This window comes from Anguilla rostrata, chromosome 16 (assembly GCF_018555375.3).
Source record: "Anguilla rostrata isolate EN2019 chromosome 16, ASM1855537v3, whole genome shotgun sequence".
NCBI classification, from domain to species: domain Eukaryota; kingdom Metazoa; phylum Chordata; class Actinopteri; order Anguilliformes; family Anguillidae; genus Anguilla; species Anguilla rostrata.
In genome coordinates, this window is record NC_057948.1 from 5,459,697 (window position 1) to 5,531,392 (window position 71,696).

Sequence of the window (71,696 nt, forward strand, 5' to 3'; positions counted from 1 at the left end):
CACACTCTTACAAACATGCACTCTCTTTTACAAACACACACTCTGACAAACATGTGCTCTCTCTCTCTCTCTCTCTCTCGCTCTCTCTCACACACACATACATACTGTCAAAAGTAATTGAGTTCGAATATTGGCTTTTGTAATTAGTTAGCGTTCGAATATATTCGAATATCATTTGCCTATAATTCACAAAAAAATAAGTTGTTTATTGTCTGGCGCAATATGCACGTGACGCTCCTTCTAAACTGGCCTGCGTGTCATTTTCCACATGCGGGCAGTAGAATAGAGGACATCGGTGAACTTTCATACTAGGTTACTACATCTGGGGCCTCATTTATAAAACCTATTTTTAGATCAACTGTGTGGCACGTACGTAGAAAAGCACGTCAAAGTGGTGATTTATAAAATTTCAACATGAATCAATTTGACTGTGCAACTGGTTGTGGCTCGACGTCAGGTCTTCACTTGATGTATGCACGCAAGGTCATTTTATGAATGAGCCCACTGCAGTTTCTATAGCCTAATGTGCAAATGAATAAAGCACTTTCTTGTGGATGTAATTTGCCACAACTCGGCATTTATTAATCACAATAATAGGGAAATGATTGTTTATAGGAAATCCTGTTTATTTCTTAACACAAAGACTATTCAAACGGCTAACACCTGTAGCCTAAAACAACTGTTTTGTTTAGTTTGTTTAATTTCTTTCATCGTCCAATTTTATCAAAATCTTCAGAACAGAAGGGAAACTTAGCCTGCCATGGGAACATTATTTAGCCTAAATTGTTAGCTGACCAGTAACGTTAGCACAGGAAATGAACTTTGCGTGCATGAACATGATTCGCTGCATGAAATGAAAGCTATATTTATGTTAATTACAAAACGCCGGATCCAAAACTAATATTCGAATATTCAAATTTAGGTTCAAACTTAAAAAAAAAAGATTTTCGAATAGTTTTCGAACTTCGAATATTTTTTGCAGCCCTAATACACACACACACACACTCTGACAAACACGCACTCTCTTTATCTCTCTCTCACACACTCTGACAAACACGCACCCTCTTTCTCTCTCTCACACACACACACTCTGACAAACATGTGCTCTCTCTCTCTCACACACTCTGACAAACACGCACTCTCTTTCTCTCTCTCACACACACACACACTCTGACAAACATGCACTCTCTTTCTCTCTCACACACACACACTCTGACAAACACGCACCCTCTTTCTCTCTCACACACACACTCTGACAAACACACACTCTCTCTCTCACACACACACTCTGACAAACATGCACTCTCTTTCTCTCTCTCACACACACACGCACACACACTCTGACAAACATGCGCTCTCTCTTTCTCTCTCACACACACACACTCTGACAAACACGCACTCTCTTTCTCTCTCTCACGCACACACACACTCTGACACCACAATGTCAAACTGACGAGGAATTCAGAATTAATCAGACAGGAATGGGCATTTTGAAATTGCATTTTTATTTGAAACATTAGATTTAATATTTTTTTTTTACTGACACAGGCTAAAGTTAAGTAGATCGTACAATCGCTATTTTGTTAAGCCAGTCGGCAACAGATTAAAGAACATTAAATATGAGCAGTCGGAGTAAGCGGACAGCGGCGCTGCAGAGTCAGCCGCGTCGCGGGGAGTCCGGCAGATGAGCAGCATCGCCGGGCCAGCGGACGGCGTCTACGGCAGAGAGCGGCCCGCGCGCTTGGGGCGGACGGGCCTGGCCGCCTCGTTGAGGGCGTAGCAGTCGGTGACCTTGCAGCGGCACTCCTCCACGTGAACGTAGGAGTAGGGGAGCAGCTCCCCGTTCAGGCACAGCAGGTTCGCCGTGCGGTTGCTGGTCCGAGACTCCTGGCAGCAGGTGCAGGAGTGCTGCATGAAGACGGATGCAGCATTGTACCTGTAGGAGGGGCGTGGACACCGTGAGAACCAGAAACCTGCACCTGTCCAGAGTACCTACAGGGACACCGTGAGAACCAAAAACCTGCACCTCCCCAGAGTACCTACAGAGACACTGTGAGAACCAAAAACCTGCACCTGTCCAGAGTACCTACAGGGACACCGTAAGAACCAAAAACCTGCACCTCCCCAGAGTACCTACAGGGACACCGTAAGAACCAAAAACCTGCACCTCCCCAGAGTATCTACAGGGACACCGTGAGAACCAAAAACCTGCACCTCCCCAGAGTACCTACAGGGACACCGTGAGAACCAAAAACCTGTACCTCCCCAGAGTATCTACAGGGACACCGTGAGAACCAAAAACCTACACCTGTCCAGAGTACATACAGGGACACCGTGAAAAGCGGAAAACAGCTCCCATGGCAGTGGCAGAGATTTCATGACATGATTACATGCCCGAAATACAAAAATAATGTGTTCTGAAATAAACAAGCACGTAACCGTCCAGGCCCACGGCGCAACTCACTTCCGCAGACACATTTTAGCTGGCACCGCCTGCGCATGTGTCCCACAAAACGCCCCTCAAAGGTCGTCCGTGAGTGAGTGAGTGAGTGACCACAATTTGCCATGCATAGACCACGGCGGCAGTTCCTGCACACCATGGGAAGTAAGGACTGGGAATCCTCAGTCAGCTAACATAACTGCAGACAGTGCCAGATTTCACTGTACAGATACAACCTGATAATTGGCTCTTATCGACGTGGGGGATGATTGAGATGCAGGGGAGAAAACTGCTCAAGAAACTGGTGCCCCTACTTCGGTGTCCCAGACTGCTTTTCATTGCTACGCTGTCCTCTGTCACAATGGTACAGTGCAGGCAAGTACACCCTGTCACCTTGTGATTGCCCTCTAGCAGAATTTTGCAACCCTGCGATTAAAGCATTTGAAAGGAGTTCTGTAATCTTGAACTACAGAGGCACGAAATAATTCCTACTGCACAATATATGTGCATGCATGTATATATATAATGAAATGTAGAATTTACGCCAGCAGCCATACTTCCATGCGCTCTGCTCCTGCTGAATGGCTGAAGCTAAGCAAGTGTGGGCTTGGTTAGTTCCCATCCCATCAGGGAATACTGAGTTGCTGCTGGAAGTAGTGTTGGTGGGCCAGCAGGGGGCAATCTTCCCTCTGGTCAAATAAACCCCAATGCCCAGTGTAGTGACGGGGACACTGTGCTGTAGGAGATGCCGTCTTTTGGATGAGATGCTAAGCCAAGGTCCTGACTCACTGTGGTCATTAAAGATCTCATGACACTTATTGCTAACTGTAGGGGGTTCCCCGGTGTCCTGGCTAAATCCCAGATCTGGCTCTCACAAAAACTTGCAACCATAATCATCCCCAGATTTAATTGGCTAAAAAAAATATTCTTCAGCCACACCCTTTGCTAACAGGTGCTTAACATCAAGCATACAGCAGTGCAATCCCCATAGACAAATATTGGCAATAGAATGGGTCGTACTGAAGAGCTCAGGGACGTGGCACTGTCATAGGATGCCAATAATGCTCTTTTGGCTGAATGGAAGCGTATTTCTGCAGCCATGATCCAAAATCCAAAATGCACTAAACGACCCTCTCCTCACTCACTCTGTGTAGTGTGCACTAAATGACCCTCTCCTCACTCACTCTGTGTAGTGTGCACTAAACGACCCCCTCCTCACTCACTTGTGTAGTGTGCACTAAACGACCCCCTCCTCACTCACTCTGTGTAGTGTGCACTAAATGACCCTCTCCTCACTCACTCTGTGTAGTGTGCACTAAACGACCCCCTCCTCACTCACTCTGTGTAGTGTGCACTAAATGACCCTCTCCTCACTCACTCTGTGTAGTGTGCACTAAACTGCCCTCTCCTCACTCACTTTGTGTAGTGTGCACTAAACGACCCCCTCCTCACTCACTCTGTGTAGTGTGCACTAAACGACCCCCTCCTCACTCACTCTGTGTAGTGTGCACTAAATGACCCTCTCCTCACTCACTCTGTGTAGTGTGCACTAAACGACCCCCTCCTCACTCACTCTGTGTAGTGTGCACTAAACGAGCCCCTCCTCACTCACTCTGTGTAGTGTGCACTAAACGAGCCCCTCCTCACTCACTCTGTGTAGTGTGCACTAAACGACCCCCTCCTCACTCACTTTGTGTAGTGTGCACTAAACGACCCCCTCCTCACTCACTCTGTGTAGTGTGCACTAAACGACCCCCTCCTCACTCACTCTGTGTAGTGTGCACTAAACGACCCCCTCCTCACTCACTCTGTGTAGTGTGCACTAAACGACCCCCTCCTCACTCACTCTGTGTAGTGTGCACTAAACGACCCCCTCCTCACTCACTCTGTGTAGTGTGCACTAAACGACCCCCTCCTCACTCACTCTGTGTAGTGTGCACTAAACGAGCCTCTCTGTCACTCACTTGGAAAAGGTGTTACAGGCTCCCTCGCAGTACGTCATGTCAATCTCGTCCACCGACTGGCAGTTCGCATGAAAGATGTGGGTCCTCGTGGTTTCTACCTTACAGGCCCGCTCCTTCTCCACACCTGTGGGGGTTAAAGTTGGGCGTATCTGTGAGTGAAACCATCTCCCTCACACAGCAACGAAACCTTAACATGAGACATTTTGTGCGACGAGCTCGGACCAGTACTCACAAACGTTACAGCAGCCGTCAGCAGACACCTGAATTGTCCCCTACAAAGCAACATAACCAACAACACCTCATCAGAACTGAGCTCCAAAAGAAATGCGATGAACACGTATTCAAACTGCCTGACTTTATATAACTTAACGCTTTCATGGCTTTCATGTTCATGTCCGAAATCGGGCGGATCACTTTCAGGTTAGGGGGCCTTCGTAGTGCGCGGTGTGGCCTTTCCTGTTAACCATGGAGATCGTTTGTGAGCTATTTTGTTCGTTAAAATATCAACTAGGCTTGGAAGTGTATGATTTATTCAGGCGCGGATTATTTATTGTTAAACAGCTTTTTGTTTTCATTTTCATTTGCATACAACAGTATAAATGCAGAACATTCAGTTCTTCACTATCTTTATGGCCAAAAATGCAATTAAGGCTTAAGGTTTGAATGATGCTGTTGGTTTAGGCGTTACGGGAAAACTCTGTGGTGGAAAGTACTGTAACTGGAGGTACTCCTGGTCTACTGTTAAAACTCTTGTTCTCTGGTGGGAGTTGTCTGAAAGAGCCCTGGTCTACTGTTAAAACTCTTGTTATCTGGTGGGAGTTGTTTGAAAGAGCCCTGGTCTACTGTTAAAACTCTTGTTATCTGGTGGGAGTTGTTTGAAAGAGCCCTGGTCTACTGTTAAAACTCTTGTTATCTGGTGGGAGTTGTTTGAAAGAGCCCTGGTCTACTGTTAAAACTCTTGTTCTCTGGTGGGAGTTGTTTGAAAGAGCCCTGGTCTGCTTTTTAAACTCTTGCTGTGTGGTGGGGGGCTGTGCGGTAAACTGACCGGCTGGCAGTTGCTGGGATGGAAGGGGGGGCACTTGATGTTGGAGAGCGTGGAGACGAAGGTCCCGTTGATTCTAATGCAGCTGTGCACCACACACTTGTTTCCAGGAGGAGACCAGGTGTGACCGTGCTGTGGAAGGGAGGCACAATACACGGATCACTCCAGGTCACCTGTAAACTGTGACCTAAGAGGGTCCCCCTCTTTCCCAGTTCTGGAGCCCAGAAATCCAGCCGAAGTGTCTCTCTAGCTTGTCTATTAGAACGTATGAGGTAACTGGTTCAGATACAACAGTAATTAATTTATTACATTAATCAGAAAAAAACAAGCCTTGTAATGAGGTACAAGTTGCTCGCCTCAATATAGAATACAGCAATACAAACAATAAATGAAGGTACATTTAGTCAATTCAATTGTTATTCAACAATAAGCAAAACCTATTATATAAAACAGTAAGACAATGTAACATATATGATGTTCTGTTATGGCGTTAATGAGTGTTAATACAGTGCATTTTAATACAGTGTTTATTTTAACCGGTAAAAAAACCAGGTACCACTGAAACACAAATAAGATTGTGTTTCAAATAAATAACGTCTGCCTACCTCAAGCAGCTGAATTTTTCCATCGATTTCTACCACACAGTGAGTCTGAACACACTTGCCACAGCACTTGTCCTGAGGAGTCTCAATGTACCTGAAGCCCTGGACATGAGGAAGGATGACAGGGGCTTAATGTAAATACATTTTTACCTATTTTGTACTCCTAAATATGTTGTCCCCCACCCTAGTGGTAGTAAGAAAACAATCGCAAATAGCCTACTTTATTTGCAGATACTAGCTCAAATTAATTAAAAATACATTATCTTTATGACTTTCTGTTAATCTTACTGAAACTACAAACACCCATAATGCATTTAATTCAATCTGTAGACTGATATTAATGAATAATTCATACCTGAGCAACTGTAGGTGCATTTGCTAGGTCTGACACTTTCCCCATCCAAATTATTCTCTCTTACATAAAACCACGCTTTGCAATTCAGGAAAAATGACATGATGTTGGGGAAAAAAAGGTTTTCTGCCGTTCTTGTGTAAAATGCAACTTTAGACATTGTCACTGAAATGTAAAGGGCCTAATAAATCTAGAACAGCAATGTGCACATGCTATGAGAGGTACTGAATTAGGACCGCAGCTAATACAGTACTGTGAAAAATCCCCATTCCTGATTTCCTCTATTACTGCATATTTGTCACACTGAATGGTTTAGGATCTTTGGACAAAATGCAGTATTAGACAAAGGTAACCTGAGTAAAAACAAAACCCATTTTTAAAATTAGGTTTTATTTAATGAAAAAAGTAATCAAACACCAATATCACCCACGTGAAAAAGTAATTGCCGCCTTAAACGTAACAATTGCATCACTTTTCCCAGCAATGACTGCAACTAATCAATTCCTATAATTTGATTTCAATCTTTTACAGACTGAAATCAAATCTGACAGATACCAGACAAATTGGTGGGTTTTCAGACATGAACTGCTTGTTTCAAGTCAACAGTATCTCTTTTGCATTCAAGTCAGGACTTTGACTATGCCACTCCAAAACTTTAATTTTGATTATTTTCAGCCATTCAGATGTGGACTTGCTTTTGTGTTTTGGATCATTTCCTTGCTGCGCAACCCAATTCCACTTCAGCTTCAGCTCATGGACAGATGACCAGACATTCTCTGAAAGAATTTTCTGGTACAGAGCAGAATTCATTGTTCCTTCAAAAATGGTAAGTCCTCCAGTTCCCAAGGCAGCTAAGCATCCCCACACCATCATACTACCACCACCACGTTTGACTGCTGGTATGATATTCTAATGGTGAAATGCTGTATTTGCCTTACGCTAGACATAATGGGACTTGTGTCATCCAGAAAGTTCCACTTTTGACTCATCTGTCCATAGAACGTTATACCAAAAGGCTGGTGGTTTTTTTACTAATGTGAGACAAGCATTGATGCTTCCACCTTACTACTCTCCCATGAATCCCATTTTTGACTCTCTCTTATGCCCATTCTTATTTCTTATTTGTTCTTGATGATGTTCCAAACAGTTGATTTAGGTAAGCCTAAGGTTTGGCCTGTCTCGGATTGCTTTTTGAAAATGTTTCTCCGCCTCATCAGGGCCTCCTTTTATTGGTACAACTCTGGCGCTTATGCTGACAAATGAAAATAACAGGCTCCAAAGGCAAATCAAAAGCCTAGAATCAAGACTAGATACTAAAAACAGACTTGACTAATCAGAAACACATGTGAAGCCATTTGTCCCAAACATTATGATGCCCTTAAATGGGAGGGCCAGCTTTTTTATTTTTTCTGTAAATAAAAAAAGGTGTTATTTCTACATGGTGAACCCAAAATGTATTAAAATAAAATACCCTCTAATAAAATTATGAAAAAGAAAATATGGCTTTGTCCCAAATATATTGGAGCTGACTGTACATATATATATATATATATATATATATACATATGTACATGTACGGTCATATGTATGTATATATACTGTGGGGAAGGTGCTTACCGGTTCGCAGTCCTGGTTGCAGGGCACTAAGGAGCAGCTCATTTTGTACAGGCCAGAATGGGGGTCCACCTCTGTAGTACAGGTGCAGTCCTGACACTCTTCCACTGGTATTGATGCCCCAGGCTGGGAGAGGCACAGACCATTAAACATTAATATCTCTAACATCTCAGACCATTAAAGATGCTATGTGGGAGAGAGAGCACCGAGGCATATTGCATATATAAGTTACAGTAAAGATACACGACGTGGTAAAAAGAGCAAAGAACCATAATTACCAGATATTCCATGTTGTTGTGAACGCACACCTTCTTCGGTTCTGTGTACAGAAGGCAGTCATCATTACCAGGGGCACTGGTTAAAAGCTGTTTTTTACTCAATTAAAAATACTAATCAACAAATCATCTTCGAAAATGTGTATACTATCCTGCGTCTTGATTTTAACTGTAGTTGAATCTTGGTTGCATGTTAGTCTGTACCAAATCTGAACCAGTATATTCATATAGAATATTGTGTGATAATTTGCATATGAACTGAACATTTTCTAATCCTTTTTGACACCTGCATATCAAAAGAAATCTATATTTTAAAGCTTAAAGTGAGTAGTTTTGTAGTGAATGGGGGCGGGCGGCATCAGTGTGAACCATTACCGCATTCGTATGTAGGACAGCACTCCCCCTCTGGGACACTGATCACAGGAATATACCCCTCTTTGCACTTTGGGTTAAGGGCTGGACACGTCCTGCTGTCGCAGCCTATGAAGGGAAGACGAGGAGGGAAGACTGAATGAGACCTCAATGAAAAGGAGGCAGCACAACACCTTTACACTCCATCCCTCTGACTTGTCTATGTTGAATGAGACCTGATAATATCACTGTCGCTGGTTTTTGGTCTCCACTTCTGAGATCACGATCAATACATTGACAAGCTTCCTCTCAGTGAAGACCCCATGATTGTCAGACACTTTCTTATCATACTTTGTAGACCCGGGCCAAATAATTAAGTAGAATACTTTAGCACTTTAGACACCAGAAAAACATCTTGAAGATTGCATAATACATAATTCTTCCTTGAAGATTTTACATTTTGGTTGGTGCTGTGATTCATTGAAATTTTGAAAAGTGCGTGTCCAACTTTTACGAACATCTAAAGAGTTAAATCATTTCAAACCGATCAGTTGCTTTTGTGGACTTACGGCAGACCAGTTGCGAGCAGCAGGGATTTTCTGGGTTGGTCTCATTGATGATGACGAATCCTGGTTTAGTACAGCTAATCGCACCAGGGCCTGGGCAACTCATGGGCTTACAGATCACCGTTTTGGTGGGCTCGTCACAAATACAGTCCTGACACTTGTACTGGAAGACTTCGTTGAACTGCAAGCAAATAAAACACAATAAAAGAGAAGTCTTTTCAGTCCATTTATTCTGTATGGCATTGGATCACTTTTGTATTATTCTGCTTGTGTAATAGAGGTTGTTTCTGTAATAACATACTGTTTTTAGGATAAGAAATGAATTATCTTTTGATGAATCTGTGGCAAAAACAGATAACCAATGAGTTTTTAGAAACATTCATTTGCAGGACGAACATGATTGAAAAACATCCATTAGCAGGACGGACTCACCTCTCGTGGCTCCCCGTTGGGATCCAGACATCCTGCAGAAGCAAAGGTTGGAAGAGACAAATGTGGCTTAGTGCACCATTTCCGAATTCTAATTCTCAAAAGGAGTTTCGTCCAGCGGCCTGTGCAATGTGCAAAATTACCCGGGCTGATGGAAGACCTTTCCCCATAATCAAGATAAACTGCTGCTTCAACCTTCACAGCAATTTATACTTTTACTTATCACATAATATTTAAATTATTGATGGGCTAACTTCCAGTGAGGACCCAAAGCCTGCACTTCTCAGCACGTTCCTCCAGAGGGCAGAGCATTCACCACAGCTTGCAGGGCAAAAGAGAGGAATTGATGATATGCACACATACCGCATTTCGCTACGCACACCCCGGACTCCTTGTTGAAGAGCTTCATGCCGTCGGGGCAGAAGCAGCCCTCTGTCATAAACCGCATGGAAGGGTCCTCATCACTAATAGAGAACATACAAAACCGACATTATTCAAGTCAAATCTGGTCCTTTCACACAGACCGAGGCAATTAAGCACAGCGTCATTGCTTGTGTTGAATCTATCATGGCCATGTTGTAGCATCTGAGGATAATAAATACACCCACATTGTGGATTTTTATGTAATTAGTTATGCAGTGCCATTTGTGGCTGAGAACAGCAGCTGCCTATCTGGCCTGATACTGTCTCTATGGAAACATACGTGTCTTCACAGGTAGGCTGTTCTGCAGGGCCACATGGCTTATACACCTTGTCTGGAGGGCAGTTACTCGCTGAAAGGGGGGGAAAAAAAACTCAGCATTAGTTCCTCATAAAGGAGACCACTGTATAAAATCACCATTAGTCCCTCATACTACTATTACTACTATTCTCAAAGAAAATGTAACAACACAGTTTGATCCCAATCTTTTATAACACGTGATTCTTCTAAAATCGAGGCTTAATTACTGGTCCTGGGCCAAACCTCATGCATTCTGGTTTTCATTCCAGCCAATCTTAAATTAATAAGACATAATGATACTGATTCTTGTAATGTGAATACGGCATAACATTGCATTAATAGGGCAAGCCATCCCCTATTAGACACACACAATTTGTGTTAAGTGCATACTTAAGTGTTACAACTGCATTGCTCTTCCTAGGTGGTGAAGTTATTAGGCTACTTCCCTAACCATTATACTACAGTGTAGCTGTACTGCTGCACGCCATTTTATAGCTTTGTCAGAAGATAAAATCGCAGTGCACGTGTGGAGCAGTGAATGAACACATTATAGGAAAATAACAGTGCTTTGGCTAAATTAGGCATGGCTTATTAAGCATAGCTAAATCAGGCATAGCTAAATTATGCATGGCTAAATCATGTATGACTAATTAAGCATAGCTAAATTATGCATGGCTAAATCATGTATGACTAATTAAGCATAGCTAAATTAGGCATAGCTAAATTAGGCATGGCTTATTAAGCATAGCTAAATCAGGCATAGCTAAATTAGGCATGGCTTATTACGCATAGCTAAATCAGGCATAGCTAAATTATGCATGGCTAAATCATGTATGACTAATCAAGCATGGCTAAATTACGCATGGCTAAATTACGCATGGCTAAATTACGCATGGCTAAATTGCATTGCAGAGCCCAGGTCTGCAATTTGAGCCAGGACAGCAGGACTCACGGCATTTCTCTGTTTGGTTCCTCCAGTCCACGCAGATGCCTGAGCCCATGCAGGTCGCAGCGTAGGTGTGCAGACTGGTGCACTCCACCGTGGGGTTGACCATGTGACAGCTGTCGAACACGCAGCCGCGGAAGAAGGGCTCCGGCGAGACGACCGCGTGGCATTCTGCGAACAGGCTGCGGGTTCGAGACCGCGACAGGACCGTCAGGCGGGTTCACACGCACACTGTACAGTACAGCCATTCTGAGAACAGGCTGCAGGTTCGAGACCGCGACAGGACCGTCAGGCGGGTTCACACGCACACTGTACAGTACAGGCATTCTGAGAACAGGCTGCGGGTTTCGAGACCGCGACAGGACCGTCAGGCGGTTCACACGCACACTGTACAGTACAGCCATTCTGAGAACAGGCTGCGGGTTCGAGACCGACAGGACCGTCAGGCGGTTCACACGCACACTGTACAGTACAGCCATTCTGAGAACAGGCTGCAGGTTCGAGACCGCGACAGGACCGTCAGGCGGGTTCACACGCACACTGTACAGTACAGGCATTCTGAGAACAGGCTGCGGGTTTCGAGACCGCGACAGGACCGTCAGGCGGGTTCACACGCACACTGTACAGTACAGCCATTCTGAGAACAGGCTGCGGGTTCGAGACCGCGACAGGACCGTCAGGCGGGTTCACACGCACACTGTACAGTACAGGCATTCTGAGAACAGGCTGCGGGTTTCGAGACCGCGACAGGACCGTCAGGCGGGTTCACACGCACACTGTACAGTACAGCCATTCTGAGAACAATGAGTGCGAGATTATAATCATACTATGACTCAGAAATGCCGTACAGATATTCCGCAACCAGGCTGTGGGGTTGAAACCCCTCTCTTGGATGCCCCTCTCAGTGTTCCCCTCTCATGCATCTTCAGTTTTAAACCAGTGATAACCAATGACGTGCAAAGAGCAACACTGAGGGTGGTTACAGAGCCAATCAAAAGGTCTCTTATGGATGGCTCATGAAACATTTAAAGGGCATGTCACCGAAGAGGGTCGCTTCAAAGCACTGACACAGGACCAGCTAATCGGACCCACACCTAAACCTTTGACCATTAGTCAAAAGGGTGAAGCCGTTGGGATGGCTTCACCAACACCAATGAGAAAAGAGATCCCCCCCCCCGCCCCCAAATGATCAAGAACAACTGCAAGGTTACAGGTGTGAAAATACCCCTCACCTTTGAGTACTCATTTGTCCTGAGCAAAGACACTCTTCTCCATGAAAAACAGATTCAAAGCATTCCAAGCGAAAGGAACACACCTACGTTTATATTCATGGGACAATAATATTTCAACCATTTTTTCTCTTTTGAATCGATTGAATGTAATTTGTATTACTACTACTTCCACATCTTAAGTAAAACTGGCCTGCCATTCTCTAATATTCATTGTTTTCTAATATTAGATCTGGGTCTTCTGCTTTTGGAAGTTCTACTCTAAAAAAAAATTGTTTGAAGTATGAGGCGCAACAAAGATCTGCAACAAAATAACATTGTTATCAAACCCACTGATATGAATGGAGTAAAACAATGCGCTAGGCTCTGTCCAGTATGAATACATCGGTGAAACTGTACCTGAGGAAATCCAAAAGGGTAACCAAAAAAGAAAATGCTTCCTATCTGTTCAATTCCTCAATACTGGTGTTGTTTATATTCTCCCTGAAATACATTGCCTCGCTCCAGCTTAGACCTACAATTTCTGAAAAGGCCTGCTCACTAAACCATTTTCTACGTAGAACGTAGATTCACTAAATTTGTGAAATACATCAGTTCCTGTCAGCCCTTCTTAAGATTTAGTGTAGGATGTGATCAAAAAGTTATTTAGATCTGGTGATGACCAAACATGGATACATTCAGAGTTTCATATATTTTTATCCCAAAGAATGTAAAATCACTTTATGCCCCATTACCGTTCACCGCATATATGACAAGATATTCCAACTGGACACACCAGCAGCCAATAAGAGACAGTTTGTCATAGCAGGACTCTGGCACCAGCAACCAATAAGAGGCAGTTTTGTCATAGCAGGACTCGGGCACCAGCAGCCAATAAGAGGCAGTCTGTCATAGCAGGTCTTGGGCACCAGCAGCCAATAAGAGGCAGTTTGTCAGATCAGGACCCACCTGCTCTTGAGGAGGTCACAGATAGGGTTGGGGCCGCAGGGTTTGTCTGTGGGGCTGGGGCCCGGAGCACTGGTGGGCAGGGAGGGTGGAACAGAGCAGTCGGGCCTGTACAGGTCCTCAACGAGCCAGTAGTCTCCCATGACGGCACAGTCCACCAGCTGGCCCCCGGGCAGCATGCAGTCGTCCGCCTTGTTGTTGTTGCAGGTTCCTGTGGAGAGACACACACCAGGCCGGCCCGTGGCATAAACGCTCTATGCGGTTGTTTAGGGCCACAACCGCTAGGGGGGCCCTAAACAATGTTTATCTGAGGTAAATAACGTTATTTTCGTAATTATGTTACTCATCCCCTATCGAGGAACTAGCGGTATACATTTTAAATGGAATGGCAAAAGAACATGTCATAACAATGTAATGTAAGAAGGATTTCACCAAGTGAACACCCACCCCCCCCCGCCCCCGCCCGTTTGACACAATCCAACAGCGCACATCCCGCCCCGGTTGGACAGACTCCAACACCCCCGCCGCCCTCCCCGGCTCGACATAATCCAACAGCAACCCCCCACTCCCCGCTCGATTTGTTTAGGGCCACCAAAATCCTAGGATCGGCCCTGGACACACACGCAAACCAGCTGCTAACACACTGGTATAAATCCACAGAAATACTGCTACACACTGAGGCTCCAATGCACCCTAAACCTCCCCTAATTAGTCCATCCTTCTTTCCCCAGTATAAATTCCTGTTGTATATACATACACACGCACACACGTATGCAGGCTTTTCTTCATTACAGTGAGAATTATTTGGTCATCAACAATTAAGCGATTAGCATCCCAGAATGCATGAAGTCGTATATAAAAATGCTCCCCCATTACTTTGGCTACCGTAGCTAAATATGGAGGTTGTGGGGGCGATTTGGTGACTAAGATTGCTGAACTCGCTGATGTTTCAGGAGGAACTGTGGCTAAGGTGATGCCGGCACGGTAGTCTAAGAGGAAGACCTCATCAGGTCAGAAACATATACTCCTTCATTGATTAAAGGCAAAAAGGCATGCAGCTCTGAATCCGCTGACTGAAAAATCAAACCAGGACGTAAGCAAGCAAATATTACCACAGAACTTAGGCAGGTAATCCGTCAAGCATTTCACAGTAGGATAGACGGTGTATTATCGTCCTTTGCTTTGGCAGTTACAGGTATACACACGGACACACACTCACGCATGAGAAACATACAATACACATGCAGTTTGAATGTTACATTTCAAACTGTCTTTCACATGTTGACATTTAAACAGAGCACCGAACCTACCGCACTGTCCCTGTGTGTTGTTCCCAAAGAACTTGAAGGGGAGGTGGATACTGAACCCGGTGACCCCGAAGGTAATCACCACGCCCAGACCGGGGATCTCCAGCACCAGGTCAATCCCGGTGTTGATGATTTTAATGTTGTTCCTGAGATATGGGAGTTTCTGTCCAGGAGCTCCATTTATAATAGCCTAGGCAAATGATCAGGGATAAGTTTATTTTTTACTGGAAAATAATCTCAGACACAACTTTCCTTGAAATGGCCTCCTTTGGCTTTGTAAATTTGTCCATGTCTTTGTCCCAAACAGTACGTAGCTCACTATGTGTATATACATACAGATACATATACAAAATATTGAGACCACATCAAAATTTCAGTTTCACAGTTTATGGGCCCATATACATAAGTGTCTTAATGGCATAACCGAATGTTCAAAATATAGCATTCCACAACAGCTGTCAGACATGCCAATCGTACTGCAACTGACCTCCAGATCAGCAGCGCCAAGAAGGTTGTGATTCTTCAGGACAAAGGTGTGGGCCTCGTAGACCACGATGAGGGAGCGCGGACAGGACACCACTTCCGCGGGGTCGCAGTGGACATTGTCGATGTAGATCTTTAGTTTGTACCAAACCATGATCTCCTCCATCAGCACATATGTGCAGTTCCCCTGGAAGCTGTAGAACTCCCCATCAAAGGTTATATAGTGGGGGTCTCCCCACCCCTCACAGTCACCTGAAACGAAATGAAGGAAACACAAGCTTATGCAGCGGGGATCGACTATTGCTCACAAAGAAATGCGGAGCAAAACTGACCATTTCAGGAGTCCTGTAAAAGTGTGGATACCAAGCAAATATACCCTATTGCAGTCACTAACCACATTATGTAGCTCAGCAGTAATCTGATGAGGGCAGCCAAAATGTATGACACATTGCATCGTTTACGAACTTAAACAAACAAGCCACTAAATTTAAAAAGTCATTATGAAGCTATGCTCGTGATTTAATGTTACAATGTAAAATGGCAATAAATATTTTAAGCACCGCATGATAAAACTACATTCATTTTCCCCCATGTCTTAGTGTGTCCATTTATCCTTTAGCGACCAAATGAAAGACTGAGCCAGTTGTCTTCATACTGAATGCATGGCTCTTCAAGCAGCACCCATTCCCCCATTCATTAATTTCCAGTATTCCTTCATTGCCTGTTTCATTGCTTATGTTCTTATGACTTTCCCAATCTGAGTTGTGCTGCACAGAACCACTAAACCATAATGTGTACATCAGAAGCCCATACATAAATGTCTGTGTGTAGCTATGCAGGATATGCATAAGAAAACAATGCCTCGGATCTCATGTTCAGAGTTATGGCACGACTACATTTCCTCAGTGTTCAGTTGCTGTGTTCTTGTAAGGGAACAGTGACACTCACAGTCGCAGACATACTCCTCGCAGCACTGATATTTATCCATTTGCAGAACTGGTTTCTTCCCGTTAGTGCAGGTGATCTCTTTCAGAGGGGGACACTCATAGGGAACAATTGCAATGATGTTGTCCTCAATGCACACTGCCATTGTGCAGTTACAAAGCAGAAACGTTTCATTTTTCTGGAAATGAAAAGACACAAGTCAGCTTGTTTGAGGTTTAGACCCTAAATTTAGAGTTGCAGAAGGTGGATTTGCCTTGCTGAAATCCATATGAAAACAGTGACTGCTCAATGGTCTCTGGACCAGCTTTCTTATACCTGCGCTAAGGAAGCAAATAAACACACCTGAATAATCAGGAACATCTGTGAACCCATTTCTCCAAAGCATTTTAGTGCCCTGAAATGGTGGGACTATGTACAAAAAGAGCTGTAATTTCTGCATGGTGAAACCAAAATGTAAAAACATTCTCTTTAATAAAAGCTGAGAATCTGCATTTTAACTACTTGTGAATCCTTTGATCACAAAAAAAAATATATATATATTTTAATATATTTAAAAAATATATATATATTATCGCTCCTAATATATACACTTACATATATACACCTATATATACTTGTTTTTTGTTTCCTCCGGGACTGATTTTAAGTGTTTGCTTTATGTTGCACTTCCATGCTGTTTGAATCTGGGAGCCTATATTACCACTTCTTCATTACGGCCCATCTCATATTGACCCAGGAATCAAATTCCAGATGTTCCCACTCCTGCACATTTATATTTTACATCTTACTTTATATGTCCCCATTTCCTCCAAGTCATGTCTCACTAATCCCAACTATGTTACAGCCTCCATTATCAAGTATAAACATTAATCATTAATGAAATCATTTAAATGACAAAATACCAGAGAGAGCACCCAACTCCAAACCCCAAAGCCACAAACAGAGATATATGAGGTCTCATATCTCATTCTTAACAAGGATTTTAAACACAAAAACATAAGAATGTGCTTAACATAGTATTGTATATCTTTTTTGTGTGTATATTTTTACCTTGATGCACTAAATGCTCATACACTTAAGTTTTCTCATGCAAAACTGACATGTGAGTGAAAAATAAAATTTGAACCTTGAACTTGAAACAGACACTGTTCACAGCACATGTAAAGCCAAATTTGTCAATTTAAAAATGAATCACTGTGTCCAGGAAATCTGATTCTGTTTTGCAATTGGGTACTTACAAGTACACCCCATTCAGGGCATCCAGGATGTTTTGTAGATTGTGGGGTTGTGGTTGGTGTTGGTGGTTCAGTTGTAGTAGTAACTGGTGTTGTGGTTGGAGCTGGGGGTTTGGGTGGCGTTGGGGTAACAGGGCATATGTCGGTGCTGTTCTCAATCTTACAGATATCAGAACAGATCATAGTGAGGCATATGCCAGATCCAATATGTGTCATGTTTACTATTGTCGCTCCTAAGGAAAAGAGAATTAGAAATATGGTGAAGCAGCTGGCAGACAATTATATGGTAAAGATAACGGCAATGTTACTTTCCAGTTTTTATTTGTATGTATGCAGTGTTAGTAAAGAATTTCACAGGTCAGAAATGTCAAGTGTAATTTTCATGCGGGTAGCATATCCAAGATAAGCACAGTCATTTAATCAAGTCAAATCATTGAATTGTGGAAAATAATAAATGTGACACAATACAAAAAATGATAAAATACTTGGGAGTAATGACTGATTAAAAGTCTGCAAGAATCTCGGAATTGTGCAATACCAGTAAAGAGCATAAAAAGCATACCAGGATTCTGGCAAGGTCAGTAAAAAGTGTTTAGATTTAGTGAAAACTACAAAAGCTTGAGAACATGTAAGAATGGAGAGCAACTGAAGTGGCTCCTGATATAAAATGTAAAGACTTTAGATCTATTCAGACTTAATGGACTGCATTTATATATAGACTTACAAAGTAATAAAAAGGATTAACAAATTGAAATACAATACATTCCTCAGGTTGAACTATATAAAAATGAACTAAGGCCAGCAAATAAAGCTTAAGGTAAATTCTACACATATATATATATATATTAATGCATGGTACAACTAGGCAGTTCGTACAGAGCAGGCAGTCTGTTAAAAGGCAATGATTGGGGAGAAAATCGTGAGACAATTCTTTGTAATAACTACAAATAAAACATGTTAGCATGTTAGCATGTCAACTGTGAGGATAATTCATTCCAATTTCACATGGCTTAATATTGGGTTCTGCTTTGTGTCCTGAGAGAAATTTGAAAATATATGTATTGTCAACTCATTGCAGATAAGACTATCATTGGCAAAGGGAGAGGACATTGTGCTGATGAACACCACAGCAAAGTGACAGACAAAATAGTCTATCCTAAACTGTAGTTGAGTATCCTGCTGTCTGAATTTGTTAGCTTTATTCAGCCACAGTAATCAAGAAGATAAAGTTCAAAAACTCAAAGTAAAGTCAATATTTAAAAACTGGAACTCACCTGGATGATAATATGTGCCGTTCACAATACAGAAACATGGAGTGGTGACGATAACACCAGGACCTGTAGGAGGTGGGACTGTTCCACCTGTTCCCACTGGTTCAGTAGTGGTTGGTGTTGGTGGTTCAGTTGTTGTAGTAACTGGTGTTGTGGTTGGTGTTGGTGGTTTAGTTGTTGTAGTAGTAACTGGTGTTGTGGATGGTGTTGGTTGTTCAGTTGTTGTAGTAGTAACTGGGGTTGTGGTTGGTGGTTCAGTAGTTGTAGTAGTAACTGGGGTTGTTGTTGGTGTTGGTGTTTCAGTAGTTGTAGTAGTAACTGGGGTTGTGGTTGGTGGTTCAGTTGTAGTAGTAACTGGGGTTGTGGTTGGTGTTGGTGTTGGTGTTTCAGTAGTTGTAGTAGTAACTGGGGTTGTGGTTGGTGTTGGTGTTTCAGTAGTTGTAGTAGTAACTGGGGTTGTGGTTGGTGTTGGTGTTTCAGTAGTTGTAGTAGTAACTGGGGTTGTGGTTGGTGTTTCAGTAGTTGTAGTAGTAACTGGGGTTGTGGTTGCTGTTGGTGTTGGTGTTTCAGTAGTTGTAGTAGTAACTGGGGTTGGTTGTGTTGGTTGGTGTTTCAGTAGTTTGTAGTAACTGGGGTTGTTGGGTTGGTGGTTTCAGTAGTTGTAGTAGTAACTGGGGTTGTGGTTGGTGTTGGTGTTGGTGTTTCAGTAGTTGTAGTAGTAACTGGGGTTGTGGTTGGTTGGTGTTTCAGTAGTTGTAGTAGTAACTGGGGTTTTTTTGTGTTTGTGTATGGGTTGTTGGTGTTTTCAGTAGTTGTAGTAGTAACTGGGGTTGTGGTTGGTGTTGGTGTTTCAGTAGTTGTAGTAGTAACTGGGGTGTGTGGTTTGGTGTTTCAGTAGTTGTAGAGTAACTGGGTTGTGGTGGTGTTGGTGTTTCAGTAGTTGTAGTAGTAACTGGGTTGTGGTGGTGTGGTGTTTCAGTAGTTGTAGTAGTAACTGGGTGTTTGGGTTGGTGTTGGTGTTTCAGTAGTTGTGGTAGTAACTGGTGTTGTGGTTGGTGTTGGTGTTTCAGTAGTTGTGGTAGTAACTGGGGTTGTGGTTGGTGTTTCAGTAGTTGTGGTAGTAACTGGTGTTGTGGTTGGTGTTGGTGTTTCAGTAGTTGTGGTAGTAACTGGGGTTGTGGTTGGTGTTGGTGTTTCAGTAGTTGTAGTAGTAACTGGGTTGTGGTTGGTGTTGGTGTTTCAGTAGTTGTAGTAGTAACTGGTGTTGTGCTTGGTATTGGTGTTTCAGTAGTTGTAGTAGTAACTGGTGTTGTGGTTGGTGTTGGTGTTTCAGTAGTTGTAGTAGTAACTGGGGTTGTGGTTGGTGTTGGTGTTTCAGTAGTTGTGGTAGTAACTGGGGTTGTGGTTGGTGGTTCAGTTGTTGTAGTAATAACTGGTGTTGTGGATCCTGTTGTGGTTGATTCTGCACATGGAATGCAGCAGTAAATTTTGATTTTGTAGTTAACGCATTTATATGGGCGTGCTACTTGTTCTTCATTTTTACATATTAAACCAAATGAGATATTGCAGTGCACTACTTGGTTTGTTTGGCCTACAAACTCGTCTAGACTAATTTCTGGAGCTGATGTAGCCCTGCAGTCAATATCTTGAGGATCTTGACACACTTCTTCTCCACTGGCAGTGATGTTTTTATATGTTTCCCAATCGCCTTTATTGAACGATGGTTTATCTACGTCAAACCACTCAGACCAGTCACATTTGTCAATGCATGGTGTTGTTGTCGGTGGTTTTGTTGTTGTAGTAGTAACTGGTGTTGTGGTTGGTGTTGGTGTTTCAGTAGTTGTAGTAACTGGGGTTGTGGTTGGTGTTTCAGTAGTTGTAGTAGTAACTGGGGTTGTGGTTGGTGTTGGTGTTTCAGTAGTTGTAGTAGTAACTGGGGTTGTGGTTGGTGTTTCAGTAGTTGTAGTAGTAACTGGGGTTGTGGTTGGTGTTGGTGTTTCAGTAGTTGTAGTAGTAACTGGGGTTGTGGTTGGTGTTTCAGTAGTTGTAGTAGTAACTGGGGTTGTGGTTGGTGTTGGTGTTGGTGTTTCAGTAGTTGTAGTAGTAACTGGGGTTGTGGTTGGTGTTGGTGTTGGTGTTTCAGTAGTTGTAGTAGTAACTGGGGTTGTGGTTGGTGTTGGTGTTGGTGTTTCAGTAGTTGTAGTAGTAACTGGTGTTGTGGTTGGTGTTTCAGTAGTTGTAGTAGTAACTGGGGTTGTGGTTGGTGTTGGTGTTTCAGTAGTTGTAGTAGTAACTGGTGTTGTGGTTGGTGTTTCAGTAGTTGTAGTAGTAACTGGGGTTGTGGTTGGTGTTGGTGTTGGTGTTTCAGTAGTTGTAGTAGTAACTGGGGTTGTGGTTGGTGTTGGTGTTGGTGTTTCAGTAGTTGTAGTAGTAACTGGGGTTGTGGTTGGTGTTGGTGTTTCAGTAGTTGTAGTAGTAACTGGGGTTGTGGTTGGTGTTGGTGTTGGTGTTTCAGTAGTTGTAGTAGTAACTGGGGTTGTGGTTGGTGTTGGTGTTGGTGTTTCAGTAGTTGTAGTAGTAACTGGGGTTGTGTTGGTGTTGTGTTGTGTTTCAGTAGTTGTAGTAGTAACTGGGGTGGTTGGTGTTGGTGTTGGTGTTTCAGTAGTTGTAGTAGTAACTGGGGTTGTGGTTGGTGTTGGTGTTGGTGTTTCAGTAGTTGTAGTAGTAACTGGGGTTGTGGTTGGTGTTGGTGTTGGTGTTTCAGTAGTTGTAGTAGTAACTGGGGTTGTGGTTGGTGTTGGTGTTTCAGTAGTTGTAGTAGTAACTGGGGTTGTGGTTGGTGTTGGTGGTTCAGTTGTTGTAGTAGTCACTGGTGTTGTGGTTGGTGGTTCAGTTGTTGTAGTAGTAACTGGTGTTGTGGATCCATGTGCTCCTGCACATGGAATGCAGCAGTAAAGTTTGATTTTGTAGTTAACGCATTTATATGGACGTGCTACTTGTTCTTCATTTTTACATATTAAACCAAATGAGATATTGCAGTGCACTACTTGGTTTGTTTGGCCTACAAACTCGTCTAGACTCATATCTGGAGCTGATGCAGCCCTGCAGTCAATATCTTGAGGATCTTGACACACTTCTTTTCCACTGGCAGTGATGTTTTTATATGTTTCCCAATCGCCTTTATTGAACGATGGTTTATCTACGTCAAACCAGTCAGACCAGTCACATTCAATGCATGGTGTTGTTGTCGGTGGTTTTGTTGTTGTAGTAGTAACTGGTGTTGTGGTTGGTGTTGGTGGTTTAGTTGTAGTAGTAACTGGGGTTGTTGTTGGTGGTTCAGTAGTTGTAGTAGTAACTGGGGTTGTGGTTGGTGTTGGTGTTTCAGTAGTTGTAGTAGTAACTGGGGTTGTGGTTGGTGTTGGTGGTACAGTTGTAGTAGTAACTGGTGTTGTGGTTGGTCGTGGCGTTGTGGTACATGTTTCATTTCCATGAATGACGGTTTCGTTCTTGCAGATGGCATAGTAGCACATTCCCATGTTGTCAGTCACATCATAAATAATGTCACCATCATCATATTCGGTCCCGTTGTACACACAACACCCTGTAAAATTGCAAAAATTAACATATTTTAATTGTATTTTTAAGCTGTATAATGTGCACAAACTTGAAAAATTAAACCCTTAACAGAACTTACCACGCTTATGTTCACATGTGACAGTTTCATTTCCAACGCAAATACTGCAAAGAGTGGGAGGAAACGTGGTCAGGTCTCTATAAAGGTAACAGCATCAATGTCATGTCCATTCTGTTCAACAGTATTAATGCAATTCCGATTATGTTCAACAGTGTTAATGTCATTTACATTCTACCCAACAGTATTAAGGCCATTCTCATCCTGTTTAATCTAGTTGCAGCACAATAACAATACTTTGAGATGGAGCTGAAAACGTTTCACAGTCCCCAAGAGATTGTAGCCATGAAAAATCTTTTTAACAAATGGAAGAATTCCGGCTGTTTTCTTAACGCAATGTTACCTCACAGCCTGAATAAATAAAAAATAAACCCATTGCTGTTGTCTTATTCAGGACAACAACACAATGCTTCATGTTCTGTTCTTCTCATTTCCAATTACCACATGCAAATAGTTCTTGTAATATGTAGTGGTGTATGAGTGCCTTACCAAGAGGTGCACGGTTTCTCTGTGGGGACCTCCTCGCCTGGCCTGTACTCAGTATCATTGATGTAGCAACCATCACATTTCTCCACACAAATCTGTTTTGCCTCATCAAATATAGGCTTATCAGGTGGACACGAGGGGTAACAGCCTGTAGAACAATACAATTTAGGTATACGTTACCAGTGGGCTTGTTCCAGGGTTGGTACATTGATTAGTAATAACAATCCTCCCAGTCTAAAAACGAGACCTGCCATTTTCCCTTCAGAAAGTCATTTTTCAGTTATTATGAGTTTTGTTAACTAGAGCCCTGCCAAGCAAGTACTTTAACTACTGTAACATATAAAATTCTGGAAAAGAAATCAAAGGTTTTGTGCGAACATACAAACGTTTTCAACGTTTTGTCATAACACAGCATGAGAAAATATCTGGCCTCAGGCTTAAATTTTTGGAACCAGCATGGTAGCTGGTTATTACTTATATACTTTATATTTTAATGATTGCACCTGGAGAGAGTTCAGTGGTACAAGATGAGTGCTCACAATGATTTTTTTACCTTCCATATTGGGTAGAAGATCGCTGCATATGGCATCTGGGTTGAAGCAGGTTTTGTAGCAGGCGGGGTGGCAGGGACTGTAGTGCCATTGGCATTCATGCGGGGCGTTGAAGTAGTCACAGTAGACAGCTAAGAACCAGAGAAATCTCATTCACACTTACACAACTTGAACATTTATGTTTGTGTACAGCATGCTACTCCATTCTCATGATCTCTTGTTTTGATTAGCTTTTCCCTTATTGGGAGCTGAAAATATACAAATATGTGCATGTTTTATTTCACACTACTGAAAACTCTTGTTATGTTTTCCAGGTTTTTGAATCAGAATTGATCAAATATTCCAAGCTGGAGACCGCAGTACAGAATGCTGCCAGCCCAACTGGAGCGTACGGACATGGCGAAATCATCCACAGTAAAAAGGCAAAGTACAAAAGGCCCGTCTATACTCACGGCACAGGTCTGGAGTCCTCCAGGCGACGCAGACTCCAGCTTCGTTGCAGGCCTGCGCGTAAGCTGCCACAGCCGTGCAGAAGCACTCACAGTCTCCCCCGCTGTCACACGCGCACGAGTCGCTCACACAGTTTTCATAGTACGGGATGGGGTCTACCTGCACATAGGTAAGAAATATGAGTTCCGTTGAGGTCCCAATAGTCATTACTGTTTTCGCCATATTGAACAGCCGTATCGAGTGAATGTGAATCCAAAAATAGTAGTTATTACATTGAAAAACTGAATGTAATTGGTATTAAAACTAAATATTATGAAAGTAAAATGACTGAAAGTCTATGAGTCTCTCCCTGTCACTGTACGCAGAAGGATATTTCTCTCATTAAATAAATAACTTTAATAACGCATCAATGAAGCACACTGATGATGGGGAAAAACAATCTGTTTCGTTTTTTATTAGCAATGGATTTACAAGATTATGAAAATGCCGAAAAGCTATTGTGTGATAGGCTGTACTAAAAACTGGGCCAAGAAGCCAGATCTGAAGTTGTACATGCTCCCGTGCAAATGAACAAGACAATGAGGAGAAAAATGTGGATTCAGGCAAAGGAGGAAAACTGAATCAAGGCACATCTATATTTTCAGTAGCCTAAGTAAGGACTTTCATTGTGCAAGAGGTACTGTACTGTACTGTAACTACCTAGCCACATTAAATACCACATCAGATCCAAAAGAAACAGCTATTATTATGATAACTGCTTTTAACTAACGTTAGCATCTTGACTTCTAACAGCTAGTTTGCTCACCGTAACATTAGTTCAGTCCATAAAGTTGCAGTATGTAAGTTTGCTGTTGGACACCTTTATTAATATTTGGTAAAATTTTCTTCAGATCCCAACATATATCAATAAATTAAGCAGGTCTAAATCCAGTCTCCCTGACTGCCCCGGGCTCTGAAAGAGTTAGCTAATGCAAAATCTGGACCTAGAAACTACCTCGACATCTTATGTTTAAATGTTTCAAAACTATATTTTACACCAAGTATGACATACAGATCATGAAAGCCAAGACATGAAGACTACTTATGACTGGTGACAAACAGCAGTAGCTGTGGTCTCAGTAGTCTAATAGAACTCCGGTACTACCTTGACATCTTATGTTTATAAGTTTCAAAACTATATTTTACACTGAATATAACATCGAGACATACAGGTCATGAGAGCCAAGACATGTTTCAAGTAAAATCAGACGAAACCCATTAGCTTGTGGCCACAGAGCAGCTGAGGTGATTGTGTGACTGGTGACAGTAAGCTGGCTAAAGTTAGCTAGCTTCCAAATGAAGTGGAACTCCGGCACTGTCATCTTACGCTTAAAAGCCAAGACATTTAACTGCTAAAATAAGATGAAACCCTAAAACAGAAAAGAATTAACATTTTTTGACATAAACATCGATTTGTATGAAATTGAGATGGCAATAACAATTGATTATCATATGACAGAATGGGTCACATGTCCTCTCTCACCAGTACTCATATGTGAGGAGCCGCGCGTACGTGTGTTTGGAGGGAGGGGCTTTGGAGTGTGCGCTGGGGTGAGGGGAGGCGGGAGAGGGCTTGTGCTCTAAACTGTTCGCACTGGTCCTGCAACGGTCCACATACCTTGTCATGGCAGTTCTTAAAGGTGTTGCCTTTGATGATGCTGCACTGCAGCATTGCCCAGCCGTGTCGGTGGGGGTTTAGGCTGCACGGGTCCGTGTCTTCTGCGGCATCCGGGCAGGAGCTGGAGACTTTCCAGCTGTTGGCAAACTCCAAGGGGCTGCTCACTACCAGCTGCCCCTGGGTGGTGAAGTCATCTTTGGCATCGCCATCGAAGTCCCCACACAGACCACACACCTTTCCCTATAGAAGCATGCACAGACCCCATTATCCAACGGGTCGTTCAACAACAAAAAAACAAACAACGTGCAACAGCCCAATCAAAAAGGATCTCATTATAAATAGCCTCTTTGCACCATCTGTTACCAAACAGAATCCCATTATACAACAGATCTTACCAAAAAGAACCCCTTAACCCAACAGTTTCGGTGCGAACTTGCTTGATCTGCATGGCTTGACTGGGGAAATGCAGCTGAATGGGCACCAGCTGGTACTCACCATATGGTCTGGTTCCAGGATGATGCGAACGGTTGTTTTGCGATCCCAGACCACGGAGAACCCGATTTTGGATTCCACGACGATGTACAAGCCGACGGTCCTCACTTTGTATTCTATAAACATCAAGCCATTGCTGCTCACCTGCTCAACCTTCCCCTCAGACAGCTTCAGCTCAGTGCTCTGGCGAAGGGAAAATTCATTGAACAAAAGGGCAGACACAGCAAACCGGCTTGTGTATGTTGTATTAGATCACCAATCCTCCTTTTAATCAAGGGAACCGGTAGTGAACCAGAAACAGAAATCTGGGCAAATGTGGGGCAGGTTTATGCAAAACCGAGTCACATGAATGCACATGGTCGTGCATACATACGGTCATTTATAAAAATGCTGGACAGGTCTGGTTGCCTATAATTATTGGCTAGCATGTCTGGAAGAGGAACCATCTGAGGTGGGTTTGGTGGGGGAGGGGATTCACATTTGGCAGGTGCTTCAGGGACCAGCACGGCTGTATTTAAAAAAAAATGTTTCAGAGCAATGCTTTCTAAGGTCATGTCAGCATGGAATAGCGAGGGAAAGACATTCAAAATTTCAACTGTGGGCAGAGATGCATGCTACAGGATGTTCATGTTATGGATATTCATGTAGTAAACTGAGAGCTTACCCCGAGGAAAATCCTGACTGATTTTGAACAAGTTGTGCCAGTAGATCCGCACGGAATGTTCTCTGTGATCACCCGGAAATTTGCCATCCCTGTCTTATTTCCACATTTGTCCTTTAAAATACAAATGCAAACAGCATTTCACCTTTAAAGACGGCTTAGATGGCTTCAATACAATTTTATTTACTACTGATATCATTTGCTATGTGAAAATTTGCTTTACTGAAATCAAATGCCAACGGTTGAACTCTTGTCTATGAGATTGAACTGGATAACATAGACAGTGAATATACTGTATATACATATAAGAGGGTCCAAATATGAAATGTGTCAAACATACAAAGAAGAGACACCATTGCTAGCGTTACCTGCACAGCCACATAACCACATTGTCCACGAAAGCCAAACCTCCGCTCATCGAAGGTCAGGTGGTGGCCACTGCCATAGATGGTGCAGGAGCCGGGGCATATGTGATCCGTGCAATTCCACATCCCCCTGGTACATGTACTGGAAAAAACCAAACAGGAACCATACAATACATACAAATACCGGCAATATCGCCGTTTCTGGATTATGTTCCTACACCACCAGGAAGCTGACCTCTAACATGCCCAGTTTCTCGGTAACGTGAGAAGCGCACAGCAAAAGCAGTACCCATAAGTGACAGTTTAGTATGAAGTAAGACTGCATACGCCGTTGCTGCGTGGAACAGTAGCGTTGAATGAACCATTCGTAGAAGGTGGGTGAAGATACTTAAGAAACGTAGCCCAAATCAAGACAGGTTCGCTGGAGCTCGGTAGTCTCTGGGCACTTACCATGTGTTGCACCGGTCTGGGATCTGTCTTCCAGGGGCGTAGAAGTGGCCGTCGTGGAGGCACGGGCACTCGTGCTCCTTCACGCAGTTCCCCCTCCCGTCGTCCAGCAGCCCACTCGGACACTGGCACCCGGACTCGCATTCAGAGGAGAACTGCAGGGGCAAGAGGTGTCCCGTGTCTGTTAAAATATCTTCTTTTTTTTTGAAAGGGTGAAAGCATTTTGAAATGAAGGAGAGCGGACAGGTCTTCCGTCCTTTCATTTTTTTTCTCCATTCTGACAGGTGAAAAGCAGAGAAGGCTAAGAGAGATTAAAGTTCAGGAAGTGCCGTGGCAGGGAACCCCCCACCATGCAAGGGGCACTTGCAAGTGGCTCTACAGTCCGTCAAGTGGCTCTACTTGACGGACTGTGCCGCACATCTCACCAGATTATACCCTTTTAAAAGGTGACCAGACCTTGTGTCAATTCCTTATACGTTGTACACACACCCTCGTAAAACCTTACAACTTTCCCTTAATGCAGGGGTGTGAGACCGTCCCCGCTATGCTTGATTTTGTTCCAGGTTATCGAAATGAACAAAGCTTGTCCATTTCATCCTTAAACTGATTTTAACCGAATGCAGGTTTAGCACACCCGACATTTGCTTTGTTTTTCAACTCCTCATTTTCCGGTTTCTGTTTTGAACGCAGGATCTCTGACTGCAACTGAGCTTGTTATGGAAATCCCTGTTTTTGTGACATTTCATCCACAGCTCCTGGCAGGCATCTAAATGCCCATAGAAACTTAAACCCAAAACTTAAACCAGAACATCAGCACATCCTGACTTGAATGAATACGGGATAATGGATAAAGGATATGGAATGCAGAATAAGAGAAGGCACAAGAGATAATGGATATTCAATGGATATGGTATGTTGGACACAAAATATGGTGTTATGAACAATAGATTACTACGGAATATTAGATATGGGATAGGGAATATTGGATATGGGACATGAGATATTGTTTATGGGAAGTGGGATATTCAACGTGGGATACAGGATAAGGTAAGATAAGGTATATAAGATAAGGTATACTGGACATGGAAAATAGGAGATGAGACAATGATAATGGATAGCAGATAAGGATTTTTAGATGCTGGATAGTGGATAATTGATATGGCACTCACGCAGTCACCACCCAGGTTGCTGCAGGTGCGTGCACACTCTATCCCTTGTGCGTTCGCATCTGCTGAGGAGCAGCTGAAGAAGACCTTCGGAGACGGGCATCCTGTAACACAGGAATTACACTCATCTTAGGCCCACTGCGCCAGGACCTAGTGACACCCTCATCCACGGGATATTTTAGGAAGCTTAACTGGCTAACAGTGGGAAAAAAAGGGTCACATATTGAGATGATGGTCACCTATAAAATTTTTAAAAACAAAAGTATTTATTGAATTATTTTACACGGATCAGAGACACTCGCAGTTATGACAAAAGAGGCAGTTCAACAGATTTAATACTGTTTAGATTTAAGAACTCAATGAGCAAAAACACATTTCTGTACACTGCAGTGGTATAATGGAACAATCTTTCCACAGCACTAATGTCAGTTGCACCAGAAAGTAATTTTAAAATGACCTTGAAAAAATGACTACTAAGTAGGATGCAGCCTCTTTTTGTAATTTTTGAATGAAGAGTGCGTAAAACAGAATGCATCCTGCCGTTTGTTGCGTGTAATTGTTATATCGTCTGTATTTATCATTATCTGTTGTGTGTTTATTTTTTTATGTTTAGTGTTTAGGAGAATTACTATGGAAATAAGCCATTTTGGCTTTATTGTGTTATTTAACCTTGATGATTTTAAATGAATGTAATGACTGCGGTGCAGTATGCTGTGTATTTAAAAATTGTCTAAATAAATTTGCTCATTAGTTCACAGGACCCCAAACCCAGTACTTACTCTCCGACCGTGCTTTCCAAGACCGGCAATGAAGCCTCCCATTGGAGCACACACTAAAAACAAGAAGGACCTTCATGAACATTCATTCACAGCTGTATGCCAATCACATACTCCAGATTCTCTAGTCATTTGTAGCAATCACAGTGCACCAATTAGGGATGGGAAGTGTTTCAAATACATGTCTTCTTTTTGTATAATTTATGACTGTGCCACCTCCAAAGCAAGCTACACCTCTGCCATTTTGAATGTTGTTGTTGGGTGGCCTTTTTGTATTTTGTAACAACATGCATATTAGTGTATTAGTACCCACCAGTGCTCCTCCTTTATGGTGATGGATTTTCCAGGCTTGATGTGGTCACCGTTGTGATAGCAGGGGCATTTGGCCACGGGCACGCACACGCCCCTGTCGTCCTGGTACAGGCCTTCGGGGCAGGAGCAGCCGTCCACAGGCAGGAAGTCGGTGGAGCAGCTCGGTCGCTCGGACCCGAGGGATCGGCACGTCCGCTGGCACTGCTGCAGCTGGTAGGAGAACGTCTGGGAGGCGGGGCAGGTCTCCGTGTACTTGCCTGAGCGACACAAAAATCAACCGTTAGATGAAGCGCACCATTTTGGAGGCACAATGGTGCACTGGAGATGGGGAAAGGAAGTGAAGTGGGGAAATTAGCAGGTTTGTTGCCTGGGTGTCCATGTGAACCCATCTGGGGAGGCTGGCAAAGAGATTTAGTTGTGAAAGATGTGTTCAATTACCAACCATAGATGTGTTCACCCACCATAGATGCAGTCACTTATAATGTGCTCGCTTACTTACTATAGACATGTTCATTTGGCATAGATGTTCCCATTCACCATAGATATTTTCACTCACTATAGATGGGTTCACTCATTGGCTGCGTCTCAAACGGAAGACAGCATTTTCACTGTTTTCACAATTTTGCACACTTGTTCAGAGGCATGTCACAAACCAAAGTCATCAAAAATTGCATCCTTATAACATGCCTTATTTCAGTTAAATTTGAAGGCAGCATCCAATGTATCTTCCACCAGGTAGGATATCCCAGAGGTATTTGCAAATACCTCAGGCTTCTTACTGCCATTAAAATAATGGCGGCAGCAAAAAGCGAAGCAATTTATTTCACAAATAGCTGTTTTTGGTGTTGTTTGAGGATTGGAAATACTGTTTGCTTGTGCCTGAGTGAGAAAGGACGTGCCTATACGTCATCATCCTCCAATGTAAAACGTTCGTCAGTAGAGGATTTTCTAGAGTCTTACATCCTGTTAGAGAAAATGAAGAAGCTGTGCTGCTTCCTCATTTGCATTGGCAGAGACCGATAGACCCCTTCGTGGACTTGTCATCAACAACATGCCTTCCATTTGAGACACAACCATTGTTATGTTCTCAATCACTCACCATAGATGTGTTCACTCACTATAGATGTGCTCACCTACTCACCATAGATATGTTCACTCACTACAGATGTGTCAACTCACTCACCATAGATATGTTCATTCACCATAAATGTGCTCACTCACTCACTCACCATAGATATGTTCACTCACCATGGATGTGCTCACTCACTCGTCAGATATTTTCATGCAACACAGCTATTTCCGCCACCATAGACATGTTCACTCACCACAGATATTGGTCCTCCAGCCCTGAAGCTCCACACCCTTAGCCTGGCAAGCTCTCACATAGGAGGAGAACACAGCACACAGGCAGTCTTCACTCTTCTCACAGTTACAGCTGGAGTACTTGCACCTCTGCAGGAAAGACGGAAAGGGAATAATCAGAAGCAAGTTTTCCACCAACAATCAGACAATCAGTTGAATTTAAGGAAACATTATCTTACCCTGTAGTAGGCTTCAGGGTCCACCATAGTGTGGCACTTGGAAAACTCACTCTTTTGACTTTGCAGCATTGAGCACCAGTACTCAGCATAATTTTCTAAAGGAAGCAAGGAATTATTTTCACCTCAGTGTGCAACAATACTGTGAGCATATATCCCATACAGTTCTCTCTTTGAGAATGGCATAACAACAGCTAATATATATATATATATATATGTATATAGTCATTCCTTGTATATGTCTCTGAAGATTGTTGTTGTTGTGTTGTTACTCTTTTTTTACTCTCAAAGGACATTGAGAGCCTTTAAACCAGAGTCAAATTCCTTGCATGTGTAAACATACTTGGCAAATAAAAATGATTCTGATTCTGATCCCTTAGAGTTCCATCATATGGCTATTAACCATGACAATAGTACTGGCGGCATTTTGACTTGAATTAAATGCTTGACTTAAAGGGGCAGTTCACCCAGTGTTCAGTGTTCTTGATGAAGAAGGATCTTGCAGGGGGAGGCTCACCGTTCTCTATGCTGAGTGAGCAGGGGTCATCCAGTCGTTCCATCCTGTTCGGGCAGCTGGCCTGGGCCTTCCAGGAGTTGGCGAAAGATGCAGCGGTGCCCTCCACCAGCCCCTGAGGGGTCTTCAGGTCATCGTGCAGGACCATGTTGAAGTTTCCACACAGGCCTGTGATTTCACCAGGATGAAAAAACACTTGGACTCAATATGAGCTGGAGCACTGAGCTCAGAAAGGAATCCCTGAAAGCCACTGATGTACACTGAAACTACGCTGGTCACAGTCTTCCTAATTTCTGAATTTACCTTTAGGTGATTTCCATTTAAGCCTTCTCATTCTACTGACAGAACTCAACCTGAAAAATATATTGTAGTTCACTTCTGTTGATCCCTTTGATGAATTTAACCCCTTAGTGCCAAATCTGGCTAATCCTCGCCCATTTAGGGGGTACCCTATTTAAAGCTTTATGGGTGTGGTGTGAGCACCACAGAGACTAATTTGCTCTTTTTTAGTTTGCAATGAAATACTGGGAGACTGCATATATACAACAGGTTAAAGTATACATGTCCTGGATCAAAAACCCCTTCACCACAAGTGCGTCAAATCTAAGGGTGGATACGCAGAACTACTAATGATCTATGAATCAAAAAGTAAGCAGTGTACCCATTGTCTCCAAATCTATCCAAAATGTCTAAATTATGCATTGCAGTAAATCACAACATAATCATGTATTACACTACAAATCAACTGTTTGACTGAAGAAACTCACTGTTGCATATCTAGGGGTCCTGAAACATACAAAATCTCTCCAAAAATGAATAAAATGCTTTTTGTCCATCATAAAGAATATACATGTGCCCCTTATGAAGGTTTAAAGTGAAACATTGATATTAGATTTTTAAAAATAATGCAAACACATCATCACACTGTGATACAGTACCTAAATGTGTAATTATTAACTTGCATATGTTTTTTCTCGTCTGTTGTACTCTACAGTAAGTGATGTTTTCTTGTATGGGGATGGGACGACATTAAAACAATATTCAACCGTCCACCACGTTTTGGCAATGTTACAGTTGAGGTCATATCCAGTACATACACAAACACAAACTACAAGCAAACCAACGAACGCTTACTTTACAGTGTGAAATAACCTCATTCAAAATACCAACCTATTTAAAGACACTCAATTTCAAAAATAACGTATATAACCAAAATATTTTCAACAGTAACACCTGACATTTGGATATATTTGCTCCCCAGTTCTAACTTAGCCCACAAAACAGTATATCAGCTAGGTCTATCTGCAAACATATGCCTTAATTAACCATGCTCAGAATTTCAAATAATAGTCTTTTCCAAGAAATAACAAGTCATCGATAAAATTTCGCCAGGTGCAGTGTCTTTTACTGCTACCACATACTGAATGCGTAATGCAGCTATAATGAGAAAAAACTTTTGGTTACGATGAGCTATAAAACGCTATTCCAAAAGTAAAATTAGACGTATTATGCATCGTTAGAAAGCTTATTCTGTCACCTAGGATCGAGTAACTGTCAATCAAGCCAGATTGTACTACAGGCATATCAATTAAATTTGTATCACATAACAACAACCTAAGGAATAGCCTACCAACAAAAAATGGTTGTTTTCAACAGCAAGGAATTCTTCTTCACTCTTTCCTTGTCCTTACAGGTATCTAAAAATGTGCCTGATGAGCAAACGCGAATATGCACTGGAGTGGCGTACCGCATGTTTTTGTCAGGTACGTCTGGTCCAGGGTTATGTACAGTTGCATGATGGGAATGAGTTGAATGTGCAGCTGTAATCCAAAATCGGTCTGCAGTATGATGTGGAAGGACGAAGGTCTGAACACGTGTACATTTGCTGCAACCAAAAAAATTACATCATTTTCACACACAAGTCTATACATTTACATTGCAACACATTGCATGAATTAACAATTAACACTGATTACGCGTTGCATATAGTAACACTGCACTTCTCATTTGTTTCTTTGTTAGAAATATGAATACTTAATTCAGTGAAAAATACAATTATTAGACAATAGAGGAAAAGAGTAGTGAGAAAAACGTAAACACAATCAAATTTATGTAAAAGTTGATATCAGTACTGTCTAATGGAGAGTAGGCATGCCTTTTACCTGTGCTGTAGGGCAGGCTGATCTCAGCATTGTGACTCACTTTCCCGTCTGCTTTAATTACCAATGCCTAAAAACAGAATCAGTGTGTGTTCAGCACAGTGATACTAGTGGCAGTTTCACAGTGTATAGCACCAGGCGCAGCCATACAGCACTATACTCTTCTCCTGTCTAATGCTATGCTACCGCCTGGCTGTCAGTACCTTGGAGACCCTATCCTACTGCTCTGGCGAATGAGAGCATCATTGTAAGCGCTGGATAAAGCTATATAATGCGCCCATTACCATTACCATAACTAGCCATACGGCCCTATAATCCTCTCCTGTCTAATGGCTAACGCTAACTAGCCATACAGCCCTATAGTCCTCTCCTGTCTAATGGCTAATGCTAACTAGCCATACAGCCCTATAGTCCTCTCCTGTCTAATGGCTAATGCTAACTAGCCATACAGCCCTATAGTCCTCTCCTGTCTAATGGCTAATGCTAACTAGCCATACAGCCCTATAGTCCTCTCCTGTCTGATGGCTAATGCTAACTAGCCATACAGCCCTATAGTCTTTTCCTGTCCAATTACACATGCTAATCAGCTGTATAGTCCTGTGTCCTTCTGTCCAATGAAAAATATTTAGTAGCCAGACAACCTTGTGGCATCCTCCTGTCTAATGGCTGAAGCTATGGGCTCATTCCAATTGCTCATTTTTTCCATCCTTATCTCCACGGTCCTTGCCTGACCTGGAACTCAATCGAGGTTCGCCATCTTTAAGGACATTCCAACCCGTTAAATGCTCCTTGAAGGAGCTAGGAGCGAGGAGCTAAGAGGCTCCCGAAGGATGCTTGAGCTAGGAAACATGAGTGCATCCTTTGCGGAAGTCATTTTTTTCAGAAAACGTATAAATGATTAATAATGCAGCAACCTCAGTCATGAGGCGTTAAGCTGAGGTGGAAACTAACGGTCACTGCTAGCACTAATACCGAATGATTCTGCCAACATTATCAATTTAATATATTTGCATGGTTGAATAAAGGTTGAATTGAATCTTAATTCAGCCCTTATCACTGTGAAATATTGTATAATACATGAACAATAAGAATAAGAATAGAAAAGAAGAATAATTCAGTGTTCAGTTATTATTAACATCATAATAAGCCTTCTGTGATCCGGTTAATCTTTTGAAAATGCCGTGACCATATCTACGGTATTGATCCCAAACATTTTGTGGATGAGTAATCAAACTGTTATTTATTGCGTTTATTTAAGGGAGGGCACTCACATTGTTTTTGTCATTGTTTAGCAGCAGCACCACTGATTTCAGACAAGTGTCCAGGTCCTGAGAACCGCATGGGACCAGCTGGCCCAGGACAGTGAACTTTGACCCCACATTGTCCTAAGAAAGCGATAAAATAAACAGGAAATATTTTACATTAATTATTATTAATATAGATGTATACACGTTTCCTTTGTGGGCAAAATGGCAAGTTATTATCCTTAACAACCTTAAAGTCAGTAAATGAACATAAATATCTTTGACTGACATAATTGCAACTGATCAGGTCACATGCTTTTTGATGATAGACTAAACTACAGTTACAAAGATGGTAGAAATGCAAAATACACATGAGCTATGTGATACAACAACAATTTATCTGGGTGGATTTTGAGTATTTTATATGCTACACAATTTGCTTTGTATTATATTTTTTCATCCTCCACCAATATCACAAATATCTAAAAGATGGCTGCTGAAGGCAGGGTTTGAATGTGGTGCGCCAGTGATGGGGTAACCTTGGTTAGGATGTAGTAGCAGTCTCCATGGAAGGTGTAGGCTTTCCCATCATAGGTTGTGACATGTGACCCCCCCTCTATAGCACACTGTCCGGGGCAGGGCAGGCTCTTACAGGACCACCTTCCCTGGTTACAAACACTGAAAGACAACACATGACCATCTGGGTGTGCGCACACTCACTTTCACTGGTTTGAAACATGGAAACCCTCCTTATATGACGAATACAGCAAGCCCAAGGCACTCTTCTTAGAATAATAAGCCTTTAATGAAGGGCTAGTTCATATAGAAACATTTTTAAAAAACTATATCAACATGTTTTGGCCTCACGCGGCCTTGGTCAGGGCGTAACAATTAAAGCAATTCAGGCAAACATTCAAATGACTAACAGCTGATCAGAATATCAGTTGGTACAGAAAACACTATAGACCTGTCACCACCAGAGGTCACTGTAATAGGCTACCAAATCCACTGAAAAAAAGTAACAATGCACAAATATAAACAATAACAGTACAAAAATAATCATAAATCTATATCTATAGGAACTGAAAAAATACTAATAATAAATATATACATCTATAGAAACGAAAACATGACTATATAGAGTCATTAAGTCCTGGAAAAGTAGTGGCCTGGAGCTTGTGAATCCAGCGGCTCTCTTTTTGACCGAGTACTCTCTGGGACAACATCAATACCTATGGCAGTAAATGAAACGGAAACGTCTTGGTGGGCATCTTTAAAATGTTTAGCCATTGCATAATCAAAATTGCCAGTTTTGATAGCATGTTTATGTTCGGCTAAGTGGTCCTGTAAACAACGTTTCGTGCGTCCTACATCACAATTAGAACATGAGAGTGTATAGACAACGTGTGTAGTCTTATGGTCAATAAAATGATCAGTAGTATGCGTCTGTTGTGTTACTGGGCGTGTGCACCCTTTTGATCTGACTACTACTACTACAATGTCCACATCTATTGGTGCCAATAGGCGCCTTAGGCAACCAGGACACTTGTTCATCTGCGGGTAAATGGCTATGTACCTGCCTCTCTCCAAGGGCAGGAGCCGTTCCAAAAGAGAAAACAGGTGGGTCAGGGAAAATGTTGCGCAAGGTCTCATCACATTGGATGAGATCCCAATTCCTTTTGATGACATTACATACAGTATGCGCCTTTGTACTGTAACGGGTGGAAAAACAAACTCGGCCCCTTTTAGTCTTTTGGGGCTTCCTAGTCAAGAGGGAATCGCATTCAAGAGCATTGGCTCTCGATTGTGCTGTTTGTAAAATCTTAGGCAAGTAGCCACGTTCCCCAAAGCGACTATACATCTCTCCGCTTTTCTCTTTAAAATCAGCATCACTATCGCAAATTCTGGGCGGCCTTTGAAATTGACCATAAGGGACGTTATTGTTCAAAGTAGAGGGATGAAAACTCTTAGCATGGCCTTGTCTTGTCTGTGCATGCTCATTGCCCTGGAGTATGAAAATATATGTTCTGTATGGGCAATGTTTTCATCAGTTGTTGTTGTTATTATTATTATTATTATTATTATTATTATTATTATTATTATTATTATTATGCATTGTGCACACTATATGACTATAATAATAATAGTGCATAGTATACACCTATAATGCAATTCATTTTTATTTTTGTGAACATAAGATACTTAATGGAGAGCCCCAGGAAAAGGAGAAAATGTCTGCTGCTATATAACATTACCATTCCTCGCAGTCCTGCAGCAGCACTTCCCCAGAGTTGTACGCTTTGTCATGCACACACTGGCACTGCTCCTGCCTGATGCAGCCTCTCTCAGAGATATCATCAAACACTGTGCCTGTAACACAGGGAACAAGATATCATCACACACTGTGCCTGTAATACAGGGAGCAAGATATCATCACACACTGTGCCTGTAACACAGGGAACAAGATATCATCACACACTGTGCCTGCTACACAGGGAACAAGATATTGTCAAACAGTGTCCCTGCAACTCAGGGAACAAGATCATCAAACAATTAGTATTATAATTATTTCAATACCACATATACTTAGCACAGTGCATACAATATTGACATCGGATTAATAAATGTTAACATTTATGGGATCAGAATGTTACATTATGTGTAGTGTGAGAGTTGATTCTACTCAAAGAGGTGTGGACAGTGGCAGACTGAGAGAGAGAGAGAGATTGTGTGTCAGAGACAGAGTGAGAGAGTGAAAAAGAGAGGGCAAACACCCTCAGGGACTCACCTTCAGGGCAAACACAGCCGTCCACGTGGTGCTCCTCGCACAGCTGGCTGGTGTCTCTGTTGGTGCAGGTGTTCATGCACGCCGAGCCACTCTCCGCATACACCATGTTCAAGGGGCATTGCTTCACTGTAGAGAAACACATCAGCGCATTTGAGTTGCTTTGCATGATGAATATAATAAATTTCACAGGCCATTGCTGTAGTAATAGGCACGGTCTTGTGTGCCCTAGAAGGGTTGCCGTAGTTCTATGCGCATGTCATGTGTGAGCGGTGGAATAAAGTATAGAGTTGCAAGCATGAAAGTCTCCGGCTGAGTAGCTTAAAAATCATACTTCTACAATTGCCAGCAGCAGTTGGTCCCACCTTCAAGTGGGACTTAAGATGCTCCGTGTCACACGTTACTGGCTAAACCTTCACAATATTTACCTCAGGTCCTTAAATCTAACAGAGCAAAGTGGGAGATGCCACTAGCCTCTTCTGGCGCTATGACTTTATCCCACAAAAAAAAAAAACATTTAAAAACAACGTAAAATCGCATAGCTCTGTAAGTAACATGGTCAGTTAGAACCTACCACAGAAGGAGATCATGACAAGAGACCTACCACAGAAGAAGATCACAACAGGAGACCTTCCACAGAAGAAAGTCACGGCAGGAGACCTACCACAGGAGAAGATCGTGGCAGGTGACCTACCACAGAAGAAGATCATGGCAGGAGACCTACCACAGAAGTCTTGGGTCCTCCAGTTGGGCGGCGTGCCTCCGGCGTGCGAGCACTGTCGGGAGTATTCGGCGAGGGTGCTGCAGATGCAGAAGTCGTCCGGGACGTCCCCACAGCTGCACATGTCCTGCACACAGGCCTGGATGTAGGGCCCAGGGCTGAGAGCCCGGGCACATGACTTCCAGTCCTCAGATTGCAGAAGCTTGGTACAGCCATCACGCTTTTGGGAGGAAGGGGAAAGTAATGCATATTTTATCACACATACTGCATCAGTGTGAAGTAATTACCATTACCCTTTGAGGTACCAGTCATAGTCCTGCAGATTATTGACCACATCAAAGTGAATGTTAGCATTTTTTTTTTCCAATATTCAGAACAAATTCATCTGTTTTAGTGACATGTTTCATTGAATGTTCTTGGGGATCTGCTAAAGTGTTTTCAGATTTAACTCTCATCTAACCGAGAGCACTTTTTCTCCAGGACACCAGGGGGCACTACTCACAAACTTGGAACATTTGTCGAGACCAGAATCCTCAAACTCATCTTCCTCAGGGGGATCCTCACAGAGCTCAGTGGGAAGGTGGACCTTCTGACGATTCCCAAACTCAATGGGGCTTATCTCACGACCTGCAAATGACACAATAAGTCATTTTCATCAACTATTCTTACACTTCTATCTCTACATTGTGCTTTTATCTCTAACATAGAGCATACATAGGAGCTGGAGAGGCTATGAGGGGCCAAGTGGTGAAGCCTAGGAGGTAATGGGAAATAGCCTCTACAGCGCATGTTTGAGGGCAAAAAAGCTTGCTGCCCATTGAATTCAATGTAGAAAACCAAGGTGACTTCACTACCAAGAAAATCTCATAGTTCAATTTTTTTATCATAAATTATCATTGTGTGTAGTGAAGCAATGTTTGTTTTGGTCCAGAAGTCTTGGGAAAATATTTTTTTAAATGTACATACTTTATCTGCTTTTTTTCATACTGTATCAGCACACCTAGTCTAATATTCCCCATTCATGTTATTTGGAGCTCCAGTGTTTTTCGCTCAGTACAAGCTTACTTCCTGGACTTCACAAGCTTAGGTTAGCTGAAGGCGTGCCACGCCTGTCTAGTTAAATATGCACGTCTATGATCTCTACAGACGGTCTACTATGCTTTCTCTTGGTGAGTGCTGCCACCCCAAGGCAGAGGGCTGGCAGTGTTGCACACAGGTTGGAGAACTGGCCCTGTAATCCAACGGTTGCAGGTTTGACTTTCAGGTGGGGCACTATCTTGGTAAACATTAGTAAGGCACTTATCCTGAATCGCTTCAGTATGTATATAGCCAGGATAAATAGGATAATATGTAAAAAGGCAAGTTGTGTAAGTTGATCCGGATATGAGTGTTGGCCAAAGTGGTTGTTTATACACTTTGATGACACATCATCCTTGAGGAGACATGAAGTATAATTATTTTGCACATCTTAAATAATGTATCACCTACACATAACAACCAAATTTGCATGGCTAGTATGAAATGGATTCCAGAAAACTTTGAGATGCAAGAAAATAAACATTATATGCAATATAAATGCGTGAAATGAGTGAAATTTGATGCTTTAATTGATACTTATTTCCAAGTTTTTTCAGGAGTCCCTTCAATCAATCTGAAACAACTATATCTAAATTAGTACAGGAATACTTAATTGGCCCAGATTGGTGTGTTCTTAAAAAGTGTGACGACCCAGTGACCTGATGAAGTGTTCCTCTCCCAGGGACTGTACTCACCCTCTTCCAGGAATTCGAAGTTGAGGGGGATACCATTGAAGTCTCCACAGAGACCACAGGTGCGGTTTTGATATTTGGAGTCTAGTTCCAGCTGGCACAAAGAAAGAAGGAGGGCATGTCTGATTATCAAAAAAAAATAATTTCACTTCATTGAAAACATTACTGCTGAAATAACAGCATAATAAGATGACTATATATGACTTTACATACCATTAAAGTAATGCATAAAAAGGTTTATGTAATGTATGAATAGGGCTGTAATTTCGATATGGCTGACAGTTTGTGCTTTAACCTCATATTCATTGTTTAATTTCAAATCCAGTGTGCTGCTATATGGAGCCAAAACAACGAAAATTGTGTCACTGTCCCAGTACTTTTGTATTTAACTGTAGACGGGATTCAGGTGGTGCACCATGCTGATTTGCATATTTTTGTTTTAATTATTTGTCTTGGATTTCTTTAATGTGTAACAGTGTTGAGAGGCTGCACGTCTTGCCGTTGTGTGCGCTATTTAAAATAAATATGCATTTAGTTCAGGTTTAGTCATCCCCAGGCAGTTGATTATGACGGGGAACTGTCCACAACTATGCATGGGGAGCTGCATATACGCCAAAGGTGGTCCACCCTTAGACTAGCTCACAGTGTAAAAATAAAGGTTTGCACACCTGACACAGGCACTGGAGATGCACAAAAACCAGTAAGAAAACTATACACTTCACAAGCATAGCAAGAGACACAGACAAGATCACAGTGAAACATTTCATATAGCTCAGAAGGAGGAAAGGTCTTCAGCTTTCATTCAAAGAGCTTATCGATAAATGAGTGGGCACATTAAACAATTAAAAGTTGGCCACAAACAGACGTAAATCACCTAGAAGGGGCTTTAACCACAATGGACTAGGGGACCGACTGATTTAGAACTGGGGTTGAATGAAGATCAGAGCACTGAGGACAGACCACAGCTGACCCTGAGCAATCCAATTATGCTCTGTAAAGACACTGGCTGTCCAATAGGGGTCTGTAAAGAAAGAGACTATCTAATAGGGTTCTATAAAGAAAGGGGCTATCCAACAGGGTTCTGTAAAGGGATAGGCTATCCAATAGGGATCTATAAAGAAACAAGCTGTCCAATAGGGCTCTGTAAAGGTTCTTACAGTGACAGCATCCTCTCCATTCCACATGACACTGAGGCCCAGTTTAGAGTAGAGTTTGGTGTAGATTGTGTTCGTGTCCAGCAGGACTCCTGCACCATAGTACGGTGTGGTGATTCTGAAAGCAATGCAACACAGTAAATCAGCTGATCAATTTCCCATTAATATTATGAATTATATTAATATTAATTCATATCAATGTTCAGTACATCCAGGAAGCACACAAATGCAATGTAAAAAGGAGGAAAACTGCCAAGAAATATGCTATGAAATATGTTGCGAGGTCAAATATGTGACCTGATAATCCAGGACATTAATCTGTGAAAGTGTACGGAAGTTTACAGAATTAATTTAAAAGAATACATTCTTCTTTCCCAATCACATTATTACTGACCGACTCTGTAGATATATCCTGACCAGGGCAGTAACCAGACCAAACATGTTTTACTGAGGCCAAAAAACTACTATCAAAAGTTTACGCTTACTTACAGTTTTAAAAGAAGGGGTTATATTACGTTTAATGTTAAAATAAGTTTTTTGTTTCAGAAATACACACACAGACAAAAAAATACTTTCAATAATTCAGTACAGATATTTCTTGGAAGTGTATTTTTACAGATAGAGACTTGGCCATTTTCCAGGGTAAAAATGTTTAGGTTTTTTTGTGGCACTTAGATTTAGAACCATATCTGTTCATCAATCTGTTCAGCAACCCTGCACCCCTACAGTGTTTCCTGTATATAGCGCAACTCACTTTTCTCCATTCATGGTGACCAGGTTCCTGGTGAGCACGATGATCCGGTCTTTAATGGTGACCACTATTCGGCTGACAGTGGGGTGACCATTGACCTCTGCTCTCTTCATGTGCACGGAGAAGTCCAGGTAGGCCTCGTGACAGTCAGACACCAGGTTGTATTCGCACATGCCGGGGAACTGGTAGATGTCCCCGTCGAAGGTCTTGAAGTGGTCCTTGCCCCAAACGCTGCAGATGCTGTTGATGTGCTTGCGGGGATGAGCTGGGGAAGCACAGATCGATTTTGTAAGTATATAGGGAGTCTCTGTTTAGCCCAGGCAATCTCGAGCCCCATTCTTGGAGGGCTACAGTATCTGCGGGTTTTTGGTGTGTTTCAGCACTTGAGTGGTTTCTGATTGGTTAATATAAAGAGTGCACACACCATATTCCCAAAGAATAAAATGGCCACAGATTGAAAAGAATCCACAAAACCATTATTATCCATAATGCTATGTAATCCCCTATGAAGGATAATGGAACAAATTAAGTTTTTTCAACAAGAATTTTGCAGGATACCAAACAATCTAACTCAATCTAATTAAGAAAAAAATTTATTCAATCAGCTTGTTTTTGTTATGCCCCATTCCTCCATATCTCCTCTGTAGATTTAAATGTAATGTAAGATATGACACAAGATACAAGATATGATGCTCTTAAGGTAACTTAAGCTCGCACCCCATTCATAAATTGATGTTAATGGAAAACATATTCAACTATAACTCTGCGTGAGGCAGACAGTCATATTACAGAGGTTCTGCATTTTACATCCATGCCACTAATCTCTGGGAAAGTTCCACCGACCCAATCAAACGATCAAAGAAATGTCAGGGAATAACAAAGACGGTCTACATTCTAAATCAAACCTACATTCTGGGTAAAATGCGCAATGGTCCAACAGCTTAAAATCTTCCCTTGTCATTTGTCCTACCCGTGTGAGAAATTTGGTGCTTCGGTTATGAAATGTAGTTCCTAATCTGCTCCACTAGCATGAAGAGCCAAATGCGCAGTTTCAGCCAAAGATGATGGGTCAGGCTTAACGCCCCGCGGGTGTGTTCATCTTACCTTTCATTGGTTCCACCGGGGAGGCCCAGGTAAAGAGGAGCACCAGGGCCCAGGTCCACAGCGCTGCCGTTGCCATGATGGGCTGATGAGGGCTTCGCTCTACAGGGCAGAGAATGTCTGGGCTGTGGCTGCAAGCCCCCTTATATCTTGCGGGCCAGTTCCTGCTCACGCCCTTCTATTACAGGGAGGAACTCTGAGATTTTATTGCGACATGGCAAACAATAACAGCTTGGAGTTACGGCACATACAAGTGAAGCTGCTGACCCCCCACCCTACAGCTGCAAGCTGTGTCTCTGTGTTCGTCAGGGTCTGACGTCCTACCTGTCTAGGCTACACACTGCAATTCAGTTCTGTGCAGTCCAGTTCAGTTTTGGTTCACCTCAGCTCAGCTCAGTTAAATTAAATTCAGTCCAGTTCAGTTAAATTAATTCAGCTTCAGGTCAATTCATGTCAGTTCAGTTCCGATAAATTCAGTTCCATTCAATTCCAGTTCAGTTCAGTTCAGTCCAATTAATTGTAGGTAAACTCACTTTCTTTCAATGTAATCAATTTAATTTCAGTTCCATTCATGTCAGTTCAGCTCAGCTGAATTCTTTTCAAATAATTTCAGTTCAGTTCACTTTAGTTCAATTGTAAGTTCTGTTTACAATTACAAATGGATCTGTAACATTTAAAGGATTTTATCAGGAGTAGACAATGGGGGACAGTAATTGTTTTTGAAATCATACCAGCTTCTGCTCGCAATTATTTAATACACCTAATTAAATGTGTAATCCAACATTTTAGTGGCATTGAGGTAACAAGTAACAGTTGATAACTGTTTTTTCGTCGCCATATACGAAACATTTTGCTGTGGTCTAATTCATGAGTGATCTGGAATTGGTGTAACTTTGTGTTTCATGTCAGGTCCCCCTGAGAGTTCAATCTCAATGGGGTTTTTCCTGGTTAAATAAAGGTTAAATAAATTAATTTAATTTAATACAGATAATTAGTTAGCTGAGTAAGTGTAATTTATGGACATATTTTTTTATAACTAGCGAATCTGTACCAATAAAATTACAATAATACGTCAATGATTATGTCAAAGTCCAGCTCAGGAAAAGAGCTTTGGTATTTCTATTTAACTTCTTTGTAATTTGAAAGTTTCAACAGAACAGAACAATAGCATTACTTACGGAACACAGATAACTATACAAACTCCAGTACAAAAATGTACCAGTGCCAAAGTCAACAATAAAAAACCAGAGACAAACCAGAGTTACAAAAAAAATATGCATGCAACACAACCTGATAACATTAGCAAATAGACAGGACTGTGAAGTTCCTGTAGAATACACAATCACTTGATGTAATTAAATATAAAAAATATTTTAAAAACTATCCTTTATGCTGTTACCAAGTGTATTAAAGCACCAGATTACGACTGGGATACATGCTTTTCTAAACCTCTCGGAGGAACATTTAGGCAAAAGAAGGCAAACATTCAAAATACTATTATGTTGCATTAAAAGATCATGTAGAGGGTGATCTTTCTTTTAGCAGACCCTTGTTTTCTCCACAGTGGTCTCAAGTGAGTCAAGCTGTTGACTTGCAGTACTGCAGAGACACGAGCTGCAGCTGAAATATGGCTAACAGGGCTGGGCCATTTAAATGTGCGTGTAACTTTTTTGAAACAATAATGCTGAGTACGTTTAACAGCAGCGCGTTGTCAATACGTGTGCTGCAATATCTGCATGTGGCAAGCATTTGCACATCAGCCCGCGCATTTCAAAGCATGTCATATTGCGTACGATTGCAACACGCTGTTATATTTTATTTCAATATATTCGCAGTATGTTTTGCGGTATGCTGAAATCGGGAATAGCCGTAGCTGTAGCTGTAGGATGTAGCTTCGATAGCTAACGGCTCAAGACATTTAGAAGAGACGCTGGGTCAGGGCTGGGACGCAGCTTGATAAGGAAGGGAGGCCCGAAACGCAGACTGACGCGGGACCGGTGCCCGCTGACGCAGGGCGTGCCCCATCGGCCCTGCTTGACATCTGCTTCTTCTGCGGTGGCACCAGTAGATCATTAAGCGTTCCCAACACCGCGCATCCTGGTCCATTATTGCCCACGTATCTGCACAGGCAGCCCCGAAGACGGATGCTGACGCGCAGAGCGCTCAACCCTGCGAGTGTACTGTAGATGTGCAATATTATCCTCATTGTAAACCTAGAGTTGGCCATCGCGTTATTGTCATTAGGAGTATCCCACCTTTTATCAGGAAAACATCTATTGCTGGGCTAAATTTATCCATGTTTGTATTTACCCTTGTAAGCCAACAGAAATGGTGATACCACCATGCTTGAAGTGCAGAAGCCAAGCAATATCACCAAATGGGAAAATGCCTGTTTGCTTAATAAACAGGCTTATCCTGGTAGTTTACATGTAGTCTACAACACTTACAATCACTTACTTGCAATATGTAAACAATATATATATATATACGTATATGTGTTAATTCATACAACTCTTCACATGCTGGTCACTGCACAGGTGAGATGTGAGAATAGTTGAACTGAGATTCTCCATGAAGTGAGAAGTACAGGTGCACCACAAAGATGGAAACCTCAGGTTTACAGACTGAACTAAACTAAACAGAAACGTTTGACCACAAACAAAAACAACATTCTTAATAAATAAATAGAAATTAACCCATGATTAAACTTTTGCTATCACCTTCTATAAGAGAGAATGAATAAAATAAAATACTACACCACTTATCTGGCCTCCTTCCTTATATCCTCTTTTCCAGTTTATTTACCTTCCACCAATTTCACAGAATTCATTTCACTGATTGCCCACAAATTACACAATTCATATCACTCCCTATACATTACACATGCACTACACCTTACACACACAAATGACCCTTTTCATTTCACATCGAATCATTTTGGATTAAAGACTGCATTAAAGACTCACTCCAAATATTTTCAAATAGTGTTATGTCATTTCCTTCCTCTGCTATGGCTTTTTCTATTTTTAAGTAGTACAATAATGAAGATTTCCAGTGATGTAAACTTGGAATCATGGTTGATTTCCAGTTTATTACGGATGAGTAAAAGACTATCCAACCCATAGGCTATCTCAGTGAACAGATATAAGAGGAGTCCTGTAGAATACCGAGTAATCTAATTAAAAGGATGTTACATTTAAGAGCAGATGACAACCAGCTTTATACCTGCATCCCGAATCTTAATTTAATCATTTTCTTGAGCACAATAAATCACTCAGTTTATTTTAATAAACACAATGAAGGATGTGTTTATTAATTAACAGAGCTAGAATCAGTCTATGATCATCTAGGTCAGGGGTGGCCAACCCAGGTCCTGGAGAGCCGCAGGGTCTGCTGGCTTTTGCTTTTACTCTGCACTTAATTGATCGATTAAAGCAGTTGATTACACAGTTAACTCACCTCACCTGGTTTATTTTGTGTAAGTGGTTGTTGTATTTAAGGTCAAAACAAAAACCCGCAGACCCTGCGGCTCCCCAGGAGTGGAGTTGGCCACCCCTGATCTAGGTAATTAACAGTCAACTCTGTTTTCCCTTCAGTGCCCCCCCCCCCCCGTCTTTGTTTTATGGTGTGGCTGTATTCATCCTTAGTTTTGAAATGAGTCTGGTCAGTATATTCGCTTTATTTTCATCATCAGTAGTTTTTCAGTTTCTCTATAATCACCACGCATTCTTTATGACATTTGAACTTTGTCATATAGTTTGTCTTATCCAGAGCAACTTACAATGCAGGAGACTAAAGTGCATTCACTTGATTTACATGAGTACTGGACCTGTCTAACAATACTCTCAGACCAGTGAGGGAGGATACAGTATATGGAACAGCACTAAAGCACTAATGAAAATGAACTACGTTAAGTAAGAACACAAATACAAATTATGAATGCTATGACAAGAGGTATGAGTGATTAAGGGATGGGGATGACAATCTAAACATTACATTACATTGCATTACAGGCATTTGGCAGACGCTTTTATCCAGAGCGATGTACAACAAAGTGTATAACCATAACCAGGAACAAGTATGTCGAAAACCCTAGAGAGAAGTACCGGTCCAAATGCAGGGAACAACCGCATAGTTCATTTTGGACCCTGAAGGTTAAACTGATTAACACTAACACAAACGAGAACAGCAACAACGCAGTTTATGCAAAAATACAAGCAGTAGTTAAGACAGGTGCATTAACTAAGTCATCTATGAAACAGCTACCTAGTTACAACCCTAAGCTTACAGTCATTTAAGAGATTACAGGGAGGTAGGGAGGGATGGGGAGAGGTGCAGCTTGAAGAGGTGAATCTTCAGTCGTCGCTTGAAGTGGGTCAGTGTCTCAGCTGTTCTGACCTCCACAGGGAGGTCATTTCACCATTGTGGGGCCAGAACAGACAGGAGACGTGTTCGGGAAGCGCAGGTGCGAAGAGGGGGAGGTGCCAGGCATCCTGAGGTAGCAGAACGGGGGGGTCTGGCTGGCATGCAGGGTTTGAATATCTTGTGGAGGTATGCTGGGGCTGATCCCTTGACTGCCTGGTATGCTAGGACCAATGTTTTAAATTTGATGCGAGCTATAACAGGCAGCCAGTGGAGGGTAGTGAGCAGGGGAGTGACGTGGGAGTGTCTGGGGAGGTTGAAGACCAGACGAGCTGCAGCATTCTGAATGAGTTGCAGGCGTCTGATGGCAGATGCCGGTAGTCCAGCCAGAAGAGTGTTGCAGTAGTCCAGGCGGGATAGTACCATTGCTTGGACCAGGAGCTGGGTTGAGTAGGTGGTGAGAAAGGGGCGGATTCTCTGGATGTTATACAGGAGAAATCTGCATGCCTGGCTTACTGCTGCGATGTTCTTGGAGAGGTACAACCTGTTGTCCATCACCACTCCGAGATTCTTGGCACAGGGTGATGATGTCACTAAGGTGTCCCCTAGGGAAATGGAAAAATCGAGGAGGGGAGAGGTTAGAGCAGGAATAAAGATTAGCTCCGTCTTTCCCGGGTTGAGCTTCAGGTGGTGATTGTCCATCCAGCTCTGGATGTCCCTCAGGCAAGCGGAGATGCGAGCAGGGACCTGTGTGTCCGATGGGGAGAAGGAGAGAAAGAGTTGTGTGTCGTCGGCATAACAGTGATAGGACAAGCCATGGGCAGAGATTACAGGGCCAAGGGATCTGGTGTATAAGGAGAAGAGAAGGGGACCGAGGACTGAGCCCTGGGGAACTCCGGTGGCAAGGGGACGGGGCGGCGATACCTTACCCGCCCAGGCAACCTGGAAGGAACGGTCGGAGAGGTAAGACTCAATCCAGTCAAGGACTGTGCCGCAGATCCCTGTTGCTGCCAGGGAGGACAGGAGGATGGAGTGCTCCACAGTGTCGAATGCAGCAGAGAGGTCTAGAAGAATTAGGACAGAGGAGAGGGAGGCTGCTCGTGCGGCATGGAGTGACTCACTGACCGAGAGGAGTGCAGTCTCTGTCGAATGGCCAGGCCTGAAGCCAGACTGGTGGGGGTCAAGCAGGTAAAAAGGCGGTTTGTCAGTTTACATCTGAAGATGGGCAAGGATTCTGCTGTCCTGCGCATTGGGGAGCAGTACAGACAGCCACTCTGACTGAGAGAAGACTGGGCCAGGAGAAGAGGAGAGACTGGGCCACACACACACACACACACACACACACACACGTTTCAGAGCAGAGAGATCTGGCTGGGGTTTAGGGTTTCGAAGATTGATAATGAGGGATGGTGGAGCTGTTCCATCGACTCCCCCGTAGGCTAATCCCAAGGTTTTGAACCTGACGTGAGCTGCGACAGGCAGCCAGTGAACTGAAACGAGGGGGGGGGGGGAATGCTCTGCAGGCCCCCAGCATGCCCTCCTGTGTCTCACCGCCCACTCCAACGAGTCATCTGCAAGCTGCCCAATCAGCTGAAACTGTGAAAGTTTCATCACCCTGCACCCAAGGCCCTCCAGGGGCCACATAAACCTGTCCTTTGGGCCTTCGAGAGGCCGCCCCAGCACCCCGCCCCAAGCCTCCAGGGCCAATAACTGTCCTTGGCCTAGAGGCGCCCAGCACCCTCCCACAAGCTCCAGGCCATAACCTGTCTTGGCCTGAGAGGCGCCGACCCCGCCCCCAAGGTTGCGAGGAGCTTCACAGTCTGTGTGATCTGTGACTACGTCTGTGTCCACTCCTGGTATTGGTTCAATATGATATTCAGCATATGCCATTTTAAAGCTTCTCTGTTTCAATTTGCGTGCAAGTACGAACCAACCTTTAGTCATCAGACAAACACCACATTGTCTGAGGAATGTCAGTCTTATTGAGAGGTATCGCTCAGATGACAACATTTCTGCACGGTGCGTCAGCGTTTGTTTGCCTCTCTCTCCGGCTCCTTATCAGTTATTGCCTTTGTGTAGTTATTCTGCTACATTCTGGGATACACTCAACCCACTCTGGTCAAATAAAGGCAGAGTGTGCTTTACATGTTCCATCATTAACTGAGCAAACACTAGCATGAAACCAAATGCCTTGACTGATTCCAAAACTATTGAGCTATGTGTCTTAAAGCCAGTACCCTTTTTTTCTTGTTTTATGGTAAAAAAGCAGAAATGAACAATGCATCCGTTTGTCTAGAAGGGAAACTCCCTTTGTCAGGGCTCTTAGGTCCGATGAATTAATTAGTTTCCCATCTTCTGGACAGGGGCTTTCTCCATCGTAAAAAGTCCATGTCCAGCAAGGTTACCTCACAAGTCATTTGAACGCATTTTTCTTTTGATCAGAATTCACAAATACAGTAAAATCATTTAAATTTATAACCAATTTTTAAACCAAATCTGAAATACCAAAATCGTACTTGCATGGCACAGGATGGCGGAAGGTTCATTTTTAGTGACAGCACTTATAACCAGACAGCTGGTGGAGCATGCAGTGTGAAGCACCTTATCGGCTACGGGAGTCACACTTGAGATGTGAGACACAGGAAAGTCATTAAAAAGACATAATATGTCAAAATAGATTGTATGTACAGGGCAGGCCAAAACAATTAGGCCATTAGGTTTTTACAAAAAACTTTAGGTAGAGACAAATTTGCGGTGTGTATATATATATATATATATATATATTGAATAACAGTAATAATTGAATTCAGTTTCTACCTACAATAACATGAAAAGATGAGTTTTCCTTAAAATATAATCTTAGACACGATTTTCCTTGAAATCGCCTCCTTTGGCTTTAATTACAATTAAACAAATTATTATATTAAGTCTATCCAAAACTATATACTGATCGTAAACTGCGTGTAAGAATGTTTCCAAAAATGTTTCGCCATTCATAATTTTTTTTCTTATCTATATTTGTTCACGGCTGTTTCCTTATGCTTATCACATGAACGGGATTGCGCATTAAATGTACAAACAGCCAGCATTCACCATCTCACACACCTGTGATATGTACAAAAACAAAGATCTGCATGTGTCATGAATCCCATATTGGCTTATTGTAGGAACATTTTTAAGAACAAAAGTGAGAATAATTCAGAGAAACTTTTTGTGAATGAGGCCCAAAGAACACGAACACAAGACTTTAAGGCCCTGTACACACGTATACGGATTTTTCTGAAAACGTAGTTTTTTCCCTCCGTTTTGGCCTCCCGTCCACACGAAAACGGCGTTTTAGGTCACTGAAAACAAAGCTTTTTGAAAACGCCTTCCAAGGTGGAGATTTTTCTAAACTCCGGTTTCTCTGCCTTCGTGTGGACAAGAAAAACAGAGCTTTACGAAAACGCTTACGTCATGACGTCAACTCGCGCATCAGTTACCATGGCAATTGGTGTATTGCGCATGCACCAATCGTTTTAGTGTTCCCCTGTGGACGGAGATGTTTTTTAAAACGCCGGTCGTGTGGATAGGATTTTTTTTTAATGGAGGGCGAAAAAAACTACGTTTTCAGAAAAATCCGTATGCGTGTGGACAGGGCCTTATTTATTTTTTTGTGCCATGCGTAGCCATTTCTGACATAGTGTGGTTTAAGGGTGTTAATATATTCTTCTTCTAAACATGAAAAGCAGCTAATTAAGAAAAATTAACGGCTTGTTAAAATTCTGGCATTGCGACTGTGGCAGGAATGAAAGCCAGCATAAGGTGGGGGTTCCCATGTCTGAGTCTGAGAACCCCTGCTGGGGGTCAGCGTAGCTCAGCCCTGGTCCTAGGCACCCACTGTGTATGCTGGTTTTTCTTCCGACCATTGTTACCAGCTCTGCATCGTAATGAGCTGTTAATTGTTCTTATGAGACTTTTTACATCTATTGATGGGCGATTTACCCTCTTAACAATACTTTATGCAAGAAATAGCTACAGTAAGTATGCAATTTAAAAAAATGTCCCATACATCCCAGGAATGTCAATCGTTCAGACTAACTTGTCTTGCACAGCACAGTTTCCTTTACTGTGCTGTGCGTACTATATGGCAAACAAATCCAATAGAAAGTGGTTCAATTTTTAATTGATTCAATTACAAAAACTGGTGAAGGTGAAATCAGTTAGAGGTGGGTAACCCGGCTTCAAAGAGTAAAAAGACTGACCATGCATTTTCTCCACCACCATGCACTAAACCAGCTGACTCTAATTAGCATAACTCCAGCATGATGGGAGAACTAATTATTGTAATCAGCTGGTTTAGTGCATGGTGCTGGAGCAAATACATGGTCAGTCTTTTTACTCTTTGAAGCCGGGTTACCCACCTCTGAAATCAGTTGAGTCCCATTTGCTGAGAAAACCTGGAAACCTGAAACCATCTACATAAAATGAATGGTGTTTACTGACAGCAAGTGGCAACAAGCCAAATCTGCACTGTGTTAAAATAAGTTTAACCACATAGTTATGGTAAAACCTAAACGCATTTTCAACAACTTTAATTGATCAAGAGATTGGCTTTGACAAAAACCAGCATACACAGTGGGTCCCTGGGACCAGGGTTGAGAAACACTATTGTTGATGACCCACAATCACAAGCCTTGCAAGGAGACATGCTATGCCAGGGTTAACCAAGCCTGGAGATCCATCATCCTCTAGGTCTAGGATTTCATTTCAGTCCTAATTTGGCAAACCTGATTCTACTAATTAGCAGCTGAAAAAGATCTCTGGCTGTTGAATGAGGTGTTTATTGTTAGGTTCAGAGAAAAAATCTACAGGACATTAGATCTCCAGAAAAGTGGTGGTTAGCACTGTGCTAATTATCAAACTTTCAGCTTCAGTGCAAAGGAATAACAAAAAGGACTGCAGGGACCCAAAACCCTCCAAAATCTAGAATATGGACTGACATATAAAAGAGCTGTTCTGGGTTTCAGCGCAGTTATCCAGCTAATTCGGTAATCCTGCTTCATTAATTCAAGCACCAGAACAGGTTCACTCCAGCCCTGAAGAGTTGCAGTGTCCGCTGGTTATTCTGTGTTTCAAGACCATTTCAGATCTTGATTGGCTTGTTCTCAAGGCTTTAATTGGCTACTGGTCAACAGGAAATTGCAAATACCTGCAGGCACTATGGCTTTGCTTGATTGCTTTTTGCAGTGGTGCTCACCATTGCTGTTGGAGAGTGTGGTCGGTTTTAGTTTTCACCTTAAAATCAGCAAGTGGCTCTGACCTAGAAACCTAGGGAGGTAAGTTATACTGTATAATCAATTGTTGAATTAAGGACTAAGTAACAACAATAACTTGCAGCTCTCCATTTTTTTTTTTTTTTTTACATAAACACATGAAGGCACATTGTAATGTTCAAGAAATTGAATATCGGTGTAACACCAAGTTAAAAATACATGAAAGATCTGTTGCACTAACAATCGATTATTAGTGCTCCATTTGTCATTCCTTAAGGTTGACTTGTGAGTCATTCATGTTCAATTACATCAAATTGTTTAGTTTTGAAGTCAAATGTTTCATTTGTTGTTTTGTAATTATTAGTTGTAAATGGGGATGTATGTAGTTTAACATCAAATGTTTGTAATGTATGTTGAGACTCCTTTAAATATTCATCCTATGTATGTGCCATTTTTAAAAGTAAGAAACTGTTTACAATTTGCCTGGTTAAAATAACTAATTAAAAATTTTGATCATGGACTTCCATTTGAAAGATGAAAAGTTTGAAATGTATATATATTTTAAACAGCCCAACTGGTCTCATTCCATTCATTTGTTGAACCACTTAGACTGACTGAAGGTTTTAGCAGGTTTTTCTATGCTGAAAGCAGTTAATGCATTTCCATGGCAACCAGGTGGTTCTAATCAGATAATCAAGCTACTTGCAAGTTTCAGTTTAAGAAGCTATTTTTGAAAACAGACACTCACCAAATACTTTTGCTTACTAGCTTTGCGCATGCTGAAAACATTTGGTCTGGTTGGCAGGTTGTACTGCTAGAATATGGCTCTTCGACATGTTTTATGGTAAGTTGTCTTGCGCACATTGCTACTGTGTGATGTTAAATATTCTAGGTACGGTGTTTTAAAGCATTAAACAGATTGAGCCTTCCTTTGATTTGCAGGACCCTCTTGCTTTGTAATGTGTTAACATGCAGCATATGTGGTGTTCAGAAAGGTAAGAATATTCCTAAAGAAAGGTAGGATTCTTTTCTGAAGGCATAGATTGTGGAATTTTAACTGACTTTGACTAACGTGAAAGTTAGACATTCACGAGACTTCCTTTTTTCAGGTTGTCTGTTGTCTTCTGTAACCATGAATGAATGGTTAAATACAAATAATAAATAAAAATCTCTTCCGCAGTCAGCAGCTACGGCGCTGTCCAATATCACAGTGCCGCGGGAAGACCTGAGCCCCCCTCACGCCCGCGTCCCCGCAGCCACGCACACGCTACTGCATTCCAACCCGGGACCGCCGTCAAGGGTGGAGGCGCACCCTACAGCCCCCTCTCTCAGGAAAATCAACAGTCCAGAGTTTTGCACGACCAGAGGGAAGAGGTCCAGCGTCACGCCGTCGCTGCCCTAGGTGAAGCTGCCCCCGTCATCCGGGAGCAGGTGAAGCTGATCCCCGTCTTCCATGGCCGCCCTGACCCGAATGCCGCTCGGTCGCAAGTGATCCAGTTCGGGTCTGCCCAGACTGGGAGTGCGTCCCGTGTAGTTGACCAGCTGTTGAGTGGCTATAGCCCGGCTGGAGGAGGAGGCACGCTGGGGGGCGTCGACAGCCACGTCCCCGCCCAGAGGAGGCCCGGCCACAGTCGTCCCACCATCTTCGGTTCCAGGCAGAGCACAGGCACCTCTTACAGTTCCCATTACAACTCGGCAAGTACAGGCCCCAGTCACGTTACCTCTGAAATGGTAGTCCGGAGGGACCAGGACTTGCCTGCGAGATATCTGGCCATGGGACACTTTACACCAGGTGGCGATACCCTCCACAAACCTACCTCAACCCCATATGTGAATGCCAATGCAGCTGAGGGCTCCTTTTTCTCTGGTCAGAGAATCCCCCACAAACCTGCTCAAATCTTAAATGCGGCTAATTTGGGCACGCGCTACTCTGGAACTCGCCGCTACGGTACAAACGTAAATACAGCTCATTTGGACACGCGCTACTCTGGAACCCGCCGCTACATTCAAAGCTTAAACACGGCTTCTAGTTCTGTCCTGAAGGTCCCCGGTGGCCATGAAGCAGGCTCAAGGGCAGGCAGTTCAGAAACGGGCCACCGAACCTACACCCAAGATCGTAATGTCGCTTCTGGCTCTGAAGTTAAGTTCCCCACCAGAACTGTTCAGTTTATGCCAGGTGGAGCCGCTCCTTCCTCTAGTTGGGGGTCCTCCTCTCGCTTTGACGCCAGCCTGGTCAGACCAGACACGAGCTCCACTGGGTCGGTGAAGGGTGGGAGTGGCTCGGCGAGCCACAGGCAGGGCTCTTCCACTGGGTCGGTGAGCCACAGGCAGGAGTCCTCCACTGGGTCGGTGAAGCGTGGGAGTGGCTCGGCGAGCCACAGGCAGGACTCCTCTCAGCACAGCTACAGCAGGCCTGCAGGTAAGGTACAAATTATTTTGATGCAGGGTCTGTTGGCCAGTTATCTGGACTTGATCATAACGTACCAGCTTTCTATCCACAGGCACTGGCACATATGCAGGCTACACCAGGATATCTGGTTCTGCCGTTGCCCAATACAGCGCCACCTCCAGACCCATCTACATTCAGCCTGCCCCAAGTGGAAGTGCCCGGAGGCACTATCGATGTGCAGGGATGGGATGCAACCCTACAGGCCACAAGCAAGTCCTGTCCCTACTCTGGAAAAGATAAAGCGGCAGGTTGCATGTTCCTTTCTTCATTCTCTCTGTGTACAGAATGACACTGTATTAAGACCCAATTATGTGTGAATTAACCCAGCCACCAACACAACCTAAAATCATACTAGCAATAATAATCACACCAGCTTAGGTATGCAAATTTGACTAAGATTTATATATGAATTCCTTCTGTCCACAGGTGAACATGGTCAGCTGTTGTGGAATGTCGTTGACGTCCTTTCAAACTACGCTTCAGTTTTTTTTTTTTTTTTTTTTTAAGGCATTTAGTTTGACGTTTCCTGACTTTGGTATGGTATTTTGTACTTGTCAAATTTTACTGCCAATAAAATTAAATGCACACTTAAGTGATGTCCTATAGTTACACTGTTGTCTCAGTTCATACCAGACAGGAGCTCATGCTCATTTACAATTGTGAGTTTAAAGCACAAAAGATCTGACTTAAAATATTTGGTCTTTTAAAATGATTTTTTAAAGCGAAGGCCACTGTACTTATTTACACTCACATTTGCAGAATTAAGTCGTCAAATTCTGGGGACATTCTTTTTTCCAAAAGGTGCCAACAAACCACATTTTACACATACTGCTTATAAAACAAAACATACAAGTAAAATAGAACCAGTATGCTCATGCTGATACATCATACTTGTTCACCTAATTCAACGCTGGCTACTTCCTATCCTATATTACAAAACCATGCGCACAGATGGCAGTATAGGGATTTGACAAATCGAATACACGGAATTTAAAATCGAGAGAATGGATTTCTTTTTCGATGCTGTCATACTGCACCTTTAAATATGAATGTCTATGGTCCGTAGCATAGATAAAACATAGTGGTCACGTTGAAGGAAGTGGACTTCCGCGCATGTGTAATGTGTAATGGAGGCACGTTCAACTGGAGTTCTTCGACTATTGCTTTAATTTATTTAAACAGAGTACGCCCTCAAGACGTATTTGAGTTGTGAAAATACTTTGATCCAAACGGGCGATAACTATGGGTAAGAACACGTTGCTACGCGACGGTTAATTTCCCAAGTCACTCTTGATTATCCTTGGCTAACCATGAATGCATACAGTATTCACGAACGAAACATTAGCCTGATTATTTAAAGCGTGGGTTAGGCTATTGTAAAGCAAGGAACACAACATTGCCGACTGAGATTGCTTCTGAGTTGGCTTGCTAACCGTTCCCAACAAGTCTCGGCTTTAATTATGTAACTGCAATGCACTTAGCTCAACATTGTCGCTGACAACAGTTAGGACGGAGCGGCTCATAACTGTTCTTTGAGATGTTCCGTCCTGTAGGTTTTCTTTTCAATCATGATTTGGCACCTGATTCTACTAAGAAGATCTCTAGCAGTTCAGTGAGGTGTACTTTGTTATCGCTGAAGTGAAAACCTACACGACGATAGATCTCCAGGAACTGGGTTGGGTACATAGCCCTGCGTTAGGATATCTACTGGTCCATGACGGGATTATTTTAAATCACAAATGGGAGATCTCTTTTTTTACGACTGTCAACGTGTACCGTGTTGAAATGTAAAATAAATAAAAAATTTTACCGTCATAAAGTCTTTAGACTGCTTGAGTTTGTCGTACCCGTACGCTTACGCTGGAACATTTGGTGTTAAGGGGTAACTGATATTAACAATCTGAACAGTCGTCGTTTGCACATCTTTATCTGTGTCAGCATACCTCCCACTAGTGACAAAAATAAGTAATAGTTATCCATACTGGAAGTACAACGTCGTATTCTGTTTTGTGAATATGTGGAAATGTTTTGCACATGTTTATAAATGAATATTGACACGAAGAATACGTTGTTGAAGAATTGTTCTTTATAAGTTATTCGTTTTTTTTGTTTCTTGCGGCAATTGTCACGTTTATGATGGCCTACTATATCAGGCTGTCAAAAATCAATTCAATAAGAATACTGCATTTTATGTTACATTCACATATACCAAACCTCTTTTTTGATATTTTTTTGTATTTCACTGTTCGACACTCACTTCTCATAAAAAAACTACTAAACTATTAAATACTTTTACCTACCTTATATCTTAATACTATGAGGATGAAATTCACTGCATTAAGTAAATGGTAAGTACTCTTGAATCTTAATATAAGATTATTATTTTTTTGTTTCTGGTTTTCAGAGGCCAGTAGTGATGCTGAGGAGGTGAAAGTGGTGACGGAGAGCAGTTCCCCTGATTCGGACGGCTACCCTCATTCCCCCGGGATGGATCGAAACCCCTCCCCCCCACCCAGCCAGGGGTCAGAGCCGGAGGTGGAGAGTGATTCCATCGGGGAGACTCTGTACAGCAAACACTGGCTCTTCAGCACCCTGACCAGCCTCATCCAGGTATGCTGAGTGCTGCAGCCATGAGAATGACCGATCTGTGATAGTCAGCTCTGCTGTTTTTTTCTGCTCTGGGGCGGCGTTGTAGTATAATGGGTAAGGAGCTGTTCTTGCAACCTAAAGGTCGCAGGTTCGATTCCCAGGTAGACCACTGCTGTTGTACCCTTGAGCAAGGTACTTGAACCTGCATTGCTCTAGCTGTATAAATGGATGCAATGTGGATGCTATGTAAAAAGTTGCGCAAGTTGCTCTGGATAAGAGAGTCTGCTAAATTTTTTTTTTCTGCATGAATACAGGGGAAAACATTTTGAAATTTTGTAGGATGCTTCAAGACTAAAAAGTTTGAGATTTTACAGACTAAGAAATATGTGAAGAAATGTGAAGAAAGTTCTAATGAGCTCTAAATACAGTTGTGTTGGTGTTGATGATATTCGTTACAGATGTGGCCTGTTCGTAATGAATTTCATGAAATGAATTTTCATGGAGGTGTAGAGCAATAAAAAATAAAAATAAAAAACCTTAATTGTGGCCACAGTTGTCAGATACCACTAATTAGATAAAGATGATCACTGAAAAACTTGACCTTTGACCTTTCAGTGAAGACTGAATTTATTTGATCCAGTGCAGTTTGCAGTTTCACCACACCGAGAATTGAGGGAGTGTGTGTTTGTGTGTGTGAGAGAGAGAGAGAGAGAGAGAGAGAGTGTGTGTGTGTGAGAGAGAGAGTGTGTGTGTCAGACGCACACAAACGCTGCGCATTCAGACTGTGACTGAGCATGGCGGGTGTTTGAGCGACCGTTCTCATCTTCCACCAGACTGTGACTGAGCAGGAGGCTGGAGACCCCGATGCCGAGGTGGACCTGTCTGAGGAGGAAGAGGAGAAACTGTGTAAAATCTGGGACATGGCTATGGACAAGGTACACTGCTCCTTCAGCTCATCTGCTCAATCCCAGTACTAGAAGACATGGTTCTTTATGACCTTTATAATCAACTCAAGTCTACATTCCACTGCATTTAGGTTGCCATTCTCAAGTCTACAATCCATATGAATGCTCTAAAAAGCTGTCCCGCCTATCTTTTGATTGTAGAAACCAATGATTTGGTTGTTTCTGTGGAAATATGTCTATCCAATAAGGAGTTCAGTCGCCAAGAGGTCCTGCTTTTCTTGAATCGCCACAACAGCTAACTGTCAGTGCATTCTCAAAGAATACACAGAATGGCTCAAACACAGATATGGCCTATTACACTATCAGTACTGTCCACCTAGCCAGGTAATGAAAGTAAATTTTAAATTGATTTTAAAAGCTTGCAAGACAGCTGATTTCATTATCTGAATGATTTTTTTTGCAGTACTCATATGGTATTGGAAAACTTTCCTCACAGAGCAATACAACTAGCCAGCTAGCTTTGAAGCTAGCTGTCTCCTGAAATGTTATGCGTTGTCTAAGGAATCTGCAGTGAGCTGCCTAGATACAGTAACTTGGCCTCTTTGGCTTTGATCGTGTGCTAAATTGTTAATTGTCTCAGTTAATTTTTTTTAAAAGTCAGGTTAAAATTCTCAGCTCAGTTTTTTAATGCTTAAAATCATAGGGAAATTGCTGCTTGGGTTCTACAATATCACAGCATGACGAAATAATGTGATTATAAATATTACCTACCTACCTAAATATATACTACCTGAGCTGAAAATGTTGTTAGCTGAGCCTTGCATTTAATGTCATGTTTGAGTGATTGATCCTGAAAATGGAAAAAAAATGCTGATACTGTTTTTCTGTATTATGTCTGTCTTTAGTATTTAATCCCGTGTTGTTTCATTTTTTTTCCCATGCGTCTGCGCCAAGGATGTGGCTGGCCTACTACAGGAGTTCAAAGCCTCAGATATCTTGCTAGGCGCGATTGCCAAGTCACGAAGTCCAAGGCTCACGGTCAGTAAGCCGGCTTGGCTTTTCACACCAACTGCATAAGTAGACCCAACGATTTTTAATATGGGCAATACCAGTCCATTCCTAATATCCTAGTGGCAACATCAGTCTCCGCAGTGCCTACTTTACAAAAACGAAAGATAATCTGGTACTTGTGCTTGTCAGTGGCTACAGCTGAGCACTGGTACACTACAAAAAGTGTTTGCGTGATTTGCCAAATTCCGCTTCAGTGCAGTTCTTATAGCAAGTCAGTTCTTCGCTGAGAAATAAGCCTCAGTGTGGCTAAGAATGTCAATGAAAGTGTCACCGTCATCCCCAGGAACAAATTGTGTCCACACCAGCATGCTTCGCCGAGCTAAATGGAAAATCCAAAACTGAAGACGACGATCCAAACGATTCTTGTCCTGGTGCCCACCCTGAGGAGGGCTGTAAAATTATTTAAGTCCTCCAGTCTTGACACTGGTTTATCTGAAATTGAGATGCGTCACCACTCTGACCTGGTGCCACCTGAGAATGTCACTGAAAATGTATGAAAAGACATGACAGACTCATTGTCTTAATGAACGTTAAACTCTGAATATGTAGCAAACAAACAAAAAAGAATAATAAATTCATATGTTTAACAATGGCTCCACCACCTTGGTCTGTCAGAAAGACTGCCCTGGCGTTCAGTGCCAGTATTAAAAGAAACCATTTTGGTAAAAAGGTCATCACAGATTTGCCAAAGGGAAAACATCAGAAATCATTGTCAAGAGAAGTGGAGGGAACTAGCCGTTCAGTTCTACAGTAAGGATGAGTACACTAGACTTGCGCCGGGAATGAAAGATTTTGTTGTTGTGTTGGATATTCAAAGCGCATGAGCAGTAGAGACTGATTATGTGCCACTGACGTCCAAGGCTCTGTTTCGTCGCACAACCACTTCATTGGTTTGGTCTCGGTATCGGGTTCGAAGGCGTAGCAGCCTACAAGCAGGTTCACATTTCTGTGACAGAAGCACTTCGCTGCCGAATTGAAACCACCTTCTCAAAGCTTTGTATGTGCAAAGAGAGTTTCCATTGATGCAGATTTTACCGTAATATTTCACCTCATAGAGGGAAAATGCAAAGATCACTGGTTTTATGCTGTGGACTATGAAAATCATGAAAATTGACGAACCTAGATTGGCTAAATGGCTTCCTGTAATTTATGTTGTTGTAGCTGGTGGTTCTAGAGGGGTTTCCAGCAGGTTTAGTGTTACCATGGAAGTATGGCAATTGTGAATTTGGTAATTGTTGATTGAATTGTTTATCGTTTTATGAACCTGAGAAAAGAGAAGTTCTGACTTGACTTATAGTAGTAGAGGTAAAATGAAATGTAAAAATTACTCGTCATCTCTCTTTTTCGCGCAGGAGATTTGTGTGGGAATCTTGGGGAACATGGCCTGCTTCCCTGAAACGTGTCTGTCCATCAGCCAGAATGAGGATCTGGGGTAAGCCAAAATGGAGCGCTTTACGATCTCTCGTATTTATTCATACGTTATTTACGGTATCTACTGATTGCAAACACTCTGAGGACAGTGGACGGTATTAAATGCATGCGTGACGTTCTGATTAAAATGAATCTTTGCCAAACATGCTAATAGTATTTTAAAAACCGTAGCAGCAATTTCTGTTTTAATTTACTCATGTTGAGCCGGCTAGCTTGAGCGTGACATCTTGTTTTTTAACTTTTCATTCAAATTAAGCGCTTTCTCTTTGAATCTCACAACGCTACTAATGACACAGTGTTAATAATATCAGTAAACAAACAAATGTCGGGCACCGAAAGGTGATTTGGTGAAAGAAGCAGGAGTATTTTGTTATGGTTCAAGTCTGGGTCATCGCCCATTGTGATATTTTAAAAATGCATGCGGTATATGTTATTTAAACCCAACTTGGGGCAAGGCACAACATGCTACACAGGATAGGACCAGATGAAAGCAGATAGTTGCAGCCTTATGTTCCACGAAGGGAACGAAGAGGATTAAGTATGTTATTTACTGCATTTTTGGCTCTTTTCTTTTCTCTGTGTAAGAAACACAGAATCCTTTGTAAACGCAACCTCTGTGGTTCAGATGAGTGTTTGGGACTCACAGGAGTTCCGTTGTAAGCACAGAGATGCATACTCGGCTAGACGGGAAAGCAGGCCCTCTGCCAACCTAAGCTGTAAAGCAGGTGCGTACTGCGCATGTTGAGCGCAAAACATTGGGCTCCCCCAGAATGTGAATGCTGATATCAGACTTTTGAAGGCAAAATAAAACTTCCACAATAGTATTTTGAAAACCGATTAACGGATGGCTGCATTTTATATGAAGAGCACATCGTGAAAATTAATTTTTGTAAGTATCCTCCAGTAACTTCTGGACCAAGAACATTTCACAAACTGCTACAAATAATGACATTTCTGTTCACAAAAATTGACCAATGAGGTTTGCTGAAATCACCTTTTGTCATCGACATTGAATTCAATGGGCAGCACGCGATTTCCTGTTGCTTTTAAGGCTTCACAACTTTGGCCCCTCTGACGCTATCTAGTTTCTGTGCTTGCTCTATGGTGCGAAGCAGCGGATAGATTTCATAGTTAATTTTGACTCCCTTGTTCCTGGGCAACGTGCCCAAGATCGATTCTGAAAATGTTGCAGTGCTAGCATGTGGCTTTTGTTTTTCCCCCACAGGGTGGTGCTGTTGCTTCTCCTGGGGGATTCAGACCCTCCAACAATCTTGGAGACAAGCAGGTGGGTCCGGTGTGTTCATGTGCAAAGACTACTTCATGACAAACAAACCAAAAAAGATAACTGAGCATCACATCTGCACTGCATATATTAGTATTTATACTATTGCCAGACAGTTAACTAGATCCATACAGTCAGGATTTTTTAACTGTTTGTGTGTGCTTGTGTGTAGATTGCTGCTGACATGTCTGGCCCAGCCCAGTGTCGCCCCCATCTGGTTGGAAAGGGTACAGCAGCAAGCGTCGGTGTGTCCCAGTCTGTGTTTCATCATGTGCAGCTCCACTAACGGTACAGTTATGACTTGCCTGCAGACCTGGGTCAAATACGTATTTGTTTTGGATTCATATACTTTTCTACACTTTACTGATCTTGTCTGGTGTATTGGAACCTATTAAATACTCTCAAAAAGAGCAAACCCCGCCTGTTGGCAGGCTCAGTTACAGCAGGCAAGATCAATAGAGCACAGAAAAGTATTTGAATCCAAAACAAATACGTATTTGACCCTGGTCTGCTTACCCGAGCCTCAGTCCCATTTTACCGTCAGTTTCTGGCTGTCCCCAAACCGACCCGTCTACGTGTCTGTCTGTGCGTGTGTCCAGTGGATCTGCTGGTGAAGGTGGGGGAGCTGGTGCACAAGCTGTTTGACCTGGATGAGGAGCTGATGAAGAGCTGGGTCTCTGCACGCCCCAGCGAGGCGGATACCGGCAGCCAGCTGCACATCGCCCCCTCTCTGCTGGAGGCTGCCAAACAAGTCAGGTGTGCAATTAGCCCAGAGTTCTGCATCATAGGGGATGCACAGTGCTGTATGAGTAATTAGCCCAGATTTCTGCATTATAAAGACTATGAGGCACAGCGATAGATGTGTGTATGCGTGTGCACGTGTGTGTGTGCGCGCGCGCATGCGTGTGCACGTGTCTCTGTGTGTGCGCGCGCATGCGTGTGCACGTGTGTGTGTGCGTGTGTGCCTGCGTGCATCCGTGTGTGTGTTTCACAAACGTCTCCCCTTTTGAACAGGCTGGAGAGTACTGAAGGTCTGGAGGTGTACCTGCATGTTCTTCAGCTACTCACAACTGTGGATGAGGGAGTGCAGGCTTTGGGTGAGAGAACTCTGCTCTTACTAACACGCATGACTGAACCACACTTCTGTGTGTGGTACTGTTGAGTTCAGTGTTAATATGTAATGTGTAAAGTCTTGTGCCCCCTAGTGGAGTTGTGTGGTACTGTTGAGTTCATTGCTAATATGGATGTGTAAATGTGTGCGCCCCCTAGTGGAGCTGGCTGGTACTGGCGAGGAGGTGTGGGCAGCGCTGTGCGAGGTGGTGTGTGAGGATCTGTGCCAGCCAGACGACCCCCCCGTCGTCCTGCAGGAGCAGAAGGGGCGTCTTGCCCCCGCCCTGGCCGTGCTCTCCACCCTGTCTGCCTGCCCGGACCAGGAGTACAGCCAAACCCACCGCAGTACGGTCGCTTACTCTCCCCACTACGCACGGAAACAGCCTTGGGTTCCACAAGGGATTGCTTTTAAGGAGCTTAGAAATGTGTGTAGTATAGTATAGTACAGTGTAGCACAGTGGGTAAGGAACTGGGCTAGTAACTGAAAGGTCATGGGTTCGATTCCCGGGTAGGACACTGCCGTTGTACCCTTGAGCAAGGTACTTAACTTGCATTGCTTCAGTGTATATCCAGCTGTATAAATGGATACAATGTAAAAATGCTGTGTAAAAGTTGTGTAAGTCGCTCTGGATAAGAAGGTCTGCCAAATGCCTGTAATGTAATGTAATGGTCTCCGGTCCTGGAGAGCTACAGGGTCTGCTGGTTTTTTTTTTCACCTTAGAGGGATTAGACCGTCTGCTAAATGCCTGTAATGTAATGAAATGAGCGCATGTATATCATTTATCCCAAAAGCAAGACGGTGCATTACTCTCATCCATAAAACATTTGATTCCGTTGTATCTCAAGAAAGGTTTCAGTGAGTTCAGTTAGTTCAGTTCAAAATCCTGTTTATCTGAATTTCTTGATCTTGTATACTTTTGGCATGTGAGATGTGGTCATAATCTAAGGTATGTTGAAGTATAGCGCACACTAGGGGTAGGAATTTAGAACTAAATTGTGTGTTTTTTTTTATTTTTTATTTTTAAATCTTTTGTTTGTCAGTCTGTCTCATCACTGCCCTGTGCTCTCGCTTCTGGGCTAGTGCTCGTTACGTAACCAGCTTGTGGAGAACACGGAGCCCTATATATAGACATGAGGCCGTAGCAGGTGCAAACCAAGCATGGAATTGGACTCATCAGGTGTTGTTTTTGAAATCCCCCCCCCCCCCCCTTCAAGCTTTCAGGAAAAGCACTTAAGCCTGCTGATTGGCTTTTGTGTTGACAGGAAATACTTCTTGTTCCTCAGGGGTGAGCGTGCACTCGTCGAGAAACCATCTGGCGAACGGAATATGCACAAGTGCTTACTCGAGCGAAGATACGTAGCGAAGCACATGTCCCAATTGGCCGTAATACTAACTCTAGATGGTTATAGGGAATCGTGCAGGTGGGAGAATTGTTTATTTTTTAATTTGAGGCCAGTGGTTTCTGTTTTTCTGTCTGCAGATATACCTGCTGTCCTCGTGCTGTATGGAGTTAGCAGCTACAGTTTTGGCATCATATTGACATTGCTACAGTACATGACAGTGCTGTGCACTTGTTGCGTACTTCCTGTGTTTTGCTTGCAAGCGAAACTTCCAGGTCATTACAGGCAGTATATCAGTTTGTCAAAAGCACTTAAGATCATCTGCTTTGCAAGTGTGTGAATGCTAAATTAATGGAAAAACAGGCTCGGTGGTGTTTTCCAATGACAATGATCTGTGGTCTGTAGTGTAGTTTTCTGGTCTGGTTGTGTGTTGTGGGATATGCAGTGATCTGTGGTCTGTGTTGTAGTTTTCTGGTCTGGTTGAGTGTTGTAGGATATATAGCAATCTGTTGTTTGTATTGTAGTTTTCTGGTCTGGTTGTGTGTCATGTGATATGTAGTAATCTGTCTGTATTGTAGTTTTCTGGTCTGGTTGGGTGTTGTGGGAAATGCAGTGATCTGTGGTCTGTGTTGTGTAGATCTGCCTCTGCTTGGGACCCTGCTGCGAGTGCTGCAGTTCCTTAGTGAGTGCCAGCAGAGGGCGAGAGAGGGCCAGGGTGAGGCGAGCTCGGGAAACGGATTGAAAGAGGAAAATGACGAGCAGATGTTGGCCTTGAGGGAGACGACTGTGGAGTTCCTGGCCAGTATGCTCACAGACATGACCAAGGTAAGCCTGGGGAGCTATGTGTGTTATATATCAGACTATATAGTGGTGTGTTTGTCTCAGGGGGCAGATCTATACGGTGGTGTGTGTTTACATGTGTGTGGTGTAACACGGTCCACTGGTGTGTTTGTTATATGTGAGAATAAGGTGTATGTGCACGTCTTGTATGTCAAGATAGTGTGTTTGTTATACATCAGTGCAAAGTGTGTTTGTGTCTTTTATCTGTCAGTGTGTAGTATGTTTGTGTGTCTTGTATACCAAGGTAAATGTATGTCTCTGTGTGTGGTGTGTTTCTGTGTATATCAGAGTAAAGCATGTTTGTGTGTATATCAGGTTAAAGTGTTTTTGTGTGTGTGTTGTATATCAGGGTAAAGTGTGTTTGTGTGTATGTCAGGGTAAAGTGTGTTTGTGTGTGTGGTATTTCAGGGTAAAGTGTGTTTGTGTGTGTGTTGTATATCAGGGTAAAGAGTGTTTGTGTGTGTTGTATATCAGGGTAAAGTTTGTTTGTGTGTGTGTGGTATATCAGGGTAAAGTGTGTTTGTGTGTATATTGGGGTAAAGTGTGTTTATGTGTGTTGTATATCTGGGTAAATAGTGTTTGTGTGTGTGTTGTATATCAGGGTAACGAGTGTCTGTGTGTTGTATATCAGGGTAGTGCGTGTGTGTGTGTGTGGTATATCAGGGTAAAGTGTGTTTGTGTATGTTGTATATCGGTAAAGTGTGTTTGTTTGTTTGTGTGTTGTATATCAGGGTAAAGTGTGTTTGTGTGTGTGTGTGTGTGGTATATCAGGGTAAAGTGTGTTTGTGTGTGTGTTGTGTATCAGGGTAAAGTGTGTGTGTGTGTGTGGTATATCAGGGTAAAGTGTGTTTGTGTGTGTGTTGTGTATCAGGGTAAAGTGTGTTTGTGTGTGTGTTGTGTATCAGGGTAAAGTGTGTGTGTGTGTGTGTGTGGTATATCAGGGTAAAGTGTGTTTGTGTGTGTGTTGTGTATCAGGGTAAAGTGTGTGTGTGTGTGTGGTATATCAGGGTAAAGTATGTTTGTGTGTGTGTGTGGTATATCAGGGTAAAGTGTGTTTGTGTGTGTGTGTGTGTGTGTGGTATATCGGGGTAAAGTGTTTGTGTGTGTTATATTTTAGGATGCCATGTCCGAGTTGCTGAAGAAGGGGCATCTCAGTGAACAAACCTGCCTCGCTGCAGCTCGGAGTTTATTGCCTGATCACAGATCTGAGGTTTGTCCTCTACAATATACAATGCGCAACATGCTACAACATACTACAACGTCACAACCAAAAAACATACACACTACATCTCCCTCTGTCACGACCCAAAAACCCACACAACACGCAGAAACGTACTCTGTCACAACCAAAAAACACACACAACACGCAGCAACGTATTCTGTCACAACCAAAAAACCCTCTACACGCTGCAACGTACTCTGTCACGACCAAAAAACCCACACAACACGCAGCAACGTATTCTGTCACAACCAAAAAACCCTCTACACGCAGCAACGTACTCTGTCACAACCAAAAAACCCACACAACACGCAGCAACGTACTCTGTCACAACCAAAAAACTCTACACGCCGCAACGTACTCTGTCACAACCAAAAAACACACACAACACGCAGCAACGTACTCTGTCACAACCAAAAAACACACACAACACGCAGCAACGTACTCTGTCACGACTAAAAAAACACACACTACATTTCACTGTCACGACCCAAAAGCATACACAGCACTTTCAGTCCCAGTGACTCTCAGCCTGACTGAAACACACACTATTTCCCTGCCCGTGAGATCAGGTGGGACGACGGAGTACCTCAGGTGTGTGAGTGTAGCTGTGTGTCTGTCTGTATCAAGTGATCGTCATCTGTGTGTGTGTTGGGATTAAGTGCATTTGGTGTACGTTGATGTGAAGTGTGTTACAGTGTGTTGTATGCCTGGGATACTTTGTGTATGCATGCATGCGTGTGTGTGTGTAAGTGTATGTTTGTACTACTATCCTTGTGAGGACCAAATGTCCTCACAAGAATAGAAAGATGAGGAAAATTACAGGAAGTGAGGACATTTTGCTGGTCTTCACAATTTCAAGAGGCTGTTTTAGGGTTAAGACTTAGGGTTAGGGTTAGGCATGTAGTGATTAGGGTTAGAGGTTACGGAATGAATGTAGTCAATGGAAATCGGTCAAAAGTCCTCACAAGTATAGCAATACATACGTGTGTGTGTGTTTGTGTGTTTGTGTGTGTGTGTGTGTGTGTGTCTGTCTGTCTGTCTGTCTGTCTGTCTGTCTGCGTGCGTGCGTGTCTGTGTGTGTGTGTCTGTGTGCGTGCGTGCGTGTCTGTGTGTGTGTGTGTGTGTGTCTGTGTGTCTGTGTGTCTGCGTGCGTGCGTGCGTGCGTGCGTGCGTGCGTGCGTGTGTGTCACAGACGAGCTCCAGGCTCAGGCTTCTGTTTATCTGTGGCAGGTGCAGCACATGGCGGCCTTGCTGTCGGAAGCTCAGTCCAGTCTAGCAGACGCGCTGAGACGGAACTTTCCGGACCTGAGCTCCTGAGGGTGGCGGGTAGCCCCGTTCTCTCCCCTCCCAGCAAGGAGGGGCACTCTGGGGCCCCTGTGCGATCCGCAGATATCTCCCGGACCCCCTGGCATCTCCGTGGGCATCTCAATGGCCAGCCCTGCAGGGCGTGGCAGTACCTAGGTGGAAAGCACTCCCCAGAAAAAGCACCCACCCCACCCACCGTTTATCCCGCAGATACGCCCCCCCCCGAATTTCTCTTAACTCCCCTCATCCTGCAGATCAGGTGACCTGTGCAGTGAGGTGCGGAGAACAGCCCATTCCCAACTGCGTCCCGAATCTTCAGTCCTCCGCAATCCCAAGCCAAGGGCAAAAACCTGAGGCACAGGCGGATTGCATTCTGGGAGTTCAGTGCGCATGCAGACGCACGCATGCGCGGACACACGGACCTGCTCACACACACACACACGCGCGCATACTCACTGTAACATACCGCAGAATGCTCCTTTCGATTAATGGAGTTCTTTGCGAGTCGATTGGTCAACAGGGGACAACGGAAGTCTATCCCACCGGTCGAAGTCTCAGACTTTGGGGTCCCCGCTCCCATTTTCTACGTAATGCTGTCAACGTTAAAAATCAGCGGACGGTTGAACTGGTAGTTGTTTCCCCTCTTGGATTTTAGTCTGGAAGTTGACCTGTCCGTTTCACCCCCAATGGGCAAACAACCAGTGCTAATAGCCATCCACCACAACTCACCACAGTCCCCACTACTGGAGACCCATTGCATTTGCTGGCTTAGGTTTCTAGGTTTCCTTCTATGATCCGGGGTCTGGTTCCCTCCCAAGCTGGACTACAGTTAAAGATTTTCACAAACCTGCACAGTCCGCAGCTGCAGACTGTGGATTTATCATAAACGTCAGTTAAACGAAACGACTGGGCTGGCATGAAATCCCGAAACGGATCGGCCCTTGCTCGCCCCACTCGGCATCGCACCTTCCATGGCGAAACTGAGCCGGTTCCCAGGCTGGCCTTTCTCCTGTTTGTTGAAGTTGTTCCTTGTAGGATTGCCAAAAGAACACATTTGTTTGCAGTGTGTGCATACAAAATGTATTGGCCTTGCTAACAAAGCTTTTGTGTAATTAAAAGTTTCATAGTGTTCTCGCTGTTCCTGGTGTGATTTTTTCTTTTTTTTTTTTTCAAGCAGGCGATACATTTTCCATTTGTTGTCATTTTTAAATGTGCTTTTTTTTTTCCAGTGCCTGCCGTTCGTAAGCATCTTCAAAGATGTAAGTGTGCACCGAAACATTGTACTCTATTTGTGGCTGAAATTTGATGCTTAAACATATTCACCTTCACATTCATAGTGTCTCCTCCATCATACATTTAATCCAGAGGGTGCATTCATTTATTAACTATACAGTACTTTGCAAAGGTTTTTTTTTTTCCCCCCCCATTTTCAGACAATAATGCAGGAAACTTATTTTAACAGAGAACTAGAGAAAAGCCTTCCCCATTACATATATATCAGATTTATCAGTATTTGTGCACTCTTTTTTTTTTTGATGACACAACTATGCTGTGGTTCCGGAAGGTTGTGTAGCTGAACTACTGAGAAAAGTGGAACACGGGAAGAAAATGTTCAGTGGCACCCCAAAACCGGACGCCTGAGACGTGGGGTAAAGTGTGACTGACGGAGCAGTCTAAATTTGAGATTTTCAGTAGTAAGAGAGGGCGGGATGTACACTGCTGAGGGAACGAAAGGTCTCAAAGCCACGTCTACAACCATCGTTCAAGCATGGCGGAGGGTTGTCCTGGATTCTGTCTTAACCGAAGGAAATAATCCGGCCAGGTCAGGTCACAGAGTCATTTAGCAATACACTCTTTAGTTGATCAAATAGGAGAAACCATTCAAGCACTCATCACTGAGCTGGTGAAGAGTCTCAAACTTCTTTTTACGCCTCTCTCCTTTATAAACTCCTCAAAAAAAAGTTTGGAAATTTGTGTTTGGTCGATCATATCTCTGTTGTTACTGTATTATTAGCATTGTATCATATCTCATAAAAAACACGTTTTCAACGTACAAAAATGTCAAGTTACTCACACATACAAGACATACACCGTCTATAACTCATTCATTCAGACTGCCAAAATCCAGGCCTGCCATTAAAAGTATTGATATCCAAATGACGCCAAGTTACGGTACTACAAACAATATAGGCTATCTTGCCTCACCAAAATTAAATAAGATGTATTCCAAAGTAATGCTACCCAATATTTCTTCAATTCTGAGGGATCTGGAGCTCAGAGACAACGAGCTGCAGGATTCAGGAGTGACAGCGCTGTCTGCTGGACTGGAGGACCCACACTGTAAACTGCAGAGAATGGGGTGAGTACAAACACAAACCCCTTCAATAAATTAGGGCTACAATGTGACTAAATACAACACTGATGTCAATGTTTCTAATGTGAAAACAGACACTCCACAGAACTGAAACCGAATGTTCCTGTTCTTCCTCTTGGTAGAATTTAGCCGCGTTTCCACCAAAATTACCCGGAACTTTCAGTCCCAGGAACTACTTTACCAGGAACTAAAAGGTTCCTTCAGCCAATGGTTGTCTGCGTTTCCACCGGGGTCTAAAGTACCGCAAAGATTAGGCAAATTAGCCCACTGACTTTGTCGTCGGTCCATCTGTCATATGATTTCTTCTGTAACCCCATACTACCACCGAAGTAGCCTACATTATTTTCTAATAACTGGGACAGCCCGGAGGGGTTTATTCCACATATATACAACGGGTTACCAACAATGACTATATATGGTTACTTTTGTATTTATTGATTTTCATATATCCTCTCAAACACATTCATTAACAGCAGAAAACATGCACACGTTGTAAACAATTTGCTGTTTTATTACTTTCTCGTCGTCAATTCCATATAGGCTAATCGCAAAATGACAAGAATAGAACGAAAACTCGGACTTGCGTGAAAATGTAAATTAGTAGTGGTACAGCCACCGTTTGCTTTCCTTCGAAGTTACTGCTAGCCGAGCAG

General features: G+C 42.9%; 2 protein-coding genes across 6 annotated transcripts; one reads left to right on the forward strand and one right to left on the reverse strand.

Moving 5' to 3' along the window:
• Window positions 1-1,484: 1,484 nt before the first annotated feature.
• LOC135241771 (mucin-2-like) lies at window positions 1,485-43,643 on the reverse strand. The gene is made up of 47 exons (XM_064312440.1): window positions 43,511-43,643; window positions 42,410-42,671; window positions 41,659-41,773; window positions 40,505-40,595; window positions 39,235-39,359; window positions 38,736-38,952; window positions 38,015-38,140; window positions 37,482-37,596; window positions 35,766-35,904; window positions 35,254-35,367; window positions 33,986-34,052; window positions 33,571-33,708; window positions 31,827-31,991; window positions 31,313-31,407; window positions 31,097-31,223; window positions 29,773-30,028; window positions 29,463-29,515; window positions 28,687-28,787; window positions 27,521-27,672; window positions 27,074-27,212; window positions 26,709-26,819; window positions 26,048-26,227; window positions 25,553-25,792; window positions 23,898-24,054; window positions 23,448-23,576; window positions 22,898-23,042; window positions 22,412-22,455; window positions 20,483-22,318; window positions 18,721-18,753; window positions 17,450-17,679; window positions 16,215-16,389; window positions 15,271-15,518; window positions 14,787-14,973; window positions 13,480-13,687; window positions 11,309-11,484; window positions 10,339-10,408; window positions 9,999-10,099; window positions 9,639-9,670; window positions 9,210-9,387; window positions 8,665-8,769; window positions 8,293-8,333; window positions 8,018-8,140; window positions 6,052-6,150; window positions 5,450-5,578; window positions 4,637-4,676; window positions 4,405-4,528; window positions 1,485-1,936 (listed from the first exon to the last, which is right to left on the reverse strand). Exons 1-47 carry the CDS (start codon window positions 43,584-43,586, stop codon window positions 1,717-1,719), a joined length of 8,034 nt encoding a protein of 2,677 aa, XP_064168510.1. The 5' UTR covers window positions 43,587-43,643; the 3' UTR covers window positions 1,485-1,716.
• Window positions 43,644-52,707: 9,064 nt separating this feature from the next.
• Window positions 52,708-69,800, forward strand: saal1 (serum amyloid A-like 1). 5 transcript variants are annotated; one of them, XM_064312088.1, is made up of 18 exons: window positions 52,906-53,187; window positions 53,893-53,968; window positions 54,067-54,119; window positions 54,305-55,543; window positions 55,626-55,821; window positions 56,000-56,819; window positions 57,978-58,183; window positions 58,996-59,097; window positions 60,022-60,105; window positions 61,491-61,570; window positions 62,795-62,854; window positions 63,024-63,139; window positions 63,451-63,607; window positions 63,866-63,948; window positions 64,121-64,306; window positions 65,940-66,127; window positions 67,260-67,352; window positions 68,595-69,800. In XM_064312088.1, the coding sequence occupies exons 6-18, from the start codon at window positions 56,816-56,818 to the stop codon at window positions 68,679-68,681; spliced, it is 1,446 nt and encodes a 481-aa protein (XP_064168158.1). In that variant the 5' UTR covers window positions 52,906-53,187; window positions 53,893-53,968; window positions 54,067-54,119; window positions 54,305-55,543; window positions 55,626-55,821; window positions 56,000-56,815; the 3' UTR covers window positions 68,682-69,800. The 5 variants fall into 5 exon arrangements, with proteins under 5 accessions (XP_064168155.1, XP_064168158.1, XP_064168157.1 ...); XM_064312087.1 differs by lacking the exons at window positions 57,978-58,183; window positions 58,996-59,097; window positions 60,022-60,105; ... (7 more) ...; window positions 67,260-67,352; window positions 68,595-69,800 and having other exon boundaries at window positions 52,916-53,187; window positions 54,305-55,418; window positions 55,452-55,543; window positions 56,000-56,165; XM_064312085.1 differs by lacking the exons at window positions 52,906-53,187; window positions 57,978-58,183; window positions 58,996-59,097; ... (8 more) ...; window positions 67,260-67,352; window positions 68,595-69,800 and adding an exon at window positions 52,708-52,899 and having other exon boundaries at window positions 56,000-56,165.
• Window positions 69,801-71,696: the final 1,896 nt, after the last annotated feature.

What these genes read in the sequence shown, in the direction of transcription:
- LOC135241771 (XM_064312440.1), bottom strand. Translation starts at nt 43,586, where the DNA reads ATGGCAACGGCAGCGCTGTGGACCTGGGCCCTGGTGCTCCTCTTTACC. An exon ending in GTACCTGACAAAAACATGCG is followed by an intron (nt 31,992 to 33,570) that starts GTACGCCACTCC and finishes GTGAAATCACAG; the next exon opens with GCCTGTGTGGAAACTTCAAC. An exon ending in CTGCTCGCAACTGGTCTGCC is followed by an intron (nt 8,770 to 9,209) that starts GTAAGTCCACAA and finishes TTCCCTTCATAG; the next exon opens with GCTGCGACAGCAGGACGTGT.
- saal1 (XM_064312085.1), top strand. Translation starts at nt 53,946, where the DNA reads ATGGCTCTTCGACATGTTTTATG. An exon ending in GCTCTTCGACATGTTTTATG is followed by an intron (nt 53,969 to 54,066) that starts GTAAGTTGTCTT and finishes TTTGATTTGCAG; the next exon opens with GACCCTCTTGCTTTGTAATG. An exon ending in CATATGTGGTGTTCAGAAAG is followed by an intron (nt 54,120 to 54,304) that starts GTAAGAATATTC and finishes TCTCTTCCGCAG; the next exon opens with TCAGCAGCTACGGCGCTGTC.